This window comes from Protopterus annectens, chromosome 6.part0, assembly GCF_019279795.1.
Source record: "Protopterus annectens isolate FY-2018-M chromosome 6.part0, PAN1.0, whole genome shotgun sequence".
Classification (NCBI taxonomy): Eukaryota; Metazoa; Chordata; order Ceratodontiformes; family Protopteridae; genus Protopterus; species Protopterus annectens.
In genome coordinates this window covers 1,963,794,557-1,963,866,645 of record NC_056737.1, presented here as the reverse complement: position 1 = coordinate 1,963,866,645, position 72,089 = coordinate 1,963,794,557, and positions in this window count along the sequence as shown.

Here is a 72,089-nt window from a genome sequence, read left to right as displayed (position 1 = left end):
CACCTCTGCTATGAGCCTCACCTAGTTTATAATCAGCTCTGTTCATAGGTGTACACAGGAGGTCTCTGAAGTGAGGTCATTACTTCTTTAACAGCAGTGTTAGTGACATAAGAGGTAGGACATGCATCTATTCCTACACCAGATAGATGGATTGCTGCACTCCTGAGTGTGTCATGCTGGGGCTGACATGTTAAACTATATCCCATCTGCTTGAGTTGGTGGTAGCTCAGATGGATTTAAAAGATCACATGACATCTATCAAAAAAAGTAGGGATACTTTATTACACACATTTTCATCATACATGCTTAATAAAATACATAAATGTAACCATTATATACAGTACAGTAATAAGAAATGAAATTATATATATTATAGAAACAGGAAGAGAGAAAAAACAAAAGAAAAAAAAAACAAAAAAACAACTATTTGTCATTCCTCCTGACACAATTTCTTCAGCTTTCCCATTATCAAACAGTAATCCCACAATTTGTTCTATAATAACTAATCGCAGTCAATTAAACACAATATCCAAGCTGTATATAAACACCTTCCCATGAGCATTCGAATTATCATACAAATTGTACATTAGATGACGCATAGTAATAGAAGATATTCCTACAACCGTATAATCACATAATACTTGACTAGAAAATATCTGAACTGTAGGACAGTATATTAAACCATGTTCCATAGATTCTTCACAGGAACATGTATTGCAAAGCCTATCCTCCTTAATCTTATATTTCATCAAGTATTTAACAGGTAGTATACCTAATATTAATCTATGCAAAAAAATATTTTAATTAGTATGTCCTAGACAAAGCACAACTGTTTCTCATATACTGCTGCTAACAAAGGAGGAGATAACATACTCCAAGGTCTAATTTAACAGTATTGATGTGTTATAAAAGTATAACACATTTTCCACATATTCAACAGGGTCTTAACCTTATCTAAAAGTTCATCCCACTGTTCATAAGTAGAATTGCAAAGAACAAAGTCTAATATTTTTATAATTGTATTTTGAAAATTAAATGTGACTGAGCAATATGCTGAGGACAGGAATAAATGGAAACAGATGATCCACTGTGGTGACTCCTAAAGGGAACAGCCGAAAGAAGAAGATTTTGAAAATTAACTCATTCCCTCTCATGGAACTCTGGAAGTTTGCACTGTAACATCTGATGGATTCAGCCTAAGCTTCTTGATAATATCAAATTATGTCCTCACATTTCAAACAAATGTTCATATCTCTGGAACCATAAGGGTTACCAGTGAAGTGTGAATGGCAACCTTTTCAGCTCAAACTGTTTTTCATACTGCCAGAAAAGTGCCTCGGAATCAGGACTGCAAGCAGCTTGCAATATCAGCATAAACACCAGGGATAAAGATTCAAATGGACATCTGGAACTCAGGATTAGAGATCTCTGATGAAGTCATGCTACAATATATTGGGATGAAAGTGCTTAGAATTTTTCATTAAATGGTTGTTTGATTTTAGTTGTTCTCAGCTAGACTGTCTTCTGCGTGGAGACATGCGTGAATGGGTGTACCTTCATTGAAAGTTGTGCATCAGGGCTGGTAACTCGGCACGTAAAAATCAACTACCAATCATTAGTGGACCGGAGTTCTGCTGTAGCAACCCCTAACTGGGAAAAGCCGAAAGACACAACAACCATTTTTCTTTCCTGTGTTCCAGACGTTTGTTTGATTCTTTATCACTGGTGTTTATACTGATATTGCGAGAGGCTTGCAGTCCTGGTTGTGAGGCACTTTTCTGGCAGTATGAAAAAGGCTTTGTGTGATTTGTTTTTCATATTGGTAGTGTTTTTTTAGGATCTAGGTCTTAAACTAGATTTTATAAGTCTCAGTAAATACAGTAACTATAAAATATGTAATATTTTGTAATCATTGTACAATTCCTCGGCAACCACATAGATTGCATATATACTGTTAGTCACATTTTACTTCATCCAGCTGAGAGCTTTAATTTCAGGCTAAGCAGTTCTGTCTCTGCCACTTGTTTTTGGAAATATTTAGAGAAATATGAAATGTATAATAATATAAATAGTAGGTTCATAGGTTGGTACTAGGCTGTCGGCCCTAGGGCCTACCTCCAGCATGTTTTGTTTATTGTGATGACAAGGTTTAGATCCCTGGAGCGTGTGGCTCTGAGGGACTGGGATTTCTTTAAGTGTAGCATGTCCAATAGCTCTGGGTTTAACATGGCCTTGTATGTTAAGCAGAGATCGCCTCTGAGTAGACGATATGCAACAGAGTATAGCTGGAGTTTTTTAAGGTGCTCAGCATAGGGCATCTGCTTTAGGCCTGTGATTCTTTTAGTGAGGTATTTCTGCAGCCTTTCCATAGTATGCAAACTAGGCCAAGAACTAGTGCAGTTGTATTGTCTGCTTTATGACCTTTAAGATGAACTCTTTTAATAATTTATATGCAGCATGGTTTTGGAATTAATGTAAATATAAACAGGCAATATTAGATGCCAATAGGCATCATTAGGATAAACTACAGAAATACCTATAAGTGTCACTAGGCTTTAATGAGTTAATACTTTGAAAATGGGAAGATATAACAAGTCTCTTACATTTTGAAACATTAAATTGTACGCATACAGTAGGTAGCTTCTGTTGTAAACCAAAAAAAAATTGTATTATATCCCTAGGGTTACCTGGCACAATATTTAAGTTATCTGCATTAAACAAGTATGTAGGAATCAAAACATAATTATCAAGAATAAGTCACTTATATTTGCAAAATAATACACTTCACATAATATAGTATTTATAACTAAACTAACAGCAAACCACTACAAGAGAAAACTGTTTCACACCTCTTTAATATGAATTGCTTCCCCTAAATTTCCATTAATCAAAGGATGTGTCCAGGAATTGATGTAAATATTCTGCATAACTGATATGATTGTATTGCTAACATTATAACGTTTCAGGATATCCCACAAGCTGCCATAACCAAGAGTCATAAGCTTTGGAAATATCGCATATCCCATATCGCATAGTAACCCATTTCCATAATGAATTTCATCAATAATTTCCCCTTAAGAGGATCAGTAAGTCTTTAATATTTTTTCCTGATATTCCAAAAATCACATTACACAATCATTTGACAGTACCTTTAATCTTTGCTACACAGTCTTACAAAATAGTTTGTAATCAGTGTTATTGAGGGTCAGTTGTCTCCAATTTGCCTGCAATTAATATATTCCATTTCTTATATATGAATTTTAAACACCATCACAAACAGCATAGTGTTTAATGCCACTTGCAAGCCAATTGCTTAAAACAGAGAAATATGTTATTTTCTAAAATAATGGCATGTCAGTATAAAATGAAAAAGGTATACTGTCCATACCTAGAGACTCTGTTTAATTCATCTAAGGATATAGGCCATTCCAGAACCTTATCAGCGTTACTTAGTTGGGGTACTTCCTGTACTCTTGTGGCAGTGAGTTATTTGGCATATATATGCAATACATATTTGTCAACATAGTCTACAATGGTGTCTTGAGGAACAAAAAGTGTGACAGAGCCCTGTAAGGTTCCCCTAAAAGTTTATTCATATTTTATAATTTTTCCTAGAAAGGTAGAAACTTCTGCCTTCATCCCTTAAATAACATATTTTCTTTATATAATAACAATTTTTTTCTAAAAACTGCATAGCATGTGCATTTTTACATTATACAGTAGATTTATAATCCCATGAGACACTATCATATATTTTTTTATAGTGAATCCTCATATCCTCCTCCAGTGCACAATACAAAGTTTTATATTTTTGCTTATAAAAAAAGTCATTAATCAGTTAGTGAAGGGCTCACTTACATCAAGTTAAATCTTGTTGCCAGAGTTGTACGCTCGCTCACTTCCAGTTAGTTTTATACAGAGTTTTCTCAGTCAATTTTTAGCTAATAGGGCCAGTTTATTAAATTTTGCAGGAACAAAGACTAATAGCTTATGATCTGAAATACCAAAAGTAAGCAGTTTATATTCACATAAAGAACAAGTATCAGTATAAGCAAAGTAATCAATCTCACTAGCAAAAGATCCCCTTATATAAGCGTGCCCTAAACTAGAACCTTGTTTAAATTTCCCTCTTGTAAAACCTCCCCAAAACATTTATCACATTATTAACCTTTCCAGTACTTTTTTGTAAGTGACAAATTAGATCACTTGACAATGATAATAGGTAAAGTGACTAGATTTTATGCCTGCAAGGACCTAAATAAAGAGCCAGATTGTGAAATGCTCTTGGAATCTGGTGCATTTTGCCAGTATCAGCAAAAAAGTTGTGAAAAGCCTGTAATATGCAAATATGCCTTGGTGAACTTAGAATATGTCGGCACAAAACTGAATTGGCCAGCAGCATCCGCACACTGTCTAACAGGCACAGCCACTCCATAATTCATGAAAAGTTTCTCTTAAAGCTTGAGGTGCATTAACAAAGCTATGGAAATTCTACAAGTCCAGTGCAAGCTGCATAACATTTGAAAGCCTTCCAGTAAGCCCACAGACGACTACTGATGTCTCCGTAAGTCATGTGCCAATAAAATACAATCAATGGGGAATAAGGATTCTGACAAAATCTGCAAAATTTGTATTAAAAAAATGAATAAAGGTGAAGGGAAATCCTGGCCACTTCACCAGGGCTAAAAGTAGCTAACAATGGGTATGGGACTTGTGTCAGGAACACAAGCGATGCGCCCACCTAAATATGGGTGAAGAAGAGGGACACACAAGAGGTATGTTGGAACAGGAAAATCTGAGGGACAGTCAGAGGGGCATGGGAAATTATGTATGATGGGAATAGGCCCCGTTTTTTTATTTGGAGAATGGAAAGAAAAGAAAAGACAGGGAAAAAGGAGACAAAGGCCAAGCAACATATCCACACACGCAACAAATATCACAAGACATGACAGCAAAAGATGGAAATAAACAGTAAGGGAAGGGAAGGTACACAGGCAGCACACTCTGCAACATGTGCCACAGAAAGTTGACAAAGACGGTAAGGATGCATACCAGCCATGGTGAAATGCAGAAATGTATATATGTACCTGAGCACTATTATGTTATGACATGTAGAAATCTGTGTGCCAGTCATACTTGGATGTCTATGACTGATGGTTGTGTGATGTAGGGTAATACATAGGGATCACAGTACACATTGGTTATTGAAACTAATACCCAAGTAGTCTGTCAGCAATGAAGTGTAAGACAAGCTACAGCACAGATGAACAAAGGTAGCCCTTGAAATGCAGGAGCATACCAGCAGAGGACAGAAGACAACCTCCTACCATGCATATAAAATGCAGACAATCTAGCACAGTGCTAAACAGTAGTACTATATCAAGCAACACAATGGCTACTACGTATGCAAGTAGGTGTAAATGACCCAAACAGAAGTGCAATGGAATGCATATGTCACAGAAATATGCCATGTCCGAGGCAACACACACAGGTGTAGATGTGTATGTATGACTGTCATTGGTCTAACAGGAAACTATCAGAAAGCAATGTCAATACACATACATACACCAATGACATGGAATAATGTGTTCTGAAATGTATGATTAATGCTATATAACGACTATCAGGTTGCGCATGAATTATGTCAAATTACTGTGGGTAATACATAACACACAAGTATACCAAGAACAAGGAAGTAATGCAAGCAATAGCCAGTAGCTTGCATACATATGTCCTGCATCTGTATAATGACCATATGTTTGGCACAAGTTGACTCTCTAATAAAACTATAATAAAATAGACAATAATTCAAAGGAAGTTTAACATATACCATGCATATGTGCAAGATAAATACCAAACCTACAAAGATGGAAGGGAGCTAGACAACAGGGTCCACATCAAGGAGGACATACCAGCAAAGCCAAGCAGGCAAATGATAAAGCTGGACAATGCAAATGCATGTGTACACCAGATAGAGTGTTGTTGTAGTCAGGTCAAGATACACTGAAGTGTATGGACATTGTATATCACTGCTGGTGACAATAAACATGGCCATGAAGAAATCACATATTCACATGCACAGTAGTGTCCAATCATCTAACAGCAAGAGGCATAGGTAGAAAAATCTAAGAATTGGTAACACATGCACAGATATATACTGTCATGCCAATGTACAGCAAAATGTGAAATAAACATCTGTGGTAAAAAATATCTATCACTGATGATGGGTATGACTGAACAAAGTAGAAGTCATGTGAACACAAGTACAACAATGACTCACATGATGGATTCACAATATCAGGGTACAATGGTATTTATTTATTAGAATTTGTGCAAAGACATGTACATAAATCAGTGCATATGTACACCATTTGCAAAAATATGGGCATGCATGTGAATAAGCAATGCATGTTAAATGTAACATAGGCCAAAGAAGGTGTACTTTAATGTTGCTATATAAGTCAGCAATACCAAGGTGCATACATGAAGGGTACAGTGGCGGCCTATGCATTCTGTAAATATACAGCAGACACGGTTATATGATACAACTTAACACCATCATTGCCAATACATGCCACACACAAAGACAATGTGACAGCAGGACAGGTGTCATACAAAGCACAAGGGGCAAAGACATATACTGCTACTGAACAGACATGACATGGCAATTCAGAAATCATACCTATCTCACTGTGTTATTTGTGAAGTATGGGCAAAATATTGTTTGTGAGTTATTGTTGATCCCACTCACATATACAGAAGAACTCCTGCATCAGTAGCTGCATGTTAACTGCAAAATGCTTAACTGTGACACCCAGGGCCACAGTGCATTGATCATAACAATATTCTGTACTGCATGAATAGGCGAGCACACATACGGACATGTAATGAGTATCACACCTACCCACATGAAGCAATGTATGCATCAAGTACATAAACTCATGGATATCAGTATGATGATTGCATGTGTAATGTGGTAATGAGTGTCATGCACCCACTGCAACACACTCATTGCAACATAATGCTAAATGTCACATGACACCTGCAGTGTATGGTTGGCGGTGTATCTCATAAGCATGGCAGCAATATCCTGTGTGTGTCTATATAGTTCAGTTGCTTATGTGTGTGTATATTTACAAGCAGGGGCCTGGTAGATGAACCATTTACAGGTTGCCTGTGTCCATTAGAGACATAGGTGTCAAACCAGGGATGAATTTCCTGTTCCTCATCCAATTATACAATTTACACTCTTATTGGTTTAGGGAACAACTCTGCTTCACATGGATGGGGAGTCTCTAGGACACATACCTATCTCTCCAGCAGGTTCTATTTATATCACAGGCAAGGTTTAAGTCTTTAAAATGGGTAGTTCTGGTGCTGTTTGTTTTGTGGATGTGCAGGTGGTCCATCAGAGTGGGGTCTGACAATGCCCTGTATGCCAGGCACATGTCTCTCCTCAACAGCCTGTAGGAGACAGAATACAAGGATAGGACCTTGAGGCAGTCTGTACAGGACATTTTACTTATGTCGTGTGTTCTTTTTTTAGTGTGGAATCTCTGTGGATGTTCCAATTGTTGGATATACCTGGTTATGTACATACCAAAGGGGGCATTGTGCTCAATGATATGTATGATGAATGCTGAATATAGTGGAACAATATCTTTCTTGGATGTAGATGCCAAGCCTTTCTCTATAAGTTGATCAACATACAGTGATTTCCTCACTACTGTGGACACATGATGATTAAAGGCTAGATTACTGTCTGTGTGTTCACCTACGTCCCTGACTACTGGGCCTATCCTTAGGGGTATGTTGCCAAATATGATAGTTACTAGGGATGGATGACTTCATGAAGGATACTATTATGTCTTTCTTGGCATTTACTTTTATTCCATGGCTCTGACACCGGTTGTTTGTCTGTGTCAGGCACTCCTAGAAAACGTTTGTGTTGGTGTGGATTTCACTGACAGCTCCTAATTTGCAATCATCAGCAAATTTAGTCAGCCAGACACCACTGACATTGGCTTTGACTTTATTGAAGTAAATGCCAAAAAGGAACAGTCCAAGGACTGATCCCTGAGAGACTCTACTTGTGACTAGCCTCTTTGTAGAGGTGGACTCCCCAATTCTAACTTCCTGGGTCCTGTCTGTGAGTCAGTTGGCTATCCATCAGGTGACATATGGGTTTGTACTGAACCTCCTGAGTTTGTCAACAATGCCCAAGTGGGGTATTGGGTCAAATACCTTGGTCACGTCAAGGTAGGTAGTGTGAACCTTTTTGCCCTTATCCATTGCTTTAATGACCTTCTCAAAGACACCCATCAGGTTGAGTAGACATGACCTGCTCTTGACAAAACCAAATCAGAGTGAGTCCAGTGTCTGGAGGTTTAGTATATCATTATCGATCATTTCCATGATAATTCTTTCCATGCCTTTGCATACAAGAAGAGTGAGACTTATGAGTCTGTAGTTTCCAGGGTCTACAGGCCTTTTCTGCAGTGGGATGACTATTGCTGTTTTCCACTCATGAGGCATGAAGCCTGTTTGGAGGCCACATTTAAATAGCAATTCCAGAGGGCCTGATAGGTCATATTTCATGCTATTTAGAAGACATCTTGGGATACTGTCTGGGCCCATTGATGCAGTGTTTATGGCCTTAGAGAGAGCATTAAGGACTTGTTTCCAAGTGATATCAGGGGGATTTATATTTGATGGTATTTCCTGACAGACGGTTGAGGGGGAGAGAAGGGTAAAGTTGTTACATAAAAATTATACAATACAGATATCCCTGATTTAGAGTCAAAATGTATATCTGTCCATCTCACTCCCTCCAAATAACAGTAGGAGATGGGTGATAAATTGAAGTTAATAAAGAATGACGGAGGTATACAGTGCATTCACTTTGCCAATATTGTATACTGTAACTGTCATCCAGTAATAGTGATAACATAGAAACTTTGTCCCTGGTTGCTACTGATTATGTATGAATTACCCCTGTTGGGTTGAGATGGATGTTCCAATTGTAGAGTTATCCCACTATGTTCAAAGCTTTACATAAAACTGTAGTAAAATAGTTGCTGTTGGCAAAAAAATTACAGATAATGGAGACATTCGTAGAAATCTGACAACAAACTACTACTGTATATATGCATCCATATTCCTGCGTATAATGGAGGAATATGCAGCCATCTGACCTCTAAATGTTATAGGCCCTCATGCTCCACAGATAGCATCAACATAGACAGACACTCCGATCTGCAGTGGTCCTTCATTAATGTGTTCAAAAACAGGTATTTAACAATGATGTGCATTTTGCAAAGCAGAGTTGATTAAGGGATGTCTGCATGAGTCAGTATTCACACATACAGAAGTAGATGCTGTGACAGTCTCAGTATTACAAATAATGGAGAAATGTGTAGTCATCAGTAGCCTAGGCACTATAGGTATCAGTGACACATGGCCATAATGGATGTGCAAAATGATGTACTGTACAAGTTGGAAAACAAACAAGTCTAATGTTCAATAGTATGTTCATAATAAACAATAAGCACATAATCACCATGAGAATTAAACCCATAATTATAAGGAAACAAGTCATCTTGTTTTCTTGATTATCCAGATGAGATAACTGTCAGAACATCTAGCTAATGAGTTTAAAAGGCATATGCTTGGAATAGGAGTCTCAGCTATATCTCTGCTTTCCTTAGGAATGTACAGGTACACATAAGAATATGACACTTACTGTAGGCATCTACTTGTTGCCTCCATACCTCAGTAACTTTCTGGTGAAGAACCTCAGTGTCCTGATGAGGTCACCATAGTCGTGGCAAACCTACACTCCAGTCTTGTAGATTTCCATGTGATGCCGGTGCTCCCCCACAATCCGGTTCCAGGTGTCGATCATCGTGACATTCTGTGTTCCAACTCTTATAAAATGCTCCACTTCAGTGTAGATGGTCAGCATGTGTGTGGTCTCCTGCTCAGTCCAAATGAGCATCTTGGTATACTGAAGCCTCCTTACAGTAGCCATATCGATAATATGGAGATATCAAAAATTTCTCACTGAGGTCCAACTCGTCATATGTAGGAATGTACTAATCTGTAAACATATCAAAATGTTCAAAACAAGATCGGCAGACACCTGGTGAATGAAGCGTCCTCAAGTAAAAAAAACAAAGCATATCCACCGAAAAGGAGACCTAGGACACACACACATGGCTGATCATATAAAAGCTTTTATTAGATAAGTGCTTTCATTCTGAAATTGGCACTTCTTCAGATTATTAAAAAATGTTAACAAAACTGACATTTAAAAGTCTGTTGGATAATGTTTATTTTATTTTATTTTACATTTGTTGACCGGGTTAGTCTAATTGGATATATGTCCATTTTCAGTAGAGGCCCGGAGAGAAAAGCTCCAAGACATATACAAAAATACAGTGTAAAAAGAAGTACAGTAAAGATGCATACAAACTGAAATATAGAAAGTAGTAGCAGTTAGGAAATAAAACAAAAAAGAAAAACTTTTTTTTTTTTTATAACAATAGATAAACATTCTTATAACAATACTAACTTCAATACTAGCAATAAATAAACATTCTTATAACAATACTAACTTCAATACTACAACTGCGCTTCGTAAGGAGGTATACATACATAATGATGAATGGTTGTTATTAATGAGACATAGGAAAGTTAGTCTGGATTAGTACAGGAACATAACCAGTGTGTATTTAGATATAATTTTTAAATAGTGTAAGAGAAGACACAGAAGTGAGATCAGTAGGTAGTAAATTCCATAGCTTTCCAACAGTATTAGAGAACAGAGAACTGCTGAGTTGTTGGATCTGCAAGTGTTAAAAAGAAGTTTGTTGGATGAGTGTAAATTTATAGAATTACTGTAGGGGGTGAAGAGACTTGAGAGTATTGGAGTATTTGAGGGTTGATAGAGGGTCTTGTGGGCTATAGTAAGCTGGAGAATTTGTAGATGGTGTAGAAACTCTAGCCAGCCAAGTTGTTTTAGATTAAGGCAGTGATGAGTTCTGAAAGGAGAGGCAGTAGCAAATCTGGCAATATTGTTATAGGATACTGCTAGTTTCTTGAGGTTGTTTTTAGAAAGATTTGTATAAATGGGTGAGGCATAGAGTAGAGTAGAGATTAGGTGAGTTCTAGCTATAGCAGCCCTAGCTACTGGTGTAAGAAAGGGTTTGATTCTATAGAGGGATCCAAGTTTCTTGCTGACTGTTTTTATAGTATTGTTAATATGCATGTCAAAGTTGAGGTTATTGTCAATTGTTATTCCTAGGAGTTTAGCAGTTGGGTTGAGAGAAATAAGCGTACCATTATTAGATGTGAGTGTAAAATGTGTGGGTGTGGACTTACGGGTTGGTGAGAAGAGTAGCATTTTATTTTTTTTTGGGTTTAGGAGGAGGCAACGGTGTGTGAACCATTGTTCAACAGTATTAAATGCTATCTGGGTAAGGGTTTGTAATTCAGTTTGAGAAGTAGCTGAGCAGATGATAGTAGAGTCATCTGCATATTAAATGCATGTAGTATGTGGAATTGCTAACTGAAGATCATTAATATAAATGGAAAATAGCAGCGGACCTAATATGGATCCCTGAGGGACACCAAGGGAGATGGGAAGGAGATTAGAATGGTTGTTGTGCCAGAGTACTGCCTGCTGTCTGTTTTCAAGGTAAGATTTGAACCAATTAATGGCTAAGGGAACAAGTGATAGAGATTTCATTATCTGTAAGAGGAGTTGGTGATTAGCCATGTCAAAAGCTTTGGATAAATCAAGGAATACTGCAGAGGAAAAAATACTTTTGTTGCGGTTTTTGTTAATACAATCTGTGAATGATAACAGGGCAGTGGTGGTACTGTGATATGGTCTAAAGCCATGTTGACAGTTGGCAAGTAAGTCGTTTTGGAGAAGGTGATTAAGCAGTTGCTTATGGATACACTTTTCCATGATTTTTGCCAAAGGAGATGGCAGAGCTATAGGACGGTAGTTAGAGAAGTCATAAGAATTATCACCTTTGTGTAATGGAATAATGTGAGAGATTTTCCAGATGGATGGGATATTTCTTTCATTTATTGTTCTATTGATCAGAATGGATATGGGGTAGGCAGTGGCTTTAGCACCTTTTTGAAGGTATTCTGCTGGGACTTGGTCAGCTGAGGGGGCGGTAGGTTTTAGTTTTAGGAGAAGGGAGCATATAGTGGAAGTAGAGACAGGTTGTAACTGAAATGAAGGGGGGGGGAGATTGAAGATGAAGTAGGAATATTAGAGGTATCCGGAGATAGGTGGCTGGCAAGAGATTGGATGGCATTGGTGAAGAAGGAATTAAAGGCATTGGCAGTTTGAGTGGGATTGTCAGGGTTGGAGCCTAATAGGTTGGCAGTGATGTATTGTCCTGGGTAAAGAAGTTTGTTAATGCTGTTCCAAAACTTTTGTGGTTTATTATGATAAGTCTGCTGTGCTTGGTGGTAGAAGGTTTTTTGTCTAGTACAATGGCTTTTTTAGTACTGTTTCTAAGTTGCCTAAAGGATTGGTGATCTAATGGATTCTTAGTAGTTCGCCATTTTGTCCAGGATTTGTTTCTCAAAATAATTTTTTGCCTAGTGTCATTAGAGAGCCAGGGGGTGGTTTAGTTTTACATCTAGCAGAGCGTGCTAGGGCATGGTGGTTCAGGATGGATAAGAATGTGGTATTGAAATAGGCTACTGCTTCATCTAGTGGGAGAGATTTTAGTGGTGACTAGTTACATTGAAACGGTTCTGTCTGGAAGAGTTCAGGATTAAATTTCTTACTGTTGCGTACACTTCTGACAGTGTTAGGGTAAGCTAGGTTAGTTTTATATCTAATAATATAGGTGAGGGTGTGGTCACTTAGGTCATCGGGGGGGGGGGTTCCTACTTTGTACGTTTGATGAGGATTATTAGTAAGTATCCAGTCCATTATAGTTTCTTGTGGGTGATTAAAAGAAGTCCAGATAATAATATTTTCAATGGTATTTATGTTATTTCCTGGGGGCAAGTATAAACAAATAACATTTATGGCTTTGCAAGAGTTGATTTGAAGTTTGGAGATAAGTATTTCAGCTCTATTGTCTAAAGGTGGATTAAGATCTATAGTGCTAACTTGTAATTCTGTTTTATATAGGATTGTGACTCCTCCTCCCTTTTTGGTAGTGCGGCTTTTCTTATGATATTATAACCCGGAGGGGTTAATTCATTGTCTTTAACAGTAGGGTTTAGCTAAGTTTCAGATAAGCATAGAAGATCAAATTGTGAGCTATTATGTGAGCTATTAAACTTTGTTTTATTGTATTCCTGAGTTGGTCGAGTGTTTCATTCACTGCATTTTCTTTGTGGAAAATGAAACTAAAACCTGGCCATATACATGTCATTGCAAGGATGTCCAGTTAGGACTAACATACATCACGTTCATTTAAGCATTTAAGACACCTACATAGCAATCCACTATTCATATAATAGCGATCAAATCATCAACATTGTTTTGAACATCCATACTAATGCCTATAAAGCTCAACCAATCAAATGGCCCCAGAATTATTTCAGACCGATAAAATAAACACTAAAAAACTAACCAAATACAAAAGCTGCACTAATAAAATATTGCAATAAACTGATACCCAACATAACAAATTAAGAATTGAGAGTCCTTCACAAAAAAAAAAATTCCACTTTCCCACTTAAAACTTTCATACCTTTACCATCCATAACATATTCCTCTACATTACAAACTTCCACCATTACTTCACTATGATATTTGCCATACTTTAAACCTCATATAATCCTTTTGAAAAAAAAAAAGCATAGAATAAATTTCTGTCTTTAATGACCAACCTTTTCTTACATAGTTTTATTTGTTTAAACTCAAGTATGTCTTCCCATGTTCTAATATTTTTATTCATTTTCTTTTAGATTTTCTAAAATTATAATGTATGTCCCTTGTCATTATATTTATTTTAGGTAATAAAAATTACTTATTTCTTTAAACAATTCTCCTCATGTAGTTTTAACCATAGGAGCATACACCCCTATCAGCCTAAAATACCACATTTTTGTACCTAATGTCATTTCTTAAACATTAGCCTAGATTAACAACTTTATTATCCAGAGCCTTTATACACAATTTTTTAAACATTATAGCTATTCCTGAACACATTTTCTCCAAATGTCTATTTTATTTCTCCCTCATATAACTTCTACTTGCTTTTTCTATTTTTCATTAAGTATCTCATAAATATACAATTTCACAATTTTTGTCTTTATGCCATTTTAAAACAGTTAATTTTCTTTTATCATACTATTAAAATTCAATGACATTTAATATTAACATTTTCTTTTTTTTTTTTGCAGCTTGTTTTAATGCCAATTTTTTTCTTATATTTAATCTTTTTCCTATAGTCCATGTCTTCCTATCTTCCTCTATTTTTCACTTCTTCTTGACTTAGAATTTCAAAAAACATTTTCAATGTCTACTTTATCACCCACTTCTAGCTCACTGTATCACTTGTTTCCCCTACTCCATCCTTTTTGCCTTGGTCCTCTTAAGTTTTTTATATTCACCACTTTTTCTTTCTGCATTTCATTTTCAGTACAACCAAACCTATAGTGTTCATTACTATTGCCATGCCTAAAATTCTTTACATGGGTTCATAGGTAGGTACTAGGCTATCGGCCCTAGGGCCTATACAAGCCTAGCCAAGAGTTATTAATAGTATTACCCGTTTGTTCACTTTTCTTTTAACATGTTCATTTATTAGATGCTCCCTTTCCCCATAATAATAACATGTCTTTGGATGTCACCAATACTTCAACATAGTCCTTTTACCATTAATTGTAATAATATTTGGAAAATACATTATTTCAACATTTTTACTTTTCAAATACATCATTGCTTCCAATCCCCTAGTCCATAATTTTGTTTCAATCTTTTAATGTCCCAAACTTGTTTAAACTTCTCCTTTAAAAACTATCTTACTTCTTCTTCAGCTCTTTCTAAAGTTCTGAATTACAGCCTCATTTCTTATTAACACCCCCTATCCTTTATCAATTTAATTATTCCATGGCTCCTAATTCTTTTTTATTTATTTATTTATTTAACATTTGTTGACCGGGAAAGTCCGACTAGGTTCCACAGATCCTGCTCCAGATGCATGTCTTTATAATGTGGGACATTTTTTCATTTTTTGCATTTTTTCACTTAAATGCAGACAAAAATCTTTCTGTGTGAAATAAAAAATCTTAAATGTCACTTCAAAAAATGTTTCTTTCCCAATATGAATAAATGCCCTTATCTCTTCAACTTTAATACCAGGTAGCATCATTATCCCATGCAAAATAAAGGCCTCTTGCTTCTTGATTTTTGCTGTCAGTTCTAATTACATGTCTTTGCTGCTCAAACACAATGATGTTAATAATATTTTTTTTTAATTTTCATTTCCCCTGCCATAACTGAAGCATAAGATTCACTAGTTACATTCAAAATATTTCCTTCGCAAAGTTCACTTTTACCAACAGTAACACAACTCTCCTCAACAACACAAGAATTGACCTTCTCCAGTCTCTCAGCAAGAATATCTGCCCATGCTATTTCACTTTCAACAGCTGGTTTATTTTAGTCCAACAATGAGCATACCATCTGAGTATCCAAACCACCTTCCTGTAAATGTGTTACTTGCAGGTATGGAAACTCCTTGCCAACACAATTTGTATCCAACATAGCAATTTTCTCCTCTATTCTGCCATTAGTTCCTTCAAGATCAATGCCAGCACACACCATCTCCACCACTAGCTTTCGCCTGTCCATTCACCATTACTGCTCATCATTATCTTCTGGTCTTCACTCTCTGGCAACCTGACTGCAAAAAAGATGCCCTGTCCACATTTCTCATAGATTTCCACATTGGTTCTCCCCTGAATAGTGGCTTTGAACATTTATGACTTACCTTTAATCCCAATTTAACACCTTGGTGAGATACACAGAAAGTAACTACCTTTTTTAAGGTGTCTTCTCAGTTTTTTGTAGAATGGTGTTTGGTCTGCTTTGAGAATTAGAATTTGGATGCAACTTACTTCTCCCTTGAAATAAAATAAAAAAAAAGAGTAGAATTGGATTTCTTTAGCGGGTACATGATTTTTGCTCAGGCCATCACTGGAGCAAAAGTTTAGAAAAAAAAGTTCTAAAATGCACATCAGAGCATATATGACCCCATGGCTTCTGGGTGCCTAGCAGGTCCCTGCTTAATTTAATCATTGCAGGGTAGTCTTGGTCAGTTAGGTTGTACTGAAAGGATGTGGAAAAAACAAAGGTGAAGAGCAAGTCTAAATTTATTTATTTGATAATAATTTTTGTTCAGGCAATAACTAGATGAAAAGATTGCTTTAAACTCTTAAAATATATCTCAGAGCATACAGAAACCTTATGGCTTATAGATGCCCAGTAGCTCCCAGATTCCTAAGTTATTTCAATTATTTCTACTACAGGAAGTGTTCAAAGGATTCAGGAAAATAAAAGTTGAAGACTAACCCTTTTTATCATAATTTTTGTTCAGGCAATAACTGGATGAAAAGGTTGTTTAAAAAAACTCAAATTCAATTAACAGCATCTAGAACCCCATGGCTTCTGGGGCCTTGCAGCCCCCAAACTCCAGGCTTAATGTAGTTGTTTCTTTCACAGTTATCAGGGTGCAATCTTGTTTAGACAGAACATGTTGAATTTGCTGAAAATTAAGAACATTGATAGAATCACAGTTTTCATAGCTCCTTCTTTTTATGAAGAAGTAAACATCCATTATGAATCCACTATGAATAATCTTATCTCATTTAATCATCACTGAATTTTTTTGCTTCAAAACATCTAAAGCCTTGGGAGGTCACTGGATGAAACAGTGACACGTCTAACACTACAAAATACAGAAAAAAATGGTTTTAGATGGGTTAAGCTCCTTATACCATCAATGTGGGTTTAAACTTCCACATACTGGAACCAAAAAAATGCAGCGTTTGCTTTTTGACTTTTCACCAAGACAGGACCTTTTAAGTTCAAAATTCTGAGTATTGGTCACTATCTGGTGACAAACAGTATGGCACCCATTAGTCTGATGAGTGATCTTAAGTTATGTGTCATTTTCACCCTTCATATATGAATGTCTGAAATTAATGATTACCAACAATAACACAACATGAAAGAGAAAACATAAATTGTATTGTTATTGGCAGTTAAAACTGTGAAATTATTATCTGTATTTGTTTTAACTATATTACATTCATTTAATTAGGCTGCTCCTTAAGTATATGTTACACTAAAATTTGCAGACCTAGACAGTAATTATCACGTTACAATAAAATCTGAGATTAAACACCATGCTATGTATTTGAAGTGTGAAGGTTTAAGATGTTTAACCATATTATGTTTAAATAAATGTGGGTGCTTGGACTAATGTATTATGTGGCTTATAGGTTGAATGAGACTGTTGGAATTGACTATGATGTCACTAATAACATGAAAATGAAACAGCTACTTGATGTACAGCAACAGAAATGGTGGTTTTCTAGCTGATCCAATTGTATTATTTTTTTAAGTAAATGAAAATGTAATGAATGTTGGGTAAATTAGATGCAATATATACTGTACCATGGCTGAGATGGACTGCCCTATCCATCTGCAATAGCTTTACTTCATACCTCCTTACTCTTCATTCTTCACTCATTTCCTTACTATATTCAATTTCTCTTCCTTCACTTTCTCTTTAAGTATACCATAAACCTGCTTTTTTCTCACTTCATATTGAAATTCCTGTTTGTTTTTTACTAGCTCACCTTTAATTTCCTTATAAGCTGGCTAAACGTTCTCTAAATATTACACCATTGTCATATAACATGTATCTATTAATAACCAATGTTTTCATATTGGTACTAATTTGGTATAATTACTTAAATAGTTATATTTTGTATTATTTTCAAAAATCATAAAATTATTGCTCCTAAAACATTTTGTAATACTTTGGAGCTTTTTTCTCTGGGCCTGTACTGAAAATGGACTCTTAGCCATTCAGACTTTCCCTGTAATTGAATGTCAATAAAAATAAATAAATAAATACAATTAGGGTTGAAAACTGTAAATAAATATATTAACCATTTGTTTTTTCTGAATGATGATGGGTAAAGTAGAGCAAAACGTTCCAATAACCAAGTAAGATTTAAAGCAGAAAAGTGCATTCTGTAGGCTCTGGTTAGGAGTGTGGGGCATAATCTTCCTATATCTAACATACCCTCAGTAGCAGGTTTCAGAGTTTCTGGAGCAACAGACAATTGCAAGTAGGTTAGCATGTAATGTAGTAGGGACAGCAGAATTAACTGACATTCCCGTTACTGCGTACGTAATGTAGTAGGGACAGCAGAATTAACTGACATTCCCGTTACTGCGTACGTAATGTAGTAGGGACAGCAGAATTAACTGACATTCCTGTTACTGCGTACGTAATGTAGTAGGGACAGCAGAATTAACTGACATTCCTGTTACTGCGTACGGTTTCTTGGAGTAGTAGTAGAAGAGAAGAAGGCAAGTTGGAGTATGAAGATAAGTAGTTTGAAAGGGGAAGAGCAAGGGGTATGGGTTTTGATATTTCTGGTGAGATTAGAAGGGGTGAGAGAGGGGCAAGAAGGTCAAGCTGAACTTAGGCAGTAGGTTTGCTATATCCACAGCTTCAGTACAGGTGGTGCTATTTATAACTTCCTCAGCACAGTGCTGTCTATTGCCATTGAGATTGCAGATGCAGCTGAAGAAGGCCTTATAGTTGTCCTTAGTCTGTGTGGCTTTTTTTTGGCCTTGGTAGTTTTAATTAGGTTCCTAAGTTGCTTGTTTAATTTAGTGATCAAATATTTATTCAACTTGGTTTTGCACTTCTAATTCTTGGCTATACTTTTCTTCCTTTTGTTATACAGCTAATTTATGTTGTGATTCCACCAGGGTGGTTTGTTTTTAGGATTGCCCTATGCTTGCTTCATCTGATTACAGCTTCTTCTATGCAGCTGTATACATATTAGTATAAGTTGACTGCATGTTATTCTGCATAAACAGTAAAGCTTTTCAGGTTTGGGAGGATTTAAAACTAGTGAGAGTGTTACTTAGAAGCAGGAAACTTGCCTTGGAGAAGTTTCTAAAAGTATCAGAGCCTGTGGAGATTTCAGGTTTTACATTTATTTTGAGGAAGACAGCTTTGCGGTTGGAGCTAATGCGTGAGGATTTTACACAAGCCTGGAACTCAATTGCCCCATACCTGTGAGGACAAGGACGTTGTTTCCCCTCATGGGTACTTTGTCTAATTGGTCTAAGCCATTACTAATGACAAAGTCCAGGAATCTCTAAGCTTGCATTCAAGAGGTGGTATGTTTTACGGTATATAGCTGGATAGTTGAATTCATCTGGGAATATGGTATTAGGCTTAATGCTAAGTAACTCTAGTTCATTTAAGTACGCAGTATGACATTCCTGGGTCATAGAGCTCTGTAGCTTGCCAGGATATGGTAAGGGACTATGCTGATGGTAATCTGGACATAAATAATCCCAAGGGCATCATGCTGCGTAACCAGCATTGATGTGAGTTTTATCTGGTGAAGATTGAGACACCTCCACCTTTCTTCCCTTCCTGGACAGTGGCTAGTCAAAATGTATGGAAGACATTGTATTCTGCACCACTGAAGTGCTGTCCAGTGATATGAACAGTGTCTCTGTCACTACATACATATCTATATTGTCTAAGTTATGGAGAGCTTGCAGTGAGTGTAATTTTTGTTTCCTAGCATTGATTATAGTACTATTATATTCTCTTTAATTTGTTTTGTTTCATTGGTAGGCTGATCCAGTTGACATTACCTAAATAAAGGTACTACGGGGGTGCGAAATGTTTTATTCAATATACAAAAGCCTAGAGGGAACAGATTCAGACCATCCATACTGAAACAGCATGGTCTGTCGACCATATCCTCCCAGACTGACAGATATTGTACCCCCTTTGAATGAAACCAAAAGCAAAGCCAATTACTGAAGTCAATTATTTTTTGCTCAAGGTAAGGTATCATTCTTAATTATGATATCCGATTTCTATACCAGATAAACCTAGCCTGCCTGAACAAGTAAATTATGTTAGTTTAATTGAACTTCAGAATGCCTTCTAATTTTGCCTGCTGTGCATTTACATGTGTGATTCACACACACTTTTTTAATAGCGGAAAGGATTTACTATAAGGATATATATTTTCTGCTCTTCAAAACACCAGCCTGTTTCCTCATCCTAGATGGCTATTGAATAAATGATAGTGAAGTATTTTTGAATAGCCACATATGACTGGCTGAATCTAGATTCATAGCCACATCAGAATGACTGAATATAGATTCATAATTAAAGTGTTAGGGAGAACAATTTAAAGAAAAATTAAATGACATTCTGAGAACTATACTAGAAGAATGTTTAGTGAGTTCTGGAACTTCAACAGTCAGCAAGGCATTTCAGTAACTGAAGAGAGATATTTGTATCATCATTATAAAGGATACTCAAATAAAAAATTACTGAAGTGCTTACAAGAAAACTGAGCACTTTTATGTTGAAATGCAATATTAAAAACACTATAGATAAATGACATTGGTTGTGAGATGTGAAATTGCAAAGTTCAATATTAGAGAAAGGGCTCTCAAAATAATTCAGAAAGACAGATCTTAATTGATCTCTTAAACGCAATGTATTTTGAATATAAATGGTTTCCATTTTCTACAATAGTAAATAACTACAACAATAGTAATAATAATAATGAATTTTACAGGTAAATGTAAACTAAAACTAGTTGAATGCCAACTTCAATAGAATGCAGTACACAGCATGAAGTACATAAATGTGTGCCAAGTGTTGATGTACATAATCCTTAATTACCTGTTTAAGTACAAAGCATGAAGTGTGTCATCCTGCACATGCCCTGTCCATTTACTGTGGAAGTCAGACATAATAATTATTATTAGCTGCTGTACATAACAAATTGTCCCTGTTAGGTCAATAAGTAGAATGATTTTTAAGAAAAAAATCATCAGTGCTTTTACTACACAATGCACAGTACATATCATATCTATACTCTGTGATAGGCTTGACACTAGCTATGAAACTGGTCAGGTTTTCCAATTAATTTGACTGAGTTCTGAGTTCCCCCAGTCATGAATGGGTGAATACTGCTTAAATAGCTATTTTACCGAAAGGTTTCCCAAAATATGATTTTTTTGTTTTGTTAAGATACAGTGATCTTGGAGTTAACCCCATACTGAATAGCAGTATTATCAGATGGGGCAGATTCCAACATGTGGATTGCATGGGGACTTGCCCCACAGAGAAAAATGCAGCTTTAGACGTTTTCCCTGATAGCATTATTTTCATGTGTTTATAGGAAAGTTTGTTCTCCACAGTATCATTTGTCAAATAACATTTTTAGAAATTACATTAGGGCCTAACATTTATCACACTTGACAATATTAAATAGAAATACAGGTTTACAATACTTTTGGGATTACCATAATTCATCCATTTCCAGTACTCACTTTGTCCAGTTCCCGGCATTACACATAAAGGAGACAATCAGTCCTGTATTAAATGTCAGTCTATCACAGGCTGCATCCATGCTTAAACTACATATATCTAATCTAATTTAAAAGGTCACCAATGTACTTTTCAGCATATCTATAGAATATGGTGGAAAACTGGAGACTGCAGAGAAAACCCACACAGGCAGAGGAATTACATGTAGACCGTGCACAGAAGGTATGCCAGCCAAGAATTTGTGAATGCACAGCTTAAGTTTTAGTGCATTTATTTTAGATCGAGTACCTGTTTAAGAGAGACAGTCTGAAAATATTGTCATTGTTAACACTTCACTTATTTTTCATGTGTAGAACTGCTTCTAATTTAGTAGGTATAGCTTTTTAAGATATTATATGATCTGATCAAGCCTTGATGAGTTCTGCATGCACTTTATGAATTTTGGAACTGCTTCCAGTACTCAGTAAATAATGACAGGATATGCTTAATGTGAAAATGAAACATCTAAATATACCACACAAACAGAAAAATGCTTACGGCTGTGAAAATTGCCTTCCTGAGACCTGTAGGGTTGCTAAACAGATGTTTGCTGAGTGAATTTAAAATAAGAGGAAAGCCAAGTGCACAGTTTTGATTTTAGGATCCTGCTGTGAGAGGCACTCTCTGCTGTTCCAGTGCATCATGCAAATTTTAACAGTGACAGAGAATTTCAGTAAGAGCCACTTGAGCATGGTAACAAAATTAGGAGCAATTCAGAGCCCAGGTTTGGAAATCTGTTGCAGGCTGCAGTTATCACAATCAGACTGCGGAATTCACAATAAATGTAGTACTACTGTCATATTAATGGTAATATACAGCATTTACTATTAAATTATGATACCTACAAAATAATTTACACACCCTGTTATCAATGATACATTGCACCTGGCCAATTCTGCTGATATTTACTGCATCCACACTGTTACTTTCCCTTGCAGGTCTTGTGCATTATTTACTTAAATAATATTGTAACCTTTGTACGTCTAAAGTCTAACCATTTTTTGCACTGATTTTCTTGCCCATAGATATTTCATCAATTTACTGAAATGTATAAAGAATGTTGTTCAATTCAGAACAAAGCTTGCAGATGTAATAATGACAACAGCGATAATAATAATCATAATAATGATGATGATGATGATGAATGGTCCATTCTCTACTCTGTACTGTAATTTATGGATGGTCAATGAAAGGGCAGACTGACTTTCATTGTTTTCTTCCCAAGCTAACACTGATCAGTTTTGTGGGATAAACTAGGCAACTTCTTTACCCAACAGAATATACATGTTGTTGTCTCTTTCAGCTTTTCCCGGTTAGGGATCGCCACAGCGGAACTCCGGTCCGCTAATGATTGTCAGTAGATTTTTACATGCCGAGTTACCAGCCCTGACTTAGCGGAACTCCGGTCGGCTAATGATTGGCAGTAGATTTTTACATGCCGAGTTGCCGGCCCTGACTTACAACCTTCAATGAAAGTATGCCCATTCAGCATGTCTCCACACAGAAGACGCTCTAGCTGAGAATCGAACAGGACAACGTCTTACTGTGAGGCGACGCTACCACAGCACCACATGTAAACTTTCAAAATAAGGGAAAACACATACAATTGAATAATTGTACAAAAGGCAAGGTAGTCATTTTCAGAACTCAACTTAGGATCCCAGGCATAGCAGTTTATAAAAATTCAGTAATGCTAAGGGCTTAAATAAATAAAAAAATAAAAGTAACCCTCTTTCTATACTTGTCTTTCCATGAAGTTTACCTGTCCTTATAGGAACACCAAGAGTTTGGATATACATGAAAGGAAGTATTATAGGAATTCACACTTTTAAAATCAACTTCTGACATATCAAGTGGAACATCAGCTCCTTTCCCACAGCCATGAATAAGTGAGAACTTGTTCTACTCTGCCTATATGTATCCAAAGCATATACCTGTGTGTGTAAAGACACATACATGCACTGCACACAGTGTGCTAAAATGTGGAAATGGGATTGTAGAGCCATAAATTTAACATACAGCTGTGAAATAAAACATGCTAGTCAGAATGTTCCCCTGCTGTTTGATTTAGGCATAACTGAGGCATAGTCACTGGAAAAACAAGAATTAGCAGGTCAAAAACACATTTATTTAACTGCAATCAAACTGAGTTATTTTTCATGGGACAATACCTTGCCCTACTTAGGTGGTGGCAAACGTTTACATCTCCTAAACATATTCTATCTCCACAGGTGAGAAACACAGGAGAAAGTTGAAACTTCCCTTTCAAGTACAAATATGTTTTGCAGAAACAGCAATCCATCACACTCTTAAGTTTCCTGCCTTTCATCTCAACCAGCTGTGTTGAAGAAGTTACACCCAGACCACGCAAATCTAGTTAGAATGTCTTCCTCTGGCCATGATTGTAGCAGCTTCCTTAATGCATACAAACAGCGATTCTGCTCATGTCAATAAAATATGGCATTATTCTAAGTCCGAGAAAAGCAAAAGAAGCAACACTTTCTGCTGTGGCATGACAAATCAAAGGTCTCAGTGGCACCTTAATATGAATATGATAGATCAAAGATCACTGTGACATCTTTACTTAAAGATGTAGTATGTTGGTTCTGTCTGTGGCTGGCAGGCCAGTCTAGTACAAGCCTACAATTGTTTTGTATATTTTACATTTGACATCATGGGCACTCACTGGATTTGCTCTAGGAACTTGATGTTGTAGGCATAGACTTAGTAATAGATCTATTCTCAATATCTATCACCTAGTGCTTTTTAAAACTGGATTTCACCTGATGTAACCATCCAGTACTGAGATGGTTTGTTACACACAGACTTATGAAATATCTCAAATGGATGTCTGATTCCCTTTGTGCATTCAACTAGCTCTTCAACGTGACCAGTATTAGTGATTCCTTGGTTACTAATTACAAAATCTGTGTTACCAGTTCTCTGATCCATTTGCTCCAGTTCTTATATTCTGCAGCCTGGTATTTGCCCAAAATATATGGTATACATTTTGATATTTGTGAGATATATTGACTGTTAGAGTGTTGGTGGAGATGGGCCTGCTTGTTGGTAGACAACGTTAATATGAATGCATCATTACCCTATCATTATCAAGGGCTTTCCAGCTAACTTCAGAATTTGTAGGCACAGAATGCAGCTAACTCCTGCCAATCTGCCATTGGCTACATCAGTTGCCAGTCTTATCCATAAAGTCCACTGTCAGTCAACTAGACTGCAGGAAGGAGTTGCAAATCTATTTTGTGGAGGCAAAGCCTTAGCTCAGTTAAGGTGCAAGAAATTACAGCTCATGACAGAGATATGTTCAGATGGGTAATATAATATCATAAGTGCAGTTCAAATATGAAGGCTAGTTTCTGCAGCTACCTCCACCAACACAGCATTTGAGAAGAAAGCTGTCTGAAGTTCAAGGTGTTCCAAGCAAGGGCAAGGCACAGCTTTGCTGACCATAGCCCAGACATCCCATGCAGACTACAGTCAATGAATGCCACCACCAAATTGCACGCATGCGCGCGCGCACACACACACACACACACACACACACACACACACACACACTGCCAAGTACTATACTCAAAATCTTTTCTAACTAATGTTTCTTAGTATACTCAGAATCAGGATAAAACTGCCATCATTTCATGTTGTCATAGTCATTCAGTATGTATGTCATCTAAGATCTCAGAAGAGTACCTAGTTAAGACAAGCTGAAGCCTAGCCAAACCAACCTTACCTAGCAGCAGTAACCAGATTAGCAATAAAACTAGAACAAAATCAATTAAGTGTGATGGAAAGCAGAGACTAATACTGTTAATGTAAGCACCTGACACTACAGCACTATATTATATATTTTATTTATATTTTTGCATTTCTTCATTTCGGAGTATAATATCAAGCTGTATTGAATGCTGCATGGTTTAAGAACCTCACTTATACTCTCTGCAGGATTCCAGTAGTGGACCTTTCATTACACTTCAGCTGGCAAAACAAATTGTAATGTTTGGAGAATGGCTATGCGGGCCCAGGTCACTGCCTCAAAAATCTGCCCAGGGAAAGTTGTCATACCACTAATCATGTAAGCTATGAAAGGACATTCACTGAGCTTGTTAAAATGCCAGTTAAAATGAACATGCAATTACAGTGAATGGCTTCTGGGATGAAGAAAACACTGGTAATGTTTTCTACTAGATGAGTGACATACAGAAAAAAATTATGTACAAGTCTTGTGAAGAAGACAAACCATTGGAAACAGCTTATTTTTCCTAGACTGTCACTGACAATATCTTACTAAATACAAAGAAAACGTTACCAGTGCCCTTTTCATATGTCGCAGTAAAGCCTTTGGTGTGGTTGAACTGTCATCTCATTAATGCTCTCACAGAAAGTATTAGCTATGTTAAGTTACCATGCTTCAAAGGCTTTCTAGAAAACCATCACATCAAAGTCAAAATAGGTAAATCCCTTTCCAACACTGCCCCACTTTCCAGAAGTGTACCATAATGGTCCATCCTTTCTCCCTTTCTGTTCTCCATCTTCATTAATAGGCTAACATCAGACCTACCTAGAATTCCCCTCCTCCTTTACGCTGATGATATGGTTATCTGCAGAGCAAACCGCTCCCACTCAGTAATTCAGTCAAAACTACACTCTGACTTACATCAGCTTCAGTAATGGCTAGTCATGCATAGCCTATTGCTGAACCCTCAAAAAGCCAGACCATTGCTTTCTGGAACTCCTCATAGTGTATCCACCTGCTCATCCCTACTTTCTGACTTACATAACTCTGCTACTGAAACCATATCCTCCTTTGAATACATAAATCTTTAACTTGATCAGTCACTCAACTTTTACCTCTACATAGGAAAAAAAAATGAAAAATAAACTCTCTGTTTTTCTAGGGCAAAAAAATAAATCTTTCCATTTCTCTCGCCCTCTGTCAGATGTGCTATTGTCAACAGTGTTCTGCTATCCCTGCTAGAGTATGGCCTTCTCGATTTGCCTCAGCATCCATGGAAAACTGCAAACCCTCTCAAATTCCATTGGTCACTTCATTGCTAACTAACCCCCAAAAGTACACCACTGTCTTACACTTGAAAAAGCAACATGGTTGACATCTGAACAAAGGGTTGGCCTCCTACTTAGCATCAAATTCTTCAAATGACTGCAGCTTCAATCCTTTGTCTGTTTTTCAGTCAAACTTCTTGAAAAGCCTCAGCCTACAACCTACTCAACATTTCAGTCTGCTCTTTCATTCTCAACTCCAAAATTCAATCACCAGTCATCTAATCATGCATTTTCCATAATTGCTGCTCACTCTGGCAGTCCCTCCCTCTTACCAACATTGAAAACTCCAATCTTACAAACATCAGACAGGAACTTATTGTACACCTTAATTAACAATGCAAATGCTCTTGTCCTCATACAGAGCACATCACCTAAGACTCACCAAAACTGTCCCTCCTATCCTTCCTCTGGATCCTCCTTCCTATCTGCATAGTAAAATATACACTTTTCTGATTTGTTGTCCTATTTAGTGTACAGTGTTCTGATTTGTTGTCCTATTTAGTGTACAGTATTCTGATTTGTTGTCCTATTTAGTGTACAGTGTTCTGATTTGTTGCCCTATTTAGTGTACAGTGTTCTGATTTGTTGCCCTATACCTGACTTGCTGCACTACATCTGAATATTTAACTCTTCCTCCTCAATACAATTCCACTGTTCTCTAATTATGTATGTGCTTGATATCAAACCTTTTGATGTATTTCAATCCCATGATTTTCTTCACTGTTTTGTAAAGATTACTTTTAAATATTTTGTATTAATATTTTTGCAGAACTGCCCATCACTTTTTGTCTTTAGTCTCTACTTTGTATGTTCTGTTTTTATACATTTGAATGTTCATTCACCTGAGCTGTGCCTGTAAATGGTCTAGTCTTGATCAGCTTACTACCCAACAAATCAGCAAGTGTGTAAGTAAATAAATAAATAAATGAACTTGGTGGTCAAATTTTAGCTTGTTGTCAATGAGTACAGCTTGAAGTTTTGTGGTTTTGTTATTTGAAGTGATGCCTATTTCAGATATATTCAATGAATACGGGGTTTGAAGAGCAACTGTTTTTTTTTTTCATTTTTTAGGAGGGGGGATTTAATATAAGCCAAGAGCTGATTCTTTATTCTGCTTATGATACCGTTGCTGTTACTTTGAGCAAGAAATAGCTGTGGAGTTGGAGAGAGGATAAATGCCTCACAGTTGTATGAACCAATCATCACTGTTCTTCCTGCAATACGTCAGATTTCAGTATAATGTGTATTTCCACAGACTAAAAAAAATCAATGACCAGATATTGTTTTATATTATATACGAACAATCTGAACTAAAGCAGCTGATTCATTAGCATGCTGTCCAGCCCAGTATGTCTGCTTCACTCTGAACCTGACGATGAGCTAGGCAACTTGTATTTGTTTAGTGGAATATATGTCTGAGGCATTGGGCTGGGGAAGGATGATTTTGAGTGCCTAGTGCTCATAATAGGTAGAGAGATGCAGTCAGGTTGTACCATGCTGGTAACAACTGCTGGTAAACCAGCAAATAGTAACCTGAAGATGAGGCCATACTAGCGCAGGCTGCTTGTAGTACCCACACTGCAGAGTCTGGAGAAAGATGAATGGGGAAATGTACAAATCTCCATTTCCTCACCCAGGCAGGCATTACAAGTCAAATAGGCTTCTAAAGGGGAGTGGTTAGGGTGGGAAGAGAACTCGACTAGCACTGGGCATCTGGCTCACTCCCTTCAGTTTGGGTCTCAACATCTGAAGGAACTAGGCTATTAAGGCTTCCTAGGCAGGAATGAAATAGCTGATAGGACACAGGTATGAGAGCCTTTGGGTCAGGTCCACTAAAGAAAATAAAAAGTATATACCTCTTTTATTATGACCCATATGGATTTCTATAAAGAATAACTCTGTCTAGTGCTTGCAAGGTATGCAAACTGTAGAAAATATGTATTCTGAATATTATAACTACAGCAAGATTTATATATATAAAGAAAGGAAGCTTACTTGGTGAGAAAATTTAAGTCTGAATTTGTTAATGTATATATGGATTGGATATTTCCCTCTAAATGTAAAAGGAACTGTGTTAAGTAATTAATACCACAGCAGTCAAACATAGGTACAAAATATAATTGAATTTAGTAATGCAATAATAAGGAACTCTGAAATGAAAATTTAAAAAAAGCATGTATGGAATGTAAAGTAACCAATTCTTTTCTCCTAAATTTTCATTAATTTAATATGGTATTTAACAAAGATAAGAAAGTTATTAAATATTTCATAACATTAAAAACACATTAAATTTTATAAAAAAAAGAAATGTGCTTATTCACTTATATCAATAAAAATAGGAGCAATGCAAACAGCATTAATTCAGTACAAAACAATTTGATACATCGATGACAAATTCAAAAGCCCTTTGTCAATATTTTCACATTATGAATTCTATAACATCTCATGATCCAATTAAAGAGATGCGCAGACAGAACTCAGACCATTTTCACCTATAACATTTGAATGAATCCCTAAAAAACTGAAGAGGTCATATGTATGCATCTCTTGGTTTTTGCTATATATGTAGCAAACTACATATCCGGTTTACTAATAAATTGCCTGGCATGCAACTGTAGCACACAAAAAGGCTGTTAATCCAATTTATTAATAAACTACTTGGCACAGTATTATAAATTAGCAGATTCATCTTTTAAATGAGCATCAGCTGTAATTATGTGAAGAAAAACTAACAGTAGCTATTTTCAAATTTTAGAATGAAGAAGAGACAAAAATGAGAATTCATGTCAGCATCTTGGTCAGCTATAACAAGGCCTATAGGCAAAGCAAAGACATCTCAGGTATCCATCACTCTTTCTAAGAATTACCAGGCAAATACTGCTCTGCCATGGAAACTGCAAACTTGACAACATTTGGCATATCTCTTAAAAAGACAGAGTTTGGGATTCAGAAACTCAGTGGGTGTGGCTATGGCCAGCCAGCCACTGGTTGCCATATTTGCATGATGAAGCTCAGAGCTCATTATTAATGAAGATCTGGAGAAATCCATGCAGGAATGTGATGCTTGTTAGATACTCCTCTCATGTCTGTAGCCACGTCTGCAGTAAGACCACATACTACTGAGATGAGGCCAGATGGAATGAGAAAAAACAGCAGTGAACATCACTCGTGTGTGCCTCCAAGAGTTTCTACACAGTCATGTTCACAAAGCAGTGACAGAAGCAGAGTTATGTTAAAGCCATTAATGGCCATTGCAGAAGTATACCAAATTAAAGGGTGGACCATTGCATAAGATTTTTAAGCTATCAAATGAATCACCAGACAAAAGCAGTTGAGATTTAATAATAACATTTTTTAGTTTGAATATAACAAATCACGATGCTTGAAAAGTAAATCTGTAAACAGGAATATTACAGCAAAAGGAAGTTAAAATAAAAGTTTGAAACAGGAAAGTGACACAGCTAAGTCTCTCACATAAATTGACATTAATGACTTTAACACAAGTTATATTGCACCCTCACTACCTTTATCTTTCAAGATCAAAAATATCATTTTTTTAAGAGTACTTACTGGTAGTATAATATAGTTGAGTTCTGTCTTTTTATGCATACTACAACAGGAAAAACTAGCAAATGATTGTCAAGCGAGGAAAAAAAATGTCCTTCATTTAAACATCTCTCTCGTTTATATGACTTCCAGACAGGATTTTCTGTTTAGCTCAGCTTGAATATTAGAAGACATTTTCTTGTTTCTGCAGTTTCTTTCTGCTTTGTGTGGTAGGAGAATCAGGATAGTGTCAAAAAGCTACTGTCCAAATAAGGCATCGTTATTATCATGTGACCTAGTGCTACATCTTCAAAAGAAGACTGGCTTTAACCACTGGAAAGATTTGCACACTTGAAAAAGATAGAATATTTCACTTTCAAATTGCAATACATCTTAGTAGTAATAAATGCAGGGTACCTTTCTACATATTACGTCACACACATTTTTTAAATACTACACATTTGTTAAAATGGTAATTATAATGCAACTTTTTTTTACTTCTGAGTTTTTAATTTTTTTTCTTCATTTAATACAGATTTAGTAAAGCTCATCAATTTCACCCGCATTTCCCTTAGGAAAAATGACACTTTCTATACCTGTTGCACAGCTTTTTCACAAAGCTTATATACTACATGCATAGTGATAAACAGAGAGAGGACAGTCAGTCACACAATATCCTATTAACTGTGAGGCAGCCTTACTAATCGGCATGCTTGCTTTTTTTTTATTCATATGTTTCTGGATTTAACAAATTAACTACAAAGTGACTTCCATCACAAGAAAACAAGGTCCAAGCTGTATTTTACTACCAGTTCTCTTGCATTTTCTTTATATTTACTGCAAAAAAAAAATGTCCTAGAATGTATGCTGTTGAATAAATGGATGAGAATTTCATGGTACTGAATTGTCCTTAATTTTACTTTGAACTGATGTGCTGGTTTCCCAGAATGCATGGGTTAATAGTACAGTTACCTGTTTGATATTTAAGCCAAACTTTGTGTTTTAATTTATGATTGCATAGTTTATACTGTATTTATTTCTGGTTTGCTTTTAATACTCCAAGTAAGCATTATTATGTACAGGCAACAGGCATTCATGTACTGACATGCTAGGTGGTGAGACAGTCTTTTGTAGTAAGGAATTTTGCTGTGATAAAATCCTGTCAACACAGATTTTTACAGTAAGAAACCCTGCTGTCACTTATTCCTGTTAGTTAGAATATTTACAGTTAAATGTCACATTCACCATACCGTCCTGTGCATAAAAGAAGCCATTCTTACCATTACAAATAGCTGGTGTGAGGTATCCGCCTGCCTTTCAACATATTGACAGTTTTTGGTACAGATGATCATACTGCACACCTTATATAGCTGGTTACAGTAGATGTGGTCATAACAGAAAGTTTCTGCTTTCTTTCTCACTTTGGGCATGTTTCTGCTAAAGACAAAGCAGGATATAAAGCCACAGTTTACTGGTCCTTGCATGCATGGTCAGAAGGTTGGGGTCCAGCACAAGGCTGCACCTGACCCTCTGACCATGCATGCAAGGACCAGTAAACTTTGGCCACAGGGTCAGGGTGCAGCACAAGGCTGTAAGTCTGTGACAAATAACATCAAGTGCATAAACTGTTACAGCAAACCAGGAGCAGCCTTAGGTCAACTGGTGCCCTAGGCAAAAGGGCTCCACAGTGCCCCCCACCACACCACCTGGTGCTCCCATCCTGGTCTACCTACACAAAATAAATACTGGAAAAGCTACCCTGCGAAAGCGGCTCCCTAGGCGGTCACCTAGTTGGCCTATGCCTAAGGCCGGCTATGCAGCAAACACTGGATGAAGTTGTAGAAGGAAAATAAAGTTTCCTCCCCTCAGAAAGACGTATTGTGAATGCCCATCACACCATCTAGCTTAAATGGAGAATGGATGTATTTTCTCATAAATTAGGAAAATGCTTAGCAATCCCTGTGTTAATGTGCAGGTCAATGTTTATTTCATTCTCCAAAAGTAGGAAATGAAATGCAAAGGTTCTATTCCTTAATATCTTATCTTTCCTATCCCATTATTATTTACACTATATTGTATTAACTTAACAACCGAAGGAGGAGATAAGCCTATAGAGTCTGCCCTATTTCTGCAATCAGAAATAGGTACCCAGAAAGTTAATAATGCTCATCACAGTACTACTTCTGTAAAACTGAAATCCTTTTTAGTTTGCATGCACCTCTGTCATAGGGCTCGGGTTATAGTGTTAGAACATTTACGGTTAGACATGATGTTTCAATTTCCTGTATGTTCATGTCTCAGTGGTCTGATTGGGTAAAGACGATTCCGGTATACTGGAGCGATAAGGATTGTGGATTTAGGACTTACATGGTTTTATGTATCACTACTCCACATTTGATTGAGATGAATGAATTCTAAATGATGACTTAATGTTCTTTTAATAAAGAATTAAATAGAGTTGAGTTTGTGCAGAATCTTCACCTGAAGACAGACTAAAAGGCACAAGCACGTGTACTCTCAAAGGAAGACTGATATATAACAACAACACATAATAAAACAGCAGGAAATTTGGTCATGTAAAGATTTCAAAAGCACAGAAAGAACTAAAATAAAACCAGAAGTCCAACTGCATGCTGATTGATCTGAAAGGAGTGAGTTAAAATGACATAAACCTGACAAGGGGCAGGGAGATTCCACCAAGGGACTCACATGAAGGTAAAGATAATCTCTACTCAAAGAAATATGCCCCCTTAGGGGAAGGAAGTGCCAGTGTCATGGATTATAGGTGAGAGAGCGAGTGTAGCAAAAATATCATTATCTGCAGTTATTCTTCCCTTTTACTGCATCATTATCACTGAGCCAAAATAAAATGGAGCCACCCTGCTAGGTTTTTACATGCTGAATTTCTTCTTCATGCAGAGAAGTAAATGTCCTGCAGGTAAAAGCAGCAGTTGGTTAAATGACAGCAAAACATAAGTGCAAACATACATTATGAAATAAAAGGAAACATTGGCAAGGAACAAACATTCATACAAAAAACTGTATTACATGTGACTGAATGTACAGAGAAAACTGAGCAGTATGTCAAGCAGTTACCTTCTGATTCAATGTCTTTAATTTTTGAATGTCTATCACAGAACAATACAACAGATTTATTTGAGGTTTGTCTGCTTGCTGTTGTACTGGAATTAATGTTGTAATGGTAATCTTAGGCTTAGTTTTCTCTATTTTGTTCAACAGACTAATTTATTGACTGCAATACTTTCTGCATTTTTTCAGAAATAATTATCATACATTTTAAATAAGTTCATCAGACAGGATGAGGTACGTCTGAAGGAAGTTAGAGGCTCATTTGTAAGGGAGGTGAGAGGACTGCTTATAGATAAGAAGAAATGCCTAACAAGTCAATGTAAAGTTTGGAACACAATGTACAGTAATACAGATATGGTATTGAACAAACAAATCAGCTACTTCATTGTATGTTGTCTTTACTGTATTATGAAATGTCTAATGAAATAAAGTTGCTAATCTAGAATATGTACTTATTTCATCAGAGTGTAAAATATCTATTGCTCAGCAAATTGAGACATATGTTGGTTTATAATATAACACACGATGCAAGCTGTAGTTTTAGCACAAACATATCACTAGATGCCAGATTGCTTAAATTTTCTGGGTGAAACCACTTAAATGAGCTGTGAAAAACTTAGTGTAATACATTATGATTACTGCAGCTTCTCACTTCAGCGAGTATGGTGGATTATGTCATTTTTCCCATGGATGTTCTCACTTATCTTCAACAATCAAAGGAGATGCAGTGATTTCTAGCTGCTGACATTTGTCTGTTTTGCAGATACTGAAATTGTAGTGCTAAGGCAGATATAACTTTGAGAAGACAAACTCTTTACTTTTTATTTTTGATGTTACTTCTGCTGTTAACCCTTCATCATTCCGTCTCATGTGGCCCATTCTTTCTTAGTGGAAAGTGTGATCTGTAGAAGCAATGTCATAGTGAAGAAAGGATTTGCTTTAATGTAAAGGGACACAAACTTGAATAAAGAAAAGTAGCCCTTCATCAGCGACTCTCTATATGCATCTCAACACCCTTCTCTGCATAAGAACGGAGGACCTGCTCATTCTATTGTTTTTGGCATGCAAGTCATCAGGAAACGCATACCCCCAAGCCTCTGACTGATGGTATCCCACCCCGCACCATCCTTCTAAAAGGAGAGAGAGCTGGGAGATGCTCTGTATGTGTGGCAGTGCATTTTAACAGGATGCATGTTCATGAAATAAGGGGCTTTCAGAATGTGATCAAACAAGAATGGAGACAACTAGGATTCTTTGGTGGTTGTGGGTAGTTTATAGATAACCAGGGAAGCAAAGATGATGCCATTATGCAGAGGTGGTAAGGGACTGCAAAGCTTAAAACTATGCAGTTTTAATAAGGGGCATTAAAATGCCTACTGTAAAATGAAACAAATCTGAAACTGCAGATAGGAAAGGAAATGAAATTGCTGAATTTATCAGCTCATTACTAAGGATACATATTGTTGTTGAAGCTTTCAGGAACAAAAAAGATGAGTGGATCGCTTTGTATCAGGGCAATTGGCAAACAGTGATCTTACTGACAATGTTGCTCTTTTGTTTTCAGTTCTATCTGGAGATATATGGGCAAAAATTAGTACTGTAGGATTTAGGTTGACAATCTCTGTGAAATTAAGGATACTGTTACAGTATTAAACTAAGCAAGTATATAAAGGATGAATGTAGAGTGTTGAGACTCTGTGTTAAGAATGATATACTATGCAGTGGAATATGCTAACGAGAGAGAAATAAAGTAAAGTGATGAAATATCCTTTAAGTCAGCAGGACAAATAAAAAAACAGTGTAGCATAGAAGAAGGATGTCCAGAAAACAGGAGGTCTTGGAAATGAAACTGCATTATGCTTTACAAAATATGTCAAAAATAGAAATTACTAGTGTGAGGCAAAGTTTGAGTTAAACACAGCTGAAAAGAGCTGAGCTGTGCATTAGCTAAATAGATATATGTACAAGTATGATTTGTGACACATTAAGTTGGAAGAGCAAATACATGTGGGAACTTGTAAAGAAAAATAACTTTATATATACAGCAAAAGTACACAATCTTCAGGATGGAAAACTATTTGGTGTGAGCTGAGACTAGGTTCACTTATTTATCTCTGTTAACTCATTAACCCTGAGTACCTTCTCATGGCCCCTGTGTGCTTAAGCCCGAGCGCGCCATGAGAACATACAATTTTCAAGCCGTTACCCCTGAGTGCTTCCACAAGCGAGAGAAAATGTACAGTTGATTTGTAGTTCACCTTAATGTAAAACACTCTGAAATCGTAACTAAATATGTAATTTATTATATCTAGTTACAATTCAGTGTGTTTTTACATTAAGGTCACATTGAAGTTCTTTCAGAAAAAGCATTTTAAAAGTTCTTGCTAAGCAAGTGGTGGCAGCCAATCGGATTCTTGCATTCAGAGCCACCACTTGCATAACACCTCCACCCCCAACCTAAGCTTCTTTTGTTCTCCCCTAATAAAAAGTGGGTCCAGCAGCAGGTATTTCCTTTTTTCCGCGAAGAACTGGAGATTTTACCTGATACTGAATCACAGAATCAAGGAATTCACGGACCGCCATATAGGCACTTCCAGGAGTTCCCGTTCAGCCACTGTAGTGTAGATTTCCCGGTCAGTTCAGCACAACAACTACCTACTTTTCCTGCCATTCCCTACCTAAGTGGTGAGGTACTGTGCTTGTTTCTTGTAATTCTGCAAGAGTGCTCCGTTTATATGTGTAAAATAGTACATTAGACTTTAGGTTGCTGCCATATGTTAGCTGTGCAAACTATTACAAGTTCTCCCTATATAACAGAGCTATGATCATACTCCTGCTTTGCATGTCATTTTATTGGCGTGCGTGTGTATGTGAGGACTGATAGTGATCCCTGGCAGCAGCTGTCATGAAATCCACTTGTATTATATTATGTGTACCTTAGAAGCTAAGCGAACTGTCCCACATGCGATCTGTCAGTGGTGCGGTAGTGCATAATCCGGTCCTGGGATCATGATAGAGCAGGAAAGAGAATATCACAAGTAGGTGGGGGTAGAAGTTTTACTTTGAAGCTGCCTTACAGTAACCAAGAACAATAGGAGACTTGTAATAATTGCAATTTCAAAGGTGTTACCTATTTGTCTGATAAAAGCTGGTCCCAGGAAGATTTTTGGTTTTGGCCCACTACAAGTGGGTATGGTGATTTCTAGAATGACGGTCAGAGCAAGAGACGGAATTCAAGGCAATAGTATCAAATTTACCAAACCCGGGTAGGATCATTGCTTCATAGTGCTGCACATTTGTATTTGTATAAACACAAAAATATTTACTGTCGTGGCTTGTTCTTTTACTGAAATTGTTTTGGGTGTGTGCGTGTGGCTCCCCAAATATTTTTACTGGGGTAGTCCTAACGTTTTAGAGTTATTATCAGGGGAAATGAGAGTAATAGTGTAAAAAATAAGGTAGACTCCTTTCTTTCCGGACTTAGGAGGGTAGCTGTAGCATGCTGCCTTCTATGTTGCATGCAACCTGAATGATGAAATGTCTTTGTCTGTGTTTTGAGCTGAAGATGAAACAGGGAAGTGAAAATTGCTTGTTTGCAGGGGCTCACATTTGACTTCTGTCAGAAAAAGTGCTGAAGAGAAACTAAAGAGCTTTCCTCCTCGGTTTGGCCAGTCAGTTTTGGAGCAACTCCAGTTCTTAAATTTGTTTTGTAATAGTTTAGAATTGTTAGAAATTGTAACAAGTAATGGTTTAATAACTCTGTATTGACTGCTTAAAATAATTAAAGAGGCTTGTGAATTGTGCAGTAAAGACATAGGGAGAGCCAGAAGTTGTGGTGTTTTTTTTTTTTGTTTTTTTTTAGTGGAACAGAAGATTGGTTTGTAAATGCTGGTTGCTAGCTGCATATGTATAGATTTTTAGTTGTAATTTACTTTTGATAACATGCCTGTTATTTTTCTGTATAAATGGCATACACAATTCACATTACAGAGGACATTGATTCAGTATTTTATCTTATCTACCCAAAAGGATGTTATCTAGTTTTTAAAAGGGTCATGTGCAGTGGTCTCTTCAGACATAACAAATCTAACTATCAATCCACTTGCAGTTTTACATTGCTGAAACCTTTGGATGCCATCAAATACAGACAATCATCAAAATAGGCTGCTGATATGAAATATACCCCTTTAACGTGTGTGAACAAACTATCGGTAGTAAGGAAATGCTTAAGGGTACTGATTTTTCACTTTTACCAGGAAAAATACTGGTAAATCCTGAATTTGGACTCTCGAGTATTGGAAAAACATGGGATCTGACATTTTAATTTGAATAAATAACATTTTGTTTTCTTAAAATATCAACCAGTTATTCACACAGGATGGTGCAGTACTGCCCCCTTCCCCATGATAGACGTCTGTGTTCATATTCTAGACTTTGCTCCTCTATACGGATGGATCTGGCACAAAGGAGTCATGTTTGTAAATTGAAAAATATATTTATTTTGGGCAGCTGGTCAGTCTTTCACTCTAAAGTAGTTTTAATTCCATTGTTGTTGTTGGATTGCATAAACCTTATTTATAAGGCTTGCATTCCTTTTTTTATATGGTAAAGTTTGTCCTTCTGCATCATCTGCTTGTGACTCCTCCAGTTCCAAAAGATCACAGCTAAGACTTTCCTGAAGGGAATAATACTTTTAGATGTTGACAAACCTGCATTGTCCCATGCCTGGGATTTGAATTTCATGATCCACTAAGTACGGAAGATGTAATTGGGGACCTGGGGACCCAGGTAGATAGCAACCTCTCCTTCGATAATCACATTGCCAAAGTGGTTAGAAATTCCTTATATGTAGCACACCTAATCATGAAAGGGTTCACCTCTAGATCGAGAGGTCATTGTGCCCCTCTACTCATCACTCATTAGGCCCATAATAGAGTACAGTACCCCATTTGGAATGTACCTTACTCGACACCTACAACAGCTGGAAAGACCACAGAAGTACCTCACCAAGAGGATCATGGGCCTCAAAGAGATGCCCTATGCAGCTCGACTAAAGAAACTCCAGCTTTACTCGGCTGCTTAGAGGTGATCTCTGCCTGATGTATAAGGCCATGTCCAACCAGGAATTAATGGACATGCTCCACCTCAAGAAAACCAAATCTCTTAGAGCCACACGCTCCAGTGAACTAAACCTCAGTACAACAATAAACAGGACATGCTGGAGGGATAGATTCCTGTCTCAGAGACTTCCCTCGCTCTGGAGTAGAATCCCAGTTTGTTAGGCAGAGCCCCTCTCTGACTCTCTTCAAGAGAAATCTTGACGAGTGGATGGGAAATCATAAATTTACCCCTGGGATCACTTCAGTGGCCTTGCTAGACAGAGGCCCAGGAAACTAATTTAAAAGGGAGGTGAAAGCCAACACATTCTGGCTAGGCTTATAAATGCCTTTGGGCAGATAGCCTAGTACCTACCTATGAACGTATGACTGCTCATGTCAAATTTAAGCTTTGGGAGTGGAGGGAAAGCAAATAAAGCACATATAGTGGTATGTCTGCTTAAATAAATACATATTGGATTGCCAACATTATTTAATAAACAAAATGTTAATAGCATTTTATGAGAGGAATTTGTATGTACTTTGTATCATTTTGTCAGACACTTCTTAATGTTTTCTTTTTTTTTTTTTTTTCTGTGTGGGTACACAAACACTCATTGCTGTTTTTGTAAAATAGTCTTTCTCCACTAGGTTCATTATAAAAGATTTTTTTCATGCCACCATGGTAATGCAGTTGTATTTGAACTTGCTCTTTCAGACTTGGCATCTCATCTTTATTCCTAAAAGGAATGGTATCCCATTTGAGCTTTAGTGAGTAAGCCTTTACTACTGCAACAGTAAGAAATAGGCACTCTCACAAGAAGTGGAGAAAACAAGAATACTGCAGTAAGAAGATAGTACATCAGAAATAATTCAACACATTTTTTGCTAGAATGAAACTAAAATGTATGGAATTATTTCTGATGTACTATAAGCAGAATAGAAGAAGGGGGTATAAAATAATTCACTGACATTAATTAGAAAATGACAGGTTGCAATGCATAATGTTTGATTTCCACAGTTCATAGTTATTAGATGAACAGAGGCTTGATGAGGGAATACTTTAAAAGATACAGAGACATTTAAAAATATATAATTCTCTTTGATGATGAATAAAATAAATAATAAAGATAATCTATGTAAGAGATGTAATGTGGAAATTAATGCTGATTGGGCTCATATGTTTTATGACTGTATAAAATTGAAAGAATACTGGAAGTCAATTAATAAATTTTTGCACGCTCTTTTTACAGATAATTTCATTATTTCTAAATCTCTTATATTATTCAACACACCTGTACCTCAAAGTGTTAAAAAGGTTAAGCTTCCCTTGTTATGGTCTATTCTAGCAGTGGCTAGGAAAATAATAACCAGAAATTGGATTTCAGATACACCTCCTTCGTTCAATGAATTTAAAAATGTTATGAATATAGTGTGCCATATGGAAATAAACACAATTAGGTCAAGAACAACTAGAAAAACATCTTATTATATTGTATGGGATAATTTACAAAATTTGTTAAAAAAATCCTAAGTTCAATAGCATGGTATTTTAGTTTAATTAATTGATCTGATTGTAGTGGATGTCTTTGTAAATACTTTAGTTGTTTTGTTGAATGTTATAATCATATCTATTTTTAATTACTTGTATAAAATTGTTATGATATTTCTCTTGTATGTTAAAACAATAAACCTGTTTTGAAAAAAAAAGAAAAAAAAATATATAATTCTAAAGGTCATTAAAGAAGGACTAACTAGATGACTGGAAAATTGCCAGATTGTTATTACACTTCATAAGGGAAGTAAAAGGAAGGCACTAAAGCAGTTACAGGTTCAGAAGTCTCATCCTAACTTTTCAAACAGCAGCACATTCTTCAACAGTACAAATATTGAAACAAACACATAAAATGTACTGTTGAAGACGTCAATTGCAGTACCGGTAATAATGGTCAGAAAGTGCAAGCAATATGTGGGAAGGGCACTCATATCGGAGTGAAGGGAGATAGAGATGAGGAGAAAATTAAAGCGACTAAACAGGGATAATAGTAAGACACAGAAATACAATCAGCAATAATTACAAAAATGCACAGAGAGAAGTATATCACACACACTATATACAACATTTGAGGTGCAATGTAACATTTCTACTGCATAAACATTGCACCAACATAAATAGGTAGCTGCAGAAAAATAATTACAAGTATCTAATAGACAAGCTGAAGGTGCTATAACAAGGTACCCAGCACTAGAATAGAGTACGTACCTGTACAACTAAGCAGAGTGCACTGTGTATATGTGGCCATCTTGGAATAAATATACCCTGGTAAGTATTTACACTGGAATGGACTTACCATTACATCAAAAAGAATGGTGCCACCCTTTGTTATCCAGACATTAGGGTTACACCCACAAGTGAAAATCAGTAAATGATAATGAGCCATGATCATCACAGCTTCAGAGAAGTTGATACATTGTCATAAAGCTCCAGAACGGCACACTCCTCATGAGATTCAATGAATCGCTGCAGACGATTCTCATGTATTTAACTAAGATGTCTATGAGGTGTACTGCTTAAACTGGACAAGCACATGTCACAAATTGTTTCAGCCCTGTTCTGTACTCCTTGTAGTAACTGAAATGTACCCTTCATATCCATTTGTTGTTTTCCCATCTGGCACTGCACATGATATTGCCATGCTTCCATAGCAGTTTGTTTTCTTGGAAGATCCTACTTACAGAGGTCTGAGCAGCCCCAAAGTCAGGGGGACATGCAGGAGATATGTCCAGTTGTGATTGTTCATAGTTTTAGAAGGCCTAGTACTAAACCATTTGTGTCATCCAAAAATGAATGTGTCTAACATAGGTTCATAGGTTCATAGATTAGTACTAGGCTATTTGCCCTTGTGGACCATTTTAAGCCTAGCCAAGTCCCCCATGTGAGAATCAAACCCTGCACCTTGTGTCTACAAGGTAAACACCTTAACCATTCTGCCATCCTCTCTGCAAGGACTGCATCTTTTACAAAAACAGTTTTCGGATATTCAAATCATGGGGAGCCTCTGTAGGTTGCAGAAAATGTAGTGCATCAAATGTGTATCCAGAAAGTGCTGTCTGTACCATACAGTGTTGACAATCCACAGTGTTATACTTTTCTTTACAAGCATTGCTAAAAATGAAGGAGACATCTTGAGATGTGTCTCGGAGAAATTTGAATGTACACTTTTCATGCAGCTGACATGGTAAAGTCAGGATTAGCTAGAAGATCTTGTTCATCCATTAATTCCAACCGCATACCCCACATTATATTATACGACTGCAATGTTTTATGTGACATGAGGACATATACAAATGGAACACTCTTGCTAAAGCCTGTTCCCAAAAGGAGGGCGAGTATACTCAATAACGGTCTCATTATGTGACACTGTCACAAAAGTGCCATCAATAAACAATTGTTTGGCAACACTAAGCTAATGAAGGTTTTCTGCTTTTGTCAAGAGAAGAGGTGAAATAGCACTGTAAAGTTCCCCATAACATTTCTTTAACAATACTCCAGCCTTAAGCAGTCACTGCTCAGAAGGGAAATCCCTTAGTATATCTTACTCCTGTTAAACATGTTCATTTGTTTAGCGGACAAGACAAAATTATGGAAGACAACAGTGAGACAGGTATTATTTATAAAATAGATAATTCCATTTCAACTGATGGTCAACTGTTCTACTCCTTCAATGCCACCAAACTATGAAACTCGCTTACTCCTTCTATAAGAAACATGGGCAGGACCACCACCTTCAAACAAACACTGAAAAAGCATCTCAACTCTTCCTGGCTATGTACCTGCTCTGTAACCTAACCTCTTCCTTCTCCTTATATTATAACTAAATTCCTATGCTTTTTACTACTAGTGACTGATGATACTTTCTCTATATTATTTTTTTTTCTTTCATCACTTGTTGACACTGGCACAATAATGCTGATTAATTTATGTCCGTTTTTACCACTCTGAATTCATCTGGTAACCAACTAAATTCCTGGTTTTATGTATATGTTCTGTATATGTTACTGTAATCAAACCAACTAAATTCCTGACTTATGTATTTATTATATATATATATATATATATATATATATATATATATATATATATATATATATATTACTGTAACCACTATGAGTAACACTGTTTCTACTTCTGTACCAATTAATGTTTATTTATTTTTTTTTTCTGCATCTATCTTCCTGTCGGAGCTTTTCTCCCCAGGCCTCCACTGAAAATGGGCTCTTTTAGGCCCAGTGGACTTTCCCGGTAAACAAATGCAATAATAAATACATTTCATATGTTTTTGGCTTATTGTTATCTGCTTCCAAAAAGCTGTGCAGTATCACATGAAGGTTATTGCTCAGGGGGTATCACTCCCCAGGGTTTAAGAGTTACCACTGAGCCTAATGTTTCTGAGGCAGATAAAATGTTTTATAAACTGTGCTAATGGGTGCAGCAGGCTGCCAGTATTATGTTTATGACACCTCTTATTGATTTTTATGAACAGCAGATTACTTGAAAAAACAAGTGGTTAATAATTTATTTGTATAAGCTTTACATTTTCAGTCCAATCATGACTATGAAAAACATTTTCATTGTCTTTCTAACCAACTATTTTAGAAAATTATCTTACAGACAATAAACTTAACAAATATAGCAGAGATCTTAATGACTACTAAATGAACAAGAAATTGTCTTGGAAAGGCTTCAAGAAAGCTGTTTCCTTTTCCAAGGAGGTAGACTTCCATAATGAATGCAAGAGAGGTCATCCCAAAACAAACAAAACATAAATATAAATGATCAGATTCTATGGATACCTTTCTTATGAACAACTGTTTTTCAGCTGCTGACGTTGATACATCTTCAGCCACACTGGTTTAAAAACAGTGTAATTTAATAATTTAAAACTCTTTGGAAAACACAGGAGACAAGTCACAAACATAGGAAGCAACCTAGAAGCCCTGCAAATGTTGCAACAGCTAATGAGCATTCACAAATGAATGTATCTGCTGACATAATTCACAATATTTGTGCTCTTATTTGATCTCTTTCTTTTAAATAAAATACAAAATTTTATACCTAGATCACCTGTTTCTAAGACACAATTGGTTTTATATTTAAAAGCTTTAGTTATAAAATGAATTTGCAACTTTATTTAAGGAAGAGTTTCCTTTTTCGGGGCCACAGATTTTAAATGCATATCTTTACCTTAAATTCCCCTTATAACAAATGTGTAGTAGCCTTTGAAAACGCATTACAGAAGGATCTGCATTCTGAGGGACATCTAGTACCTCGTGTTTTAAGAATGCAACTATAGGACAAAGGAGTGCCATACAATCCCTAAACAGTAATTTAAATAGCAACATTAGCAGTGCTGGGCAGGGGACAATAGTAGTACTTAGGTTATAGGTTCATTGGGTAGGTACTAGGCTATCTGCCCGAGGGCGTTTTTAAGCCTAGTCAGAGTGTGTCGGCTTTCGCTGCCCCATTGATTAATTAACTGAGCCTCTGTCAAGCAGAGCCAATGAAGTGATCCCAGGAGTGTATTTTCTGTTACCCATCCACTCGTCAAGGCTTCTCTTGAAGAGTGTTAGTGAGGTGATCTGCCTAATGCAGTTAGGAATTTTGTTCCAAAGCATGGGGAGTCTCTGTGACAGGAATCTATCCCTCCAGCATGTTCTATTTATTGTTGTGGCGAGGTTTAGCTCACTACAGCGCGTGGCTCACAGTGACTTGGATTTCTTCAGGTGGAGCATGTCCATCAATTCTGAGTTGGACATGGCTTTGTAAGTCAGGCCGAGATCACCTCTGAGTAAGCGATATGCCACTGAGTACAGCCGGAGTTTTTTCAGTCGGGCTGCATTTAAGCCAATAATCCTCTTGGTGAGGTGCTTTTGTGGTCTTTCCAGCTGTTGGAAGTGTCTTGTGAGGTACATCCCAAATGGGGCATTGTACTCTATGATGGGTCTGATGAGTGACGAGTAGAGGGGCACTATAACCTCTTTATTTCTAGATGCGAACCCCTTAGTAATTAGATGGGCCACAAAGAAGGATTTCCTAACTATTTTGGCAATATGATTGTCAAAGGAGAGATTACTATCTACCTGGGTCCCCAGATATCTTATTACCTCTTCTGCATTAAGGGGGCTGCCATCTATGTGGTAATTCGTGGGTGTTTTGTTTTTCCAAACGGGATGACTATGCATTTTTGGTATTTAGCTTGAGGCCATGACTTTGACACCAGGTGTCTGTCTCAGTAAGGCCTTTTTGAAGGATGTCCGTGTCAGCCGGAGAGTCAATTATTGCTCTAAGTTTGCAGTCATCAGCGAACTTGGTTAGCCATAGTCCTCCTGTGTTTGCCTATACTTCTTAGAAATATATGCTGAACAGTAGGGGTCCCAGAACTGAGCCTTGCGGGACACCACTTGTGACCGGTTTAGAGTCGGACCTGGAGCCCGCTATTCTTACCGTGTGAGTTCTGTCTGTAAGCCAGTTGGCAACCCATCTTGTGACATAGGGGTTTATGTTCAGGCTGGTGAGTTTTTCTATAATACCCGAGTGAGGAATGGTATCGAACGCCTTGGTGAGATCAAGATAGGCTGTGTGAACCACCTTTCCCTCGTCTGTTGCCTTGGTGACCGTCTCAAAGAAGTCAGCCAGGTTTAGTAGGCTTGATCTGCTCTTAACAAAGCCGAACTGGGTTGGGTTAAGGGTTGGGTCAAGTGTTAGGAGGTTCCCAATGTCTTTGTTAATGAGTCCCATGATAATGCATTCCATAGCCTTGCAGACCAGGCTAGTCAGGCTTATGGGGCGATAGTTACCAGGGTCAGTTGTGGCCCTTCCTTTGTGGAGCAGAATAACTGTTGCTGTGCACCATTCTATGGGCATTTAGCCTGATGTTGAACAGTGTGTTTAGTTGGGGGGGTTACTTCGTTCTGTAGTTCATGCAAGACGCAGCCTGGGACACCATCTGGCCCCATTGATGCTGTGTTTTTGGCTTTTGAAAGGGATGTTTTCACCTGTGCTTCTGTGGTTTCTGGGACACTACACTTTTCCGGTATTGTTGTGGGCCCTTTTGAAGGTGAGAGGGTGGTGAAGTTTGCACTGAATCTATCTGCCAGGATGTTGGCAATATCAGTAGATTCAGTATATTTTGTGATATTTTGCACTAGCTCAAAGCATATCTGTGAGTTGCCACTTAGATTCTTGACATAGCTAAAGAAGGCTTTGTGGTTATCTTTCATATCCTTGGCTATTTTTCTTTCGAAATTAGCTTTGGATGATTTTATGTGGGTCCTTAGTTTCTTACTGATATTGATCAGGGATGTCTTTCCTTTTTGGGATTTGCTTTTTTTTTTCTTAACTAGTTTCCTCCTTCTGTTGTATAAACTGTTTATGGCAGGGGTCCACCACACTGGTTTCTTTCTCTTAGGGTAGTGAGTCTTGGTCTTGCTAGGGATGGCACGATCCATGCATCCTTGTAGGTGCTCACAGAGTGCAATTGTAAAGGATTCTGCATCTTGGGCAGTGTTATCCTTTAGCATTGGGGCTGTGAAACTTACCACCTCTGCCTTAAGTAAGGTGAAGTTTACTTTAGAAAAGTTTTTCACTATGGTTTCCTTGGTTGGGGGTGGTGGTGGGGTGTGGACATCCAGGGTGATTAGTTTATGGTCTGATCTAACCAGTGACGGGTTGACCTCCGGTACGGAACATCTGTCGCCATGTTGGTGATGACCAGGTCCAATATGTTGTGGCCTCTGGTAGAGGAATTTACCAGCTAATCCTGGGCATTTGACTTGATAAATTCCAGGAAGCGCTGAGCCTGGGAGTTTGTACTCAAGTAGTTTTCCCAGTTAATGATAGGGTAATTGAAATCGCCCAATATCAGGGTATTCGGTAGGACCTTCATGTTTTCCAGTGTCTCCAGAAAGGCGGAGTGGTGGTCCTGGGTCATGGAGGGTGATCTGTAGCAGGCCACAATTTGCATTACAGATTTGCCCGATGCTAGTTTCACATGGATGATCTCAGAGGTATGATGCTGCGCCACTAACCTGGAGGTGTGAGTATCCTTGATGAATATGGATACACCCCCTCCTTTTGTGTTTTGGTCCATGTTCTGTGGCCGAAATGTGTGGTATGAGTTGTACCCCAGTAGTGCTGGAGTGCTCTCTGGAGCCTTGAACCAGGTTTCAGTTACTGCACAGATGTCAACGTTCTCCATACTTAGGAGTGTTTCGAGCACATGCATTTTGAGATTTAAACTCCTGGCGTTGAGTAGCATAACCCTCATTTTTTTACTTGTGCTGTTTACGTGGTGGGTTTGAATTTTGAGCCTTCCCTAAAAAAGGCACTATGGGGGCAGCAAGAGCCTTAGCCAATATTCGAAAGCCAAGGGGTGACAGGAAGCTTATAAGCAGTTATTGGATGTTAAATTTCATCAAAGATTATTTTTGGATCCCAGCAATAGCTCCAGGCAGGAGATCACTGACAAAAGCATTTACAGCTTTTCTTACATGCTATTTGAAACCTTTGTTTGTTTTATTAAGGTCATGTATTAAGGGCAGTACTGTGTTTCTTGATGTTTTACAAATCAAATGGAATAACACTGGTATATGGTCACCTTATATAGTGTAACAGCTCTACACCAATATTCCCCATTTAGCAAGTTTGCAGGCAATAGATTACTAGTTATCTAAAGCTAATTTATATTCACCTTGCTTAAACTCCTTTTTGGTTTGGCTACCTGAACATGCATTACAAAAAATGTTTTTAACTATGAATGTGAATGTTTTTACAAATCAAAGGTACAGAGATGGGATCATCATGTCCCCATCTATGCTGATCTGCTCATGGGTTTTGTGCAGGACATAGTAATTTATGATACCAACCACAAGATCTATACCTACATCACAGACATATGACATAGGTATTCAGAAAATGGTTGGATGGTGTGGAGCTTGGATTTAGTAGCTTTAAAAGAAATCTTGGAATATCTTAATAAGAACACATGAGGGCCTTCAATTTAATGCTGAATGTGAGCAGCTTACAATTTCTTTCCTTGATGTTTTGATCACAAAACTATGGATTATACCATCAATATTTTCTATACAGGAGGCCTTTCCATAATAACTCCTTTTTGGATGCTATCAGTTGCCATCCACCTTGTCTAATTAAAAATATTCCTAGATCACAATTGTACAAGCTAAAAACAGTTATTTTCACAAAAGCATCCTGGTGTTGTTTTTTTTTTATATTTATGAATATTGATTAATAACAAAACATTCTTTAAACAAATTTGGTTGGCAAGATTTATTAACTAACAAAAAACAATGGATTGGCATACTTGAAGCTTTATTCTCTCTGGGTCTGAATGAACATTTATAATCAATTCATATGTGAAGTTTTTATCTCACTTTTTATATTTATTTATTTTATTAGATGGCTGAATGCTGTATCATTTTGTTTTTTGCACTAGGACTTTATTCTATAGCAGATTTTTTTTAGGTATTTATATAAAATTGTATATGTTTTGGCAAATGACATGCAGTTATTGTACTATGCTTTTTCTTTCTCTTCTGTATTTCTTTAGGATGACCCCTATATAGCAGGTCATAGGACATAATGTTTGTTATATACTGAGGGAGATGTGCTCAACACCAAAACTGACCTACAGACCTCTGGTCAGGTGTTTTTGAGGGTTTGAATAATATGGGATTCAAATAGAGTTTTTTATCTTAGATTTACACCATTTATTTCCCAGCGCTTGTTTCTGGCTGAGTCTTCATACATACTCCAGACTTAAGCAGCCATTTGCTCAGAGTTGAATTCACCTCAATAAGCCATCTGTTATGGGGAGTTATGATGAATTAAATTGTATTGTTTTCATCACACAGCTGGGATGGTGGATCTGTGCTTTGCCTTGCATGTGTCCTTATGTCAGTGAGCATGCTCTATGCATGGTCCTTGCTATCATCTGGATGGTGATGGTGTGCATCTGATCTGATTAATATCTCACCAGAGGCTGCTGTTCTGGTGACAGCTCAGTCATGACACTTCTCACTGCTCCTTATTTTGCAAGCCTGACATGCCTTTTCATTTACCACATTTTCCTTGATATGTGCTTAACCACTGACATGGAGCAATCTGTTCTGGCACTGACACGGAGCAATCTGTTCTGGCACTAACATGGAGGAATCTGTTCTGGCAGTGACTTTGTACATACTCATACTCCAGTTTAATGACTCATGATCCAGCCATTGAGTCCACACATGGTAATCCTCTCCAACTCCTTCAATCCTGATATTCTTCCCAGTGTCATCCTTGTTTAGTTTTGGAGTGACTCCTTGTTCTTTTGCTGTCCTTATTTTAAAGTATATACTGCATACATCAATGTTATATTACCAGTATATGTCAAACACTTCCTACAGACAGTATGATTGATTTTGCTTTGTCACCACTTGGCTGACGTATCAGCATTTGCTATTTCCCTTTCACTACAGTGGTGATCGCTGTCATCACCTTCCACCATTTGACACACTCTAAGAGTCACAACCCTGACTTATGAAAATCGATGACATCAGCTTTTTGCATGTTACTTATTGAAGACAGTTTAGGATTTCTTATTGTGGCTTATGCAAAAACAGTCTTTTCCACAGCTGCATTATTTATTTACTTCAGAACACAGCTTGCAGAGGTAAGACTTGCTTGTTGGCCTGTTAATGGATAGTACAGAGGATTTCAAGCTTAATAATGTGCAGAATATTAGGGAAATTAAGAAAAATCATGAACATGCTTAGTGGACTACGTTGATGCTACATATTTACAAAGAAAGGTGAGAAATATTTGAGTTTAGGGTTTGTTTTGCCTTTTTAAATTTCCATGAAAGTGTTATTAAAAATGTATATTCATTTATTTCTTAATTACTGTCAGTGTTTTTCTAAGGTTGTCAATGCTGCTATGTATCATCCTGCACTTCTTGATATTAAATTCCAGTTTCCCAATTTTAATCCACATTATAATCCTGTAAGAATCTCTCCAAAGACATCTACTGTCTGACACTACCAAGGTCAATTTACAGCCATATGAGAAAAAGTTTATTCTTCCCTCCCTCTTCCCATGATCATGCTGGAGAGACGCACATGGACACAACTGACAGAGATGATAGACCTTTTGCCAATAATTGTAATTCTTAATTTCTCAGTAAACTATTTGTCCTTCACATCAGGTGATGGATATTCCTACCCTTTCCAGTTTGTGTACTTGTCTTTTACATGGGATATTACTGAATGTCACATTTGCTGGGTTTTCCTTGTCCTCTCCTCAGTAACACTTGTTTGGCATAACCTCCTTTGTGAGAACTCAGGATTATGGTTGCTAATTAACCTATCTGCTTCCAGGTAAGCCACCCTCCAGGTAAGCCACTGCCCTGCTTCTTAGACTGTCACATGTAGATTTACAGAAAAGAGTTTAAGTCTTGACAGTTATGACTTCTTGTGTCGTTGCTTATTTCCCTTCTGGGGATACATAGTAACCTGGCCTTTCTTCAATTTCTTGAGTTCTCACATATTGCTCTTTTCAATGTTCCCACCACCTTCATTAGTAACCTCTGTAGCAGATCACCTGCTCTTTATGCTTTTTCACACCTTATCCCCTCCCATGCCCTTACCTAACTCCTTACCATCTCCTCCTCTGTCTCCTCTCTGTGATCTTCTATTGTCTGTTGGCATTGTACCTTTATTTTGTTCTGTAATGACTATTGTTTGGAACTCACTGAGAACTTCTGCTTGTTTCTTTGCTCCCTTAAACTTCATTCCTGTTTTGGTAAGCAACTCAAGCTCTTCCTTCTGTCTGTTTTTTTTCTTTTTATCGTCCTACTTAAATGAAGGATGTCTTTTGGCTTTGTCTGATGGCATCCCCATTTTGTTCTCTGCCCTAGCCTTATCTGTACACTTTAGTTTTGATGACCAATGACAAGTTCATCTTATTAAACCGGAAATCTTTCTGAGTTTCCATACTTCTTTTCTTGTCAGCTGCATGTACATTTCTGACTTCAATTCCCTCTCCATAACAGGTATAAACTTTTCATATTATATCTTCCTGCACTCTTAGACTATTTATGTTTATTTCCATTTTATATTTAACTTAAACAACTAATCATTACCCCCTCTCCTGCATAGTAAATTCTCCTCCCACATAGTCTTCTACTATTCACCCATATTCCTTTCCATGAAACCTTCCATATTTGGAAAGTTCCTGCTCCAAAGTCCCTTGTCTCCATCTTCATTCCGTCCTCTCCTTCCACACCTGCATTGTAAACCTCCCTGGCTTTTGGTCATTACTTTTCAGTGGTTCTTCCACTGCATTCCATCTGTTGTCTTAGCAATAATAAAACTAGAATGAGGGTATCCTCTTTACTCACAAAGGCAGTGCCCCTTTCCTCTACTCTTGCATTTTCTAGTGTTTCCACTATTTTGTGTTCTTTCTGTACTGGTGAATATGGTGCAATCTATACCACCCTGAGAGATTTAGGCCTACAGCAGTAGACACCACCTCTCCCTCCCCTTTCTCATTCTCTACATGTTCTTCCTTTCCTTCACATATAATGCTGACCCTCTCCTTTCTTCCATCTGTATCCCTTCTATAAATGATGTAGCCCACTTCATAATGCTTGTACCTACATTCTTTTAACTCTTGATGTGTCTCTTTCCCCTTCTACAATGCTCACCTGCAGCCATTTCCTATTTTGCTAGGACCCTGTAACCCACTATACTTATAACTTATCTAGAAGCTCTTTCTTTTTCCATCAGTATCAGTCCTTCATCTCACTTCCTTCTTCCCCATTTTTCATTTCTCCATTTTGTACCCTTCTTTATCTTCTTTCCGTTTTTCACAGGGTTTAAATAGTTCTCCATCCTTCATCACCAGTATTCCCTATGGACTTAGATGTAGTCTGTCTGTACTAAGCAGATTTCCTTCCTACAAAGTTTTTGCCCATCCCACAACCTTCCACCTTCCTTTACTAGACACTTATCATACTGCTCTACACCCACCTTACATTCCCATCTTGGCCTTGGAACAATAATTTATGATCACGTTACCACTTTTCCCATTCTTCTGTAGTACCATCCCAGTTCTATATTCCTTCTCGTTGCTTACTGTACAGTAGAGCCAGTTAAGTCATTAGTTCATACATACAAGATAATGTGGGTTTTCCAAGTTTTATTTTAGCTGTTTATGCTACCATCTGTCCAAAGTGGGATGACTTATCTTTTAATTGCTTACTTCACCCTTCCAATGTGTGCCCTAAACACGTAAAGACTCCGTAAACACAATTTATACCTTTCTACCTCTTCTTATTCCACTGTGAATGAAATCCATTTTTAACAAACCCTAAATAACTGCCCTCCTTTGCCCTCAAATTTTACCCCTTCTAACCCACCTCCTTACGCATCCCCATATGTATTTCTCTTTTGTCACTTACATTCCTCTTTCCTGTCTTGTCAGTGTCTGTTCTGTTTCATTGGCCATCTTTTGGTTGCCACACTTTTAACCACTTTTTACTCTATCCTTCTCCCTGTAGTTTTTAGTCTCTCATCCTGTCCTACTATGCATTCTCTTTCCTGTCCTGAACTCATAACTCTTCTTTATTGTCTTTGTCCTCTTATATTTCCATCTGTCATTGGTCCAGTAGCTTATTGCCCCTAGTCTCAGAACCTGTCTCTCCATACTACACTTTTAGGCAAGACAAATGCATTGTGATTCCATTTGCCCACCACAACTCCCTTAGCTGCATCAGTCTCCCATTGCCTGCATATTCTACCCAACTTTCTTTTTCCTGTGATCTTCACTCCCACCCCCTGAGCTTTACTCCCCTGCCTGTATTGACAGACTTGAAGCTTTTCTTTTCTCTTCCCACTTATCTCTAAACTATTTATTTTTGAACAGTAGATATTAATTATAAAGACTAACTGATCCTCCAGGTCTGCCACTTTCCACACCTAGTATATGAGCTGCAGATCATAACACCATCTAGCTTAATTATAGTCATACTTCATACAAACCACATTATATATTTTCATAAGAACTGCAGTAAATCAATAGCCCACATTTTTCTTTTTTTGTAACATTGTTCTAACAACTCCACCTACCTAATTAACTGACAAAACTACTTGAAACTTCAACAAGGCATCTTTATTCCACCCACAGGGGGGTCCATCAGATTAAGAGAGAGAAAGAGTCTTCTAGACTTGCTAGCTAAAGTGGTTTTATTTGTACCTCTTTAGAAAGGTGATACAACTGTCCTTTTTTCTATAAACAATGCACCGGCATTTATAAAATAGCAATAATATACAAGATATCAGTTCCATAATAAATATAAAAGGAATCTTCACAACTGACTGTATAAAGCATTTTACTGAACAAAGAAAGTGACATGTAAGTAATCTGTTAGGTGATCTAATCATGAAGTAATTTTTTTGCAAAAAAAAAAAAAAACACTACGTTCTCTAAGCTGCCTACCTTGCCTTTTCTTCATGCAGCTTCTTCTTATTTATCAGGCCAACATTGTTCCCTTGAAGTACAGAGGCTGAGATTCAGAAAGTGCTACTGCCAGCTCTAATGTGGGAGTCGAACCACTGGTAATACTCCATTGCAACTCATAGATAAGTCCATAGGTTCATAGATAAATTAGTACTAAGCTAACTGCCCTTGTGAGCCATTTTAAGCCTAGCCAATTATCTTTTGTGAGATTCAAACCCTGCACCTTGTGTTTGTAAGGCAAACACCTTAACCATTAGGCCACCCTCCCAACCCACCACAGTGGTTGTACATGATTCATAGAACCAGTATGATGGGCTGTCTCCATGGCCATGCTGAGGCATTCTTATGATCTTCCCTCAGAAATGCCAGTGGCAAAGGTTTTATCAACCCAGGCAATTCACATAATTGTTTGGCTGCATAAATTAGTACAGCCGGCTATGTTAATTAACATGGCCAAAGTGCTGTGAACGCCCACCACTTTTAAAGGGAGAAACCAGATTGCAGGTGAGCATTGGAAACTTTAATGGGGATGATTATGAATGAATTGTAACACTAAACCCAACTCTCGGTAGCATCCTGCATTCATTGAATTCAGTGTTAATGCCAACTGCTTTGTACGATATAATATATTTTATTAACTAAGATGTTTCTGTATTGGCATTTATGAGTTGACACTTTTCATTTTTGTCTTTAGTTTTATATGCTGCAGCCAGTAATAATCATCAAATAGGTCATTTTGAGTTTGGGATACTGATAGGAAAAGGATGATAAAAAAATAAGATTTATTTTTTTCTGAATAGACACGAGTAACAACTGGGTAATACAAAGTGTGTTAGTTAGCATTTTCATTTTAAGAAAACTTCCAGCATTAAATGTAAATCTGTAAACATCTTGACAAACCTTCCAAGAGTATAAAAAGATACACATAAATATTCCCAGGGTTATACCCTCCTTATGGGAATGGTGCAAAGAAATGAGAGTAGGAAATATAGCCCCTGGGAATCAGAAAGGATTACCGTATGAAGGATGCTTTAACATAGTCATTTTCCCACCCACTGCAAGGCTTTCCAATTTTTAGTCTGTCTTACTGCTCAGGTTTACCATGGGAGCCTGAAAATGGAGGTAGGTCCTGCTAACAGAGCTGCATGCTAATGTGGTAATACGAGGCAGAGGCTAATTCTTATTAGCCATATACTGTCCCCAGGAAATGCCAGCAGATCTTGATTTACATTGCTGAGCACTTACCACTGCTCAAGGAAAAAGTGAACATTGTCAAAAGACGGCAGTCACCCATTCACACCAATGGAAGTAGTTGCAGTGTAGGTAAGTTCAGAAAAGATGTAGGTTAGAGAGTGTTAACCTACCTGTGTTTGTGGACAGGTATAAGTATGGTGTCTAAGGGCTTAAATGAAGGTGGATGTGTGTGTGTGTGTGTGTGTGTGTGTGTGTGTGTGTGTGTGTGTGTGTGTGTGTGTGTGTACATGTGTCTGCCAAACTGTTATATTAGATGGCTTAGGTTGAGAATTGAGAGTTTGCATAAGTGTGTGTGTATGTGTCAGGGGGAAACATCTGGGGAGTATTTAAATGAGTTTGACTTACTGTGCAAGGGTTGTATTTTCATGAGTGGATGTGTGTGAGTATGTGTAGAGTAATGCCTTAGCTAAGATAATGCACTGGCCACCATGTAAAACACTACTGCTTTTAAGACTGACAGCACAAGTGTTAAACAAGAGGGATTCAGAGATACGCTAATGTGATGATAATACGTTTTTCACTGCTGCCGCAGCTGTCTCTGAATCTCATTTTCTTACTACCACATAAATTAAGTTATCTGCAATTTACAATAGTTGTAAAAATCTTTTTATATGGCATTTATATGGGGAATCATGTAGTTCTACAACTCAAATGAAATAACATTCTCAATATCTTTCTGCTTAAAAAGCCTAAAATTAAACACAGATAGGGTTTCTAGGAACATTTGCAATATTCTTTTTCAGATAAGCTTTTAAGGATAATATTGAAGGTTCTTTTATAGTTCGATAAGATGGTGTGTAGTTTAGTAATGAAATGGTATCTTAATTGGAAGGACACTTGGCCAATGTTTTATAAAGTAAGAAGATTCATGGGTTTAAGGTTTCCTAGATAATTACCTCAGAAGTGTACCTCCTTGATTCTTTATTGTGTAAAATAAAGAATGTCTGAGTTTATATTAGCAATACCCTATCCCTGTATTCAACAATGGAAGAAAACTAAAAGTATATAATCCTTCCACTTACGATGCTAACAAAACTAAATGTTTGAAATTTAGTGGGATACAGTTTACGAAGGCTGAAGGGCTATGATCTAAATTAGTTTTCTGATGGATGGCAAAGCTATGAAGACATCATTGCTTAAACTGTAAAAGGACATTAATAAAGAAAAGCAATATATATTTGCAAGGATTCTAGCTAGTTGTAGATGTAGGGTTTGTAACACACATGCATGTGTGCATGTGTACACGTACGTACAGACACACAGCATAAGCTCCATTATAAAGTGCCTGCTGCAAAAGTTTTAATTATTTTGAAGAAAGACTGACCAAAGTAGATTGCATAGATTCTACTTATAACTCCTTGATATTCAGGAGGTTGGAATCCAGCATCACAGCAAATATATGTCATCTTAATTACATTGAATTGCATTCAATATCAGTATATGAGTAAATGTACTATAATTAAACATTTATTTTTGAGAGGAACAAGCCTCACTACACTTCACATGTGGGAGACAAGCCTTCAACATCACCACACTTTATCATTCTCAATCAAAGGTTATTGTACCTCAGGGAAAGATCAACAACTGATAGGTAGCGTAAGGACTGTTTTGGTCTTCTCCAGGAGGCTGTAAGTCTAATTACCTAGAAAGAAGAAACATGCAGGCAATAGAATCTTACTTGTGTGTGCCTTGATCATAAGGAAAATTAGCAACTGAAAAATCAAACTCTTATGCTTCAGCAAAAGTGATACAACCCTGGTGATCCAGACAACAGACTGTAAGCCAATGTCATTATGCATAATTTTCAGCAGAGCTATCCTATAAATAATATTCAGTCTTTGTTCAAATGGGATTGAAAGATGGGTCTTGGTAGTTAATCATTTAATGTTTTGTGATATAATACTGCCACAATTTGTGATGCAAGTCTTATGTAATAGTGAAGTCAAGGAGACTCCCAAGTTATATAAGGCTTATGTCTCCTATTAATTGTTCTTAACTTTATCACACTTAATATGTTGAAAATGTAGGGATAGAGATATTAAACTGGAAAGTTCAAGAAATTGATTAGTGTGACACCAAAGAAGTCAAAGCCGTCTAATATTAAAAGCAAATTACGTATAAATAAGTAAATAATTTAAATAAATATTACCTGTTTTAGTTGGTAACACTGAAAAACTTTAAGTAGCTTCAGCCTGTCAAGTAAGTCAAATAACAGCCTCTTAAAGGACATCCCTTTTACTGAAGTAACTTTAATCAGGCATAAAAAACTGACTTTTAAGTTCATGGAAGAAAAGTTGATAATATAAAATGCATTAGACTGCACCAAGTCAAATTAATGATTAAAGGGTTAAGTATGTGTGTAAAAATGAGCATAATCAACTTTATTAAACAACAGTGACATGTACAGCAGTGGCATGTAATATAGCAATAACCCACAGATGGATGTGGATAATGTTGGATTTGCCCATGGCTGGTGTGGTTTGGTCATGGGGGGTGAAGCTGAAGTGACCAAAGAAAGTCAATAGTGGTAAATCCAGCATTGCCCACACTCAGCCATGGGTTATTGCTATTAAACAATGACATTATTTAAGAAAAAAGTTAGTTAGTTTTCTTAAATAATTTCCTTGTATAATAGTGCCATGCTGCTCTTCTGTGTTTTTCCCTTGATATCCTGGGGCTTTCCTGATGTACTGTGCATGAGTATGGGACTTCAGTTATCATGCTTATGCAGTACATTAGTGGTGTGTAAAGGAAGCAACAGAGAAAGGAAGATCTCCACTACTTTTTTTGTTTGTTTGTTTTTAATTAAAAAAAAAAGAAATCTGGAGACTTTCAATGTATGGGAGAGACAGGACTGAGAAAATGAAAGGATAATCATGTACCTTTCTCTAGTTTTACATAACATACCCGATTACCCTTTTATTTCTCTCTGTCCCATCTATCTCATTCTTTTGAAAGTCTCCAGTTTTTGAAAGTTTATTTAAAAAAAAAAAAAGCGTGAAAAGGTTGTGCAAAAGTGGGGTGCAGTTTTGTTTTTTCTCTGTGTAGAATAGAGATGGCTAGTTGTGAAAAAGTGCTATAAAATTAAATTTCTCTTTTTGAAAAAAACATACAGTTGAAATATGTTTCTTAACAAATGTGTAGGTGAAATGTCCATGGTTGCTATTGTATGATTTGCTTATATTTTGGGATATTTGATGGAAATAAAAAGACACCATTATTATTTTCAATAAGTGACTTGGGAGTGTTTTATTCACCTGAGCTACTACAAATTCTGGCAAATGGGTCCTCAATTTAAATTTTCATGAGAAGGATGACATCTGAGGAGCATATCAGCTGCTTAATCGATACCAAACTGTCAGGACTAAAAAATAAATCTAACTACTCACAGCCTTCTCACCTTCATGGCATCAAACGTTATTATGCTACCTGTTGAACCACTAATGATGATGATGACACGGACACTGATAAATTTTCTGTAAGACAGAACAAATGGATAGCAGAGTCCTTCTCATTCACTCTTAGCACTACTGGTGATTATTCACACATAAACACAAATCTTCCTCCCACATATTTGTCAATGGGTCCCCTTCAGAAGAACAAAGTTTCAGAAAATCGAACTTCATATGGTTGAGACTATATGATCGACTTGCCAAAATGTTGAAGCTTTTGTATGGAGATAGCGGCACAGTGGGGATCAGGAAATTTACCCTTTCCCCCACTGTAGTGCAATCTTGAAGTTGGCTTGCCCCCTGTAAAAATTTAGATTTTTGTTGTTTTGTCTTGTTTGATGTTTCTGAAAGTCTTCCATCTTCTGACAGAGATCCATGTCAACATATGTTATATGAATGCTCCGTCATTTCTAGTCCTCATTAGACACAATGTGTTAGCATATATGGTGTCACAATCTTCTTTCTTGAAATAAATGGCCCTGTTTAGTGTATCTTTCTAAAAAATCAGCAGATTGGGTACTACTGACCACCAGTAAAGCAATGAAATGACCCACATTAGAGAAATGGAGAAGTTCAATAGAAGATGTACATTGCAGAGACATACTAATTTTGCAACTTGGAGAGAATGACTTCAGCTTTGCCTACCACTTTTACTAAAACAGTCCTCGACTATGATCATACTGAAAACCTGGAGTATTTTATTAACATATTTACAGTGAAGAAGTTATTCTAGATACTGATATACCAGTGTATTTTTTTCTTCACTTCTAGTGCATGTATACTAAAATTTATTCACATATGCATCCTCATTTCTGGCTGAGACTACCACTGTGTTCTTGAAGAAGTAATTTAAGGGCATATCTACAGCAGTTTATAAGAGTCATTGAATTTTAAGGCAACTAAGTCTTTTAACCATTTTTTGCCTTGCTAGTATCCACCTACAAATCATACCCTCTTTTTCCAGAAGGGTCAATTTTTTTGCTGCCCATGTGATCATCTAGGTCCCATTTTGAAGGAAGATAGTGTATCACACTGCTTAACCTTCAGGGTCAGATTTTCTGGAAATGAGGAAGGTGCTGTATGATGAATCTGTCTGTCGCTCATAACTTATTCGTCTGCTGGTGAAAATTTAGGTCCCCAGTTTTGGCATTTGTGGATTGTCAGCTTGCACTTTTTAATCAATGGTTTGGAGATGAAACGGTGGTATATTCTTAAGTTTTTTTTTTGTATATATCTCATGAGTCTGTACTAATGGAGGTTTAAGGTATTGCACAGTAAAGAATCTAGCTTGACTGGGTCTTTCTTGCAGTGTTTACTTATTAAATATGGATGCACACCGACTCCTTGATGATGATGTATCATGTGTGACAATTTACTTTAACTTTTTAAGTCTTTACTGGTATTACACACACACACATACACATGTGTGTGTGTGTGTGTGTGTGTGTGTGTGTGTGTGTGTGTGTGTGTGTGTGTGTGTGTGTGTGTAGGAATCAGTTTCTCAGTATGACAAAATGTTGTTAATGAACCATTACATCTAAAGCAGATCAGTTTGTACTTGGAAATATGTGCCATCTTAGAAAGCTACAGTGTTCCTTTTATAATGACAAATCCATAGGGAGCCTGCACATTTCTAATACTTCATAAGCCATAAAACAATGAAAAACAGACTTTTCTAGAGCTAACGCCAGAAGACAGGAGAGTTGTTGTTTCTGCCATTAGCTGTAATTAGTCTGTAGACATTCGCATGTCTGTTGTTAAATTGTGCTTTACTTAGCAAGTGCTACCCTCCCCTCCAAAATCAGTCTTTTTTTGTGATTATGTAAGCAATAACCCATTGCGTAAGTAATCACAAAAAAAAGACTGATTTGGGAGGGGAGAGTAGCACTCGCAAAGTAGAGCACAATTTAACCACAGGCATGTGAATGTCTTGTTGTCGCCTCACAGCAAGAGGTTCTCCCGTTCAATTCTGCCTGGAGCCTTTAGTGTGGAGTCTGCATGTCCTCCCCATGGTCGAGTGACATTCGAAAGACATGCGTAGGGCATGCCTTCACTGAAGGTTGGGCATCGAGCTGGCACCTCGGCACTGTAAAATCTACTGTGGCGACCCCTAACAGGGAAAAGACAAAAGAAGAACAACACTTAAGCAATAACCCATGACGGTGCGGGTATATTAGATTTTACCCACAGTTGTTGTGGTTTGATCACAAGGGCAAACAGTAGGCCTTTTTTTTTATTTTTACAGTGCTTTATGTGTGAAAATGAACAGACTGTGAGGTGCAAGTTCAAGAGTTATGTGAAAAAAGTACATTTCAAATTTCTCTGCAGCATGCTGTCGAACTGTTTTTCTTTTTCTTTTCTTTTTTTTTTGTGAGTAACTCTGGATTTAGTATAAATATGCTGACTGGGCTGTCTAATCAGCAAGCATCTTTTTTAAAATTAGTACGTGTTTTCTGTATAAGAAGATTTGATAGTTATTTTTGATAATTCAGTTAAAAAGCCCCCTTAACTGCAGGTGATCACAGCAGGTACAAACAGTACTGAACAAGATAGAAAACTCAAGAGCTACAAAAAAATTGGAAACAATTGTGTGTGTTTTTCTTTTGGCCTCAGAATACTACTCTGGTAGTGACAGACATTTTCAGTCTTCTTTCTTCTGAAAATGTCTGTTTAGGGCAGTGCAGTTTTTGATGCACAAAATTACTGTGTTGTATGTCACATACATCTTAACAGCCACATACTATAAGGTATTATACTCCTTTTATCTTATGAGAATCCTCTGTACTATAGGAAGCAGAAGAGTTTGCACTTTGCCTGTTGCTGTTTTAACCACAAATTAATCATAATTATTATGCTCTGCAATCCTTAACATAATGAACTCTAATACATTTGTCTCCACAGTACTTTTCATTTCTAGTCAAATATTTTTTCACATGTTAAACATTCATCCAACTTGTCACATGTTTTGGTGAAGAAATGTTGGCAGGTTGTCTGGGTCACTAATTAATGTTTCATGCCTATTCAAAGACACATCATCACAAACTAAGAATACTTAAAACATTTTAACATTTCTTTCTGCTTAACAGTATAAGCAATTGTTCAGAATACTTAACGAGTATCAAATATTTAATTTTGCTTAATATTATAAGAAATTCATTTTATTCAAATCACAGAGTTGTTTTGTGCCTTTATTAGAGCTATACTTTCATCTTCTTTTCTGAGCATTCTATTCGTCAGTCTCACCAATTACTAAAGCATATCAGAAAATGGGCAAAGTGTACATTAAACACTAACTGAAGAATGAATGCTCTCCATCAGTGTTAATGTACAGTTCATGCTTGGTGAAAAACAAGTCTGCTGCTTCATGGCAGCATATTAAGCTGCTGAGAAGCTTGGACAGTTACAGCACAAATGGATACTACTTTTTACGCTCTCTAAGCAGCACTTAGATTTTATTTTAATTTTACACTCATTAAATGGCAAAGTAAAAAAAAAAAAAAGAAACGCATGTGCATCTGTGTGTCTGTGCATGGTGTTTTCATTTGCATATGTGAATGCTTGCATGCTTGAGAAGCATAAGATAGAGCGACTGAGAGAAACAAAGCCAAGAGACAGCTCTAACTACAACAGTCCGTCTATAGCCATGGATTTATTAAACATCAACAGAGATGTAACCCTTAACATCTTTCATTATTTATTGGCTGTAATCATCAGGTGATTAAAAATCAATCAGCAGTTAAACCACAGGCAGTAAATTGGGGGGGGGGGGGGGTGACGAATACCAATGACTGCCTTGAATTCTATTTTCACAAGGAGACTTCGGAAGTTGTGTTCATACACCACAAAGGGGCTAAGTGTTTGTGTGTGTGTGTAGATATTAAATGCTTATATAACTTATATTCTTGAAATAAAAATATTTTCGCCAACATAAATTTTTACATATACTAAATCAAGTTTGATTCATTAGGTGGAAGAACTATTTTACATCAGAAATAAACCTCTATATATTGGGTGCCAAAGTGGTGCAGCGATTCGTACTGTCACCTCACAGCAAGAGGTTCTCTGGTTTGATTCGCAGCTGGGGTGCCTTCTGTGTGGAGTCTGCATGTCCTCCCTGCATTCATGTGGGATTCCTCCGGGTGCTCCTGTTTCCTCCCACATTCCAAAGACATGCATATGGAGTGTTTCTCCCTGGGCCTCCACTGAAAATGGGCTCTATCCCAGTCAAATTTCCTGGTAAACAAATGTTAAATAAATATATCCATCTCTCTCTCTCTATAGCTATATATATATATATATATATATATATATATATATATATATATATTTATAGATATGTGTGTGTGTGTGTGTGTGTGTGTGTGTGTATATATATATATATATATATATATATATATATGTATATATATATATATATATATATATATATGCACACAGATAGATAGCTATAGATTAAAAAATGCACAATTTGATAGCCCATATAAAGCCATGGTGGTGCAGCAGTAGCGTTGTTGCCTCATAGCAAGAGGTTCTCCTGTTCGATTCATGGCTGGAGTGCCTTCTGTGTGGAGTCTGCATGTCCTCCCTGCGGTCGAGTGACCTCCGAAAGACATGCGTAAATGGGCATGCCTTCGATAAAGGTTGGGCGTTGGGCTGGCAACTCAGCACCATAAAAAAAAAATCTACTGCCAATCATTAGCGGAACAGAGTTCGGCTGTGGCAACCCCTAATTGTGAAAAGCCGAAAAGACAAATCAACAAACATTCTCTAAGCAAACAATAATGCCCTCCAAGGGGGTTATTATTGCGTAAGTAATGCCCATCCTGGGAAGAGATGCTTTGTACCTCCATCTCAGACCTTAGAACATACATACCTGGGCATTTGTTATTTGTACAATAGTGCACACCCTGTCAGAAATTATTGCTTGGTTAAGGCTTCCTGAAAATCTCAAATAACTCCATGTTTATTACAACTATATTACTGGAAGTGTCTCATGACATAGGATTATTACATTTGGTCATAGATTCACCAAGTGCCAGATACAAGTCAATGCTAAACAAAGAACCTTCAGGCCCCAGTGGCCTAATGGACAAGCCACTGGCTTCCTAAGCTCAGGTTTGTGGGTTCAAGTCCCATCTGAAGTGGTATAACCTCTTTAGTCTGGCAGTTAGCTCAGAGGGTTAAGGCTGTGAGCTGTCATTACTGGGTTTAAGTCCATGTGTCTACTGTGTGGCCTTGAGCAAGTTACTTAAACAGTCACTGCTTAGGGGCAACTAGGAATTTGAGCTAGGCTCCTCAATTGTCCTCTGAACTGCAAGCCTGGCAACTACATATGAACCTACCTAAGTAACCATATTGGTGATTAGGTCTCTATTCTTCACACAGATGTTCTTTCTTTTGCAGTGTCCTCCAGCTAACTAAAATCTTTACACCATTTTTATAACAATCACAGATAACCTTATCTATGACAAAGCTTTGCATGCAGATTGCCCATCAAATACTAACTTTTTTTTAAATAATTGTATGATTTTATTATAAGTTCAGCTTAATTTTGTCACTTTGGGGTAGTCTCACATAAATTATGAATTAGTTTCTAAATGCATTAAGGTAGTTAAATATTTGATGAGGTACTATCTGAACCAATCACCCAATCAGCAAAATATGTAGCCAGTGACTGAGCACTACAAAGGAAGTCTGAAGTAATCCTAGTTTTTAAATGGAAGGGTATGTGAGAACAAAGTTTACCTTGGTTGCACTTGTTACTAAAAGGCTCACTGTTTTTTTCACCCATCTCAGCCTGAGGTATTTATATTAGGCATAAACACCCCTAATTATATGTTCCATGCTGATACTATTTTGCAGTTAATGAGTTCATTACTACTTTTAGGGACTGGTTGTGAACTAAAGAGACGGAAGCAAAAGCTTTCTATATTCAGGTTGAAAATTAATGTAAAACTACACATTTAATTTAATTTCAATTGAGACGGATGTAAATATTGTTAGTGTTTCAGCTGACAAGGTTAGACATACAGTAACAGCCTTGCACTGAATTCTGTGACATGATTAAGTTAACCAAATATATGGGCTAACCTTTCATATTTATGTATGGGTGAAAACGCTTTTTATTAGAATAGTGACCCACTTTTGGATCCATTAGTACAGCTCTTATGAGATAATAAAGAGAAGAAGAAACTAGGAAAAATATTTGGAGAAGAGGGAAAAATAGTAGAACAAATAAGATAGATAAATCATTTAGATGCGTTTAACTGACAAAATTAATGTGGCTATCACACTGCAATTTCTAGTGATGCCCATTTTGCAAGTAAGGCTCAGAACTCAGTAGTAGAATAAACAATAACAAATACGATTATGTCATGAGACAAAATGAAATCGTAACTTTAATCTAAACATTTCTAAAAGTGAAATACAGTAGAAATATAATACTTTTCACATGACATCCAACATACCAAAATAAATACAATCTGTGCAGAAGAGAGGCATTTGACCCTTTTCCTTTCACAAGCTGGCTGTTGCCTGAATGAAATCATGCTGGTTTTTGTTTTTCAATTAATTTTTGCAGTATACTGCATGCAGGAGAAATATTTTTAAGATGGTCTGTTACTTAATTAAATTAAACACATGAAAATATCCAGAAAAATATTCCTAAAAAAACATATAATGTTATCGGGTGTAGTTATTTTTAAGGCTATTTTCTACATTTCTGATCCAATGTTAGGCTGTTATGATAATGAAAACACCCATTTTTAATGGAAAAATGTGATAAATAAACTGCAGATATGCACTCATATATTGTGTTTTTCTTAGTATTGGACAGAGTATGGGTGGTGATTGTTTTGACCAATGAATTACAGTGAATAAGAAAAACTAGAAGGGGGTAAACAAATGAAAATAAGGGAAGTGGGATAAAGAAGAAAGAAAGAAAAGAAATATAAAAAGTATTTAGATAATGTCGTTATGCATGAAGAGGAAAGACTAATTTTGCAGGAAAGAAAACAAGGAAGGTTTTGAATATTAAGTTATTGTAAGTAATAGTAAAGAAAAAGGGGAACTTGTGTGTAAGATTAAGGTGAAGAGAAAAATGACTTAAAAACAAAATGCAGAACAGTATGAAAAGGAATTATGCTAAAAAAATCTGATGATAAAGTTAGAAATGCTGCATGAATAAGCATCCAAAAAGGAACAAGAAAATATTGCAGTCTAATAATATTTTGAAGCTCCAAAACGCCATACCCTGGACATTCTACAGGAAATGAAAGAGAAAATTGATACAAAACAAACACGGAAAGCTCTAAAACTCACACACTACTAAAACAAAATACGTGGTGAAGAATGGATCAACAGTGAACCAATAACACAAAACTTTAAGAGTTTTATAGGAAACTTAAAATTAGAAAGCTAATCCACATTTAACACAATCATTTTCTGACTTAAACCAACAAAAGATTAAAAGAACGATAAGCACTTTCATCTTGGATAAACTCAAGACTTCTTCAAATAACACAACTAGAGTATTCTAAGTTTTTATAAGACCGCAAAATGGACCATGTGATCAAAAGCCAATCTCATCAGCTTAAAGCAGCAACACCCTCATTTGTCCAACAAATGTTAAAGTCATAAGGTGACCTCGGCCTTTTAATAAAATTGAAGTACTGATACAGTAGTCATTTTACTAAAGACTTTAATTTTAAAAGACTAGAAATAGAGAAATTTTCATTGATTCCTGGCCATCCATCAGCCTGAAACATGAGTTGCCAATAGACCTCCCATCTTTCAAGATGCAGGTGCCATGGGCCACCCCTTGAATTACATGGAACTTGTTCCACAATGACAAAATTGAAGAAATATTCCGGAAATTCCAATATGTGCTCAGCTAAGAAATTTTGTTTTTTTTTTCTTTCAGATGTCATAGTGGTGTTCATATACCCTTTCCCTTAACATCTATTCTGTTTTACTGGTGTAAAAACAGGTGCAAACTTGACATAATGCTACATAAACCACCCTTTTGCTGTTACAGTTAAATTTTCCTTTTATGGCAACATGTTTGTTCCTAATATAATAATCTTGTCCCGTGTGAATCCATTTACAAAAGGGTCAGTGTCCACATTTCATCTGATTGACAGTAAACCCAACTGATTGTGCGGTACCATCTCCAGGATGTTTTTGAATTTCTTTTCCTTCCTAAATACAGTTTGTGGTCTATCAGCATAGCATTGCTGAAATTTTCTCCCCTCTCTTAATATCGTCCAGTTCTATTCAATATCCATCTGATGATGTTACTGTCAAGATTGTAGTTAATTACAAAGGAGCATGAAAAATCTGTTATACCCCTTATCTTTTCCATTGTAGAGTCTAACCTGTTTTCTTTTTGGGCTATATCTAGAATAGGATAATAAAAGTTAATTTTTCACTTTGCAATGACCTCCTCCTTTATTTCAGCTACAAAAGATGTAGGGTAGCCTCTTCTCCAAAATATAGTTTCCATCAGTTTACATTGCTCTAAAAAGTGACATTCTTTGGTAACCATTATTGCTGCCCTGACAAACTGTCCCTTCACTACTGATTTTTTCTGTGTCTGGGGGGTGAGCACTAGATAAATGGAGGAATGTGTTGGAGTAAGTAGGATTGAGAAATATTTCTGCATTGTACCACTTGTTCTCCATATCTTTCATTAACAGAATATCCAGGTATGATGTTTTAGTTGTATCCATCTGAAAAGTGAAAACAATCTGTACTTTTGTTGATAAAGTTAACAAACTCCACTAACCTTTCTTTTAAATCCTTCCAAGCTATAAACAAGTCATCAAGATACCTGGTATAAAAATGTAGTGACTCATTATTTCCAGCACATTTAACCCCCTTTGAACACTGCTTTGAATGTATTTTAAATAGTATGGGAACTTGATCTTGGTTGATAGAATTGTTAAACAGATCTATGTCTCTGGATAACTGATCCATATGCAAGTTATTATATTTATCATAACATTTAACACTTTAAAAATAGCCCTGTCAAACACTTCCATTAATTTGTGATGGTATTCAGACAGCCACCACACCAATTGGAGTTATCCACCATATGGATCAATTATCCTGAGACATTGATCTGCTTAACAGTTCTAGCACCAATGACTTACCATTTGAACATTTTGAATGCAACTATCATAACACTTTTCAATCAGTAGATAAAACCTGTGATATATTGCAAAAGAAACTGTTCAAATTTAAAAAAGACTATGAGAGTTATGCAAAAGGGGTTGCTTATCAGTAGTCATCAACCAGTGTTAGTTTTCGGGCACACAACCATAATGACTGGCCAATAGGTAAAGTGATAAATACTACATCTGTTCAATGGCCAAATGATGTACACCAGGGTGAGGTCCCTTTGGAACCAAGGAGGTCGGTGAGAGATTGGAACAGAAGACAACAACCAATCAGAGAAGACAAACTATAGAATGCAGAAAATTTTATCCAACAGGGAGCGAGGCTGAAAAAGTAGTTCACCAACTGGAAAAATTGCAGGTAATAGTGACTTTAAATGACTGTTCAAATCAAGGGCCTATAAAATTAATTTCCAATACAATAAAGGATTTTAATATGTATGTATGTATGTGTGTGTGTGTATACATGTGTATATATATATATATATATATATATATATATATATATATATATATATATATATATATATTTAAAATATATATATATATTTTTAAAAAGGTTATAAACATTTCACATGCAGATGTGCTGGCAAAAGGTTTGACGTGTACCTGCCAGAAGTGCCAATATTGCGGATGTTGTTGTTGATCTTAAGCTATTTGTACATAAGTTGAATTCAGCATTGTGGTTTCCCAGTATTAACCTTAATAACCAGGTATGTCTTAAAAGATCAAGTTGTTTTAATCCACCATTAAACAATTATATTTACATGTCTGAGAAGATATGTGAATCTGAAATAAGAAACTTGTTGAGTGAACCCCCTAGAAACAAGTTTTTTTAATTTAACAATGTGATTGTCCCTACTCTGGGCCAATAATCAAGGATCCCCAATCCTCACCAATGACACTGGTGAGGGATGGCCACTAGGAACAAAAATGGATGCACACAGTATTTTCAGATGCAGCTGTCTGTACCAAGCACAGTTTCTCTTAAGAGCACACAGGGTGCACAATTCAGATCTGGATCTGCACTCTCTCTATCCAGGCCCCAAACAAGACTTCACACTGATCACTTTGGAGCACTGTGTCCCTGTTAAAAGTAGCCAACACACTTGGATATTTGAATTTCATACACATACACCTGAGAAAGGCTGGCACAGATTTACCAGCTGTGTCTCCTCTGCTCAGACTATAAGGTAATTACACTGCCAACAGTCAGCTACTCTAAGGTTCTTACAAGGTTACCCAATTATAATGAGTGCAATTCATAATAATACAAATAGCAGAGTTTGACTAATGCAGCAAGGCTTTCAGGAGCGGCCACAGTGTCACTAAAATAAGCATAAGTGTTCTTAAGATGCTAAAAGTATTCTCTAAAAGACCAGACACAAAAATAGGTATAGAAATAATTAATAATAAATAATAAAATAGAAAACATGCAAATACTGAATATCTAGTTACAATAAACACCAAAGTTTCAATCACAGGAGATATAAAAATAACATAATTGGATAGATTCACACAGATGCAGAAAAACAATACTTAACTAATTTTACTACATTTTACTGACTGACTAAAGAATTGCTGTTCCCTAGTTAAGTTGCTTACTATAGCAAGGCAAGATGAGGTATAAGGTTGTGTGAAATATCTGTGAGAGATTTTCCTGTCAGGTTCCAAAAAATAAAGTGCTGCTTTGACAGTATCACTATATCTCTCAGTCATATCTAAATAATCATTTCAGTGTTGGTTATAGAATGACATCACATCTGGTCACCTGAGAATACACACCCAAAGCTTTGCTAAGATCTGCTGTAGAATCTGAAAGCTATAAAATAATTTCAAAAACTTCTACCCTTCCAGGATAGCAATTAGTTCACCCCTAAGGACAATACAGTAAGATTTCTAGTCCTGGTTTTCCCAGACATTATCATCTCTGGCTGCAATCAGACCTGTAAGATAAGATCTTTATGGCCTAAACCAACCCACTTAATTTTCAACCTATTTTTCAAAATTAGCTAGACTGAGATTAACCTATTTCCATCCAGAATTATCTGTTAAAACATATATATTTAATCAGTTATAATAATACTGTCTGACATACATGTCTGTCTATTTTCTGTCCAGCAGGACCCGCTGTTGATGCATTTTTAATACAAGCAACTTTACAAATACATTTTAACACTAGCATCTGTACAAATCAGTGTGATAGTCAAATAACATAAAATTCTTTACAAAACTCCAGCGAGCTATGCTGGCATATGTTACAAATGCACTGCCCTACTCTCCCTGACACAAATGGCATTACCTCATATCATCACAAACCCAAACTGCATTAGAATGTTTGAAAGATATTAGTGATGATAAAAGTGTAAGGGTTATGAAACCGGACAAAGGGGAAGGTCTGGTTGTCAAGGATAGTCACAATTATGAAAGAAGAATGTTTGAACTATTGTCTAGGTATGAATATTATGAAGTGTCAGGTAATGAAGTATTTATGGCCTTTGCCAAAATTGATAATGCTCTAACAGATGTGCTATTTCAAGTGCAGTTGAGTAAGGATGAAATAAAGTACATGGTAAACAAGACACTGGTTATTGCACGGATCTTCAGAATCCCCAAATTACATAAAAATGTTCAAAATCTTCATTTAAGGCCAATAGTAGATGCTAAACATTCTAAGAAGCAATTAATTGCTAACTACTTCAATTATGCAGTAAAGGGTACATAGGAAAGTTATCTTACATATGCAAAGATTACTGGGATTTAAAAAAAAAAACTAAATGACATGGAATTTGTTGCAGAAGGCCTACTTGTAACCATTGATGTAATGAACTTCTACTCGGTCATCCCACATGATGTAGGATTATAATAGATTTATGAACAGCTGTTTGTTTTGTCTGGCTTGGGTAGCAATAAAATCAATGCAGTAGTGGCTATAATGGACATTGTATTAAAAATAATTGTATTTTCTTCAGTAATCATTATTATAAAAAAAGTAACAGGAGTGGTGATGGGGCAGCTTGCACCCCTAGTTTTATTAATTTAGTCATGGCCCAATAGGAAAAGGACTATGTATGCTGTAGCCAATATAAAGAGTCATGGTCACTATATATGCACTTCCTGAATATTTTTTACTTTGGACAGATTCTCATGATAAATTATTTGAGTTTTTAGATTATATTAACAATACTGTTGAGTTCTTAAAGTTCACATATAAATGTGATTTAAACAGAATAGTATATGCTGATGTTGAACTAACTAAAAATACTGTGCAATTTGTGATGCCCACCACTGCTGCCAATATGTGATGGGCACCACTATGTGTCATCCCCATGCTGGGCCAATAATTAAGGGCCTAAATCCTCATCACTGACACTAGAGTTGGACGCTTTCTTGGAATTTATTTATTTATTTATTTATTTTACATTTGTTGACTGGGTTAGTCCGACTGAGCTAGTAGCTCATTTTCAGCACAGACCTAGGGAGAAAAGCTCTTCAGTGAGTTACAATTTAAACAGCACACACAGTAACAAAACCACATTCAAGATTACAACTAATATAAGCATTGGATAACAACATCTAATGTAGATTTAAAAGATTCATTGTATTAGTATTTAGTTTACAGTGGTAGTAAAGTGATTATGAGGACAGTAATCCTCTGTGAGACTGACATTTTCAAAAAGAGCAAAATAGTTGTCTAAGATGGATTTAAAAAACAGTAGGTAATATAACATAGGATGCAACAATTTGAGATATGTTGAAAGGTTATATACTGTTTGATAAATGTTTATGCTGGCAAAAAAGAAGAGGTGAGAGAGGATTTGGAGACTAGTATTAGAGCAAGAGTCAACAAAATAAAGCTTGTTTTGTAAGGTATGAAACCAATAGATGAGAAGGAGAAGTTGGAGACAATACATGTGGAGGGGAGATGAGAGATGGAAGGTAAAGTCTGGAGAAGGTAGGATAGAAGGTAAGATTAGAGGAAAAGTGCAGGTGAAAAATTTGGTAGGGTGAAAAGGGATGAGAGAGGTAAAGTAGTGGGAGGGTAAATCAATGAAGGGCTGAGGAGAGAAGGAATTATTAGATGTAGGGGAAAAAGTGGTTCAGAGAAGATAAGTGCAATGGCAAGACCAGTTTTTCTTTAAGTAATCTCGTGTGGAATACAAATGGATACACTCATTATTTCCAGATGCAGACCTCTCTGCATCAAGTACAATTTCCCTTAAGAGCACACAGGGAACACATTCAGCCCTGGGATTGGAGGTCTCTATATCGGTCTCCCTCCAGGTCCCCAGTAAGACTACTCACTGGTACAGCTGTAGGGTTAAGTCCTCAGCCAAGTGTCCAAGCCAAGTCTTCCAGCACACACACTGTAATTCTACAGCTTTGTGTCCCTGCCTGAAGTAACTGACACACACACACTCTAAGATTTAATTTTTCACACACACTGACACACCTGGGAAAGGCTGTTACAGGTTTACTAGCTATGCCCCCTTCTGCCCAGACTATAAGGTAGACTCACTGCCTCCACAATCAGCTACTCTAAGGCCCTTAAGAAAAGGTGTCCAATTATACTGTGTAATATTAGTACTAATACAAATGGTAGTAGTTCACCAATATAGCTAGGCCTTCTGGAATGGCCCACACAGTGTCACCAAATAAATATAAGTACTCTCAAAGGTCAGACACTAAGGACCAGCCACAATAAAAGTTTTAAATATATTTAATAATAAATAACAAAAGAACTTAAAAACACTGACTATATATTCACAGTAAACCACAAAGTTCAAATCAGAGAAAATATTGAAAACAACATTGATGGACAGATTCAGACAAATAAGAAAAGCAATATCTAAACTAAGCTTCAATATATTCCTCACTGAATCTAAGAGAATTTACTGTTCCCTAATAACTTACTTGGACAAGACAAGATGAAATACATCAGCAGTCTTTCTAGTCAGGCTCCAAAAATAGAATGGTCTATATTCTGAGATTACTCCCTGTAAACTATTATATCCAAGATGACTTTCAGAATGGCCTCATCTGGTCACCTGATTTTAGGTTCCCACAATACCTATTTTTGAAATTTGAGACAGGAGTTGGCCACAGGCAGCTGCAATACACATCCAAATGTTTATGGCAGTGCCTAGAGGCCTCCCCTCTTTTCATTC